The 72,089-nt window shown below is 37.7% G+C and overlaps 1 protein-coding gene across 1 annotated transcript; it reads right to left on the bottom strand.

Annotated features, from left to right (window-relative positions):
* Window positions 1-46,132: 46,132 nt before the first annotated feature.
* LOC141402267 (uncharacterized) lies at window positions 46,133-47,332 on the bottom strand. Its single transcript, XM_073983171.1, has one exon. The coding sequence runs from the start codon at window positions 47,293-47,295 to the stop codon at window positions 46,186-46,188; it is 1,110 nt and encodes a 369-aa protein (XP_073839272.1). The 5' UTR covers window positions 47,296-47,332; the 3' UTR covers window positions 46,133-46,185.
* Window positions 47,333-72,089: the final 24,757 nt, after the last annotated feature.

Here is a 72,089-nt window from a genome sequence, read left to right as displayed (position 1 = left end):
TTTAATGCCATGGGCAGGGCAACGGTCATAAGTTTCTTCTAAACGCTCGTAAAATATATCTTTGGTCCGATCGTCCTTGTCTTCAGTGGGAGCATGAGCGCAAATAAAGCTGATGTTGAAGCATTTTGCTTTTAATCGAATTGCAGCGAGTCTTTCATTCAATGGGGTGAAGCTGGAGACCAGATGTTTTAAACTCCGACCAACTACAAATCCGCAACCAAACTCATGCTTTGTGTCATGGCAGCTATAATACAGTGCGTCACCTTTAGGTGTTGTTGTGACGCCTTTCGCATTTCCTGTATGGCAGTAATGTCGGCCTTGTACTGCCAATGCGTAAACTGCACCTTCTCTATAAAGAGGGCGAACATTCCAGGTGCAGATTCGCAGATCATGGTCCTTAAAACGTTTGCGGGGTTCGTCAACTTTAGAGGGATTTGTTTTTCTTTTCTTTCGTTTTTTCATAGTAGGCTGCTTTTTCTAGGGGAGTGTTATTAACCCGACGCCCAAACCCAAGTTTTTAACGTTCTTATGGGTGAACGCGCGGCACATGTTAGCTCACTACCTTTAATGGGTTTTAAAGGCAGCTCCCCAGGTGACACCACGAGGAAGTCATTGCCACTTGAGATGAAATAGGGATCAAGATAAATCCTGGTATTTGCCATGTTAAATCGGTCAAGACCGTTACTTGGTATTTTCCATCCCCTACGTCACCTTGGCCAATATTATAACTAAAATATTTGGTAATTCATGCAAATTAGATGAATTGTTATAAGTAGGAAAACGAAGCTTAGGAGATTTACTAAATCATTCAACTCAAGTTAAGGCGTGAACAATAGTTGCTTGTTTCAGAAACTTCTTATAATACAACTATTTTTTCTCATTTTAAAATAATTTTTTTCTCCAAAATTAGTCATGTTTTGTAAGCCTTTTTCTCCTGAAAAACCACGAAAAATGGCAAAAAAAGTTGAATTTTGGTGACATTAATTTTTTGATTTTTGTCGTTGGGTGCATCCACTGTGCACCTACTTGAAAATCCATTTGGATATTTTTTGGGCAAGTCCATACTTAGATAATACCTAACTACCCTATGTAACGATGGCCGTATTTTGATAGCTGCTAATTTTGCCACAACTTGCAAGTTTTCAAAAATGATTTCTGTATACAAATGTGGCAATTTAAAATGGTTCAAAAATTTCCAATTACTTTATTGCTCCACTGTATATCCGCTGTAAATCGATAAATTCATCTCCTGTGAAAATGGAAAACCACTTGAACCACGATAACGCAGCGGCGATTTGTCTTTGCAAACCCACAAATTGTAAAACCTCTTTGTGACTGCACCATAACTAACTTAACTGTCATTTGCGCGTTGTGCGTTCGTTTATTTGTTTTTTTCCACCATGAAATCATAAAAATTGTTATTTTATTAAATTCAATACTTGTGTGATTGTGGTTGATGCTGCCGGCGCAGTAGTTGTCGCCATTGCAAGCGGATAAAAAAAATAAATATATAAACGAAAAAGTATTGAGATTTCCACTTAAAACGTTTTCCGTGCATTAATGTGTGTGTGTGTTTGTGTAATTGAAACTAACCCACTGCAGAATGAACGTACGTTCGTTCATTCACCACTCTCATCTAACGACTGCAGCGGATGGCATCAATAAAATGGTGCACCAAGTCTGTGGTTCTTTGGTCGTCGTCTATATTTTCTACCGATTGTAACGCATAAATATTTGTTTTAATTTCCAGTGTAGTAGTCCTCATCAAGAGCTTTACTATCTTCATCATCGTCATCATTTGTAGTGGTTACCGCAGCAGCAGCGCCCATCAACAGCTAAAGTCACTTCAGGAAGGAAAATGGTGCCAATGGTTGAACTACTTTTTGATGGGAATTATCAATTAATGAAGGACATAAAAATATATTTAATGCGTTTCAATATTTTTTTGTGACATGTACTGAACGTCTGTGTGATTCTCAACGATATAATGGGTGGCAGAAACTTAATGTAGCAAATTTCATATTTGCGTGTGTCAATAACTTGTGAAATTAAGAGCAACTCATAAATACATATGTACATACGAACACTATTTATTATTTAGATAACTGGAATGATGTTGCGGAATGTGTGGCGCAGCCATAAATTAATTAAGAGAACATAAATAAGAACTTTTATGAAATATTTAGTAGAGAAAATATTAGAGCATGGAGCTTACATAAACTTTTCGTAGCGTATATGAATACTCGGAATTATCGTTAAAGATCTGATTTTTATTCTTTCCACCAAAATGTATGCAACTCGCCATTGAAGAGAAACGTTTATTAAGGGAAGTGGCCAAAAGTTGTTATACGGCATGTAGCCCAACGGGCTCCATATCCTCTCAACAAGGGTAACTACCATGGACGAAAATCCAGCATCGATATGGATGTGCTCGGTTTGTCGCATCCGCACCCTACACACACACTCAAACTTCGGCGAGATGCGGGGATTATGTTGCTACATGCTGCGTGAACACAGCCCCTCAGTGAGACGTCGTCGTCATCAGAATACGATACTCCTCAGCAGTCCACACAAAACAAGCCGCACACGCAGCCCTTAGCACCAGCAGTTGCTGTTCCAATCTCTAAAAAAATCATCTCATTTTTTTGTAATTTGATTGCAATGAACACCGAGGTATGATATGGAAAATAGTGGACTTTATGAGTCGGAAGAATATTATGGTAGCGTTTACAACATACTGAGGAAGGATCTTACCAGAAGTGGGGGGATTAGCTTTCCTATTGTACCAGTCTGTTCAAGAGCTTACACCTGGGAAAATTTTGCGGATTCTGAAACTACAATGTCAATAGATGAGAAAAATTAAAAAAAAAAAACAAACAAAAAAAGTAAGCAAAGGCTATAGTCGGACGGGGCCGACCATGTGATACCCTACACCACAACCTGTAGGAATTAGCTACACTGGTGTGCGAAATAATAGAGCCACAGAAGTTAAAACGCGTTAAACGTTTCTAAATCACTACTGAAAAGTGTGTTATGGTGCAGTTTATATTTTTATAGTGGAACATTATCCCATGAATGAAATTCAGTCAACATTTGTCCAATTTAGGGGTTGACCTTGTGTTAGGCAGGGCAGAGTCTGTTAAGAGGTGTGGGAAATAATAGGGCCCCCCAGTTTTTGCTCTAAAATCATAAAAATATTACCTTTTTGGACCAGTTTTTGATGTTTTATTATTTTCGATAGTAGTTTAGCACATTTTCTTCACAATCAAAAATATTATTGATATTTACGGTTTATTAGAGGTCTTTATGGGGCAATATCTTTAATTTTGGGCCCATATGGGTTTTCAGTCCCATTAACTCTGGAAGGGGAGTTAAAATTTTAATTTTTGGTGCAGGTTTATTCAGTAAAGCAATGTTAGAAAGGAAACCTAAAGTTTTCCTTATGATTTTGACGGTCATATTTTAATTTCCTTACGAAATTCTCTTATTTACTTAAAGTGGCTCTATTATTTCGCACACCTCTTTACAGGCTTTGCCCTGCTTAACACAAGGTCAACCCCCAAATTGGACAAATGTTGACTGAATTTCATTCATGGGATAATGTTCCACTATACAAAAAAAACATTGTTCCACAACATCCCATTCGGGTCAAGGGAGACTTCTCTCATATCAATGAGTGCACCTCGATTCATATTTAGCTCAATGATATGGGACCTACTGTTTATCGCCGAGTCCGAACGGCGTGTCTTAAGACACCACTTGTGGACAAGTTTTTCAAGGCTGAAATACTCAGGAAATGTCGCCAACATTACTGAGGGGTATTTTGCCACCGTTGAAAAATGTTTGATGTTGCCTGGCCGGGGAATCGAACCCCCGACCTTCTGCGTGCAAGGCGGGCGTGCATACCATTGCACCACGGTGGCACCCTTTCCACTATAAAAATGCAAATTGCGACATAACAAACTTTTCAGAAGTCATTTAGAAACGTTTAATGCGCTATAACTTCAATGGCTCTATTATTTCGCACACCAGTGTATGTGCAACCGCGCTGCACGTTGAATGTCTGGGTTCGATTCCCATCAAATTGTCAACGATGGCAAAATACCCCTTAGTAATGTTGGCGGTATTTCCTGAGTATTTCAGTCATGAAAAACGTCTCTACAAGTGGCAACTTAGGACACGCCGCTCGGACTCGACGATAAAAACTAGGTCACATATCAATAACTTAATATGAATCCATTGATGTAAGAGAAGCCTCCCTTGTCTTTACTGGGATGTTTGTGAAAAAATATATAAATTTTACATTTCTAAAAAATATTCGAAAATTGGAATATTCACATTGCGAGTTTATTGAAGATCTATCGTCCAAAAATTGTGCACTTTTACCTCACATATGCTTCGAAAATAGTTCAATATGGGCATATATTGTGATATCAAAAATATATTTCATACCAGTAGAAATAACTAACAATGAATAGAATTCAAAAATTTTGCATGCAAACAAATTTATAAATTCCAAAATTATTCATATTCAATTACACAGCAAAGAAGATAGTATAAGTCAGCTGCGCTAAGGGTGATATAACCTCAGCCTCTGTCGTATAAAGATATATTTATTTTGTAACACGAGTTTGCTTCAAAATACGTAGAATCTGTAGGTATCGTAATATGGGGCTATACCAAATCAAATATAGTAAGCTAACTTCTGAGTTTTGGAAAAGTTTCAGAATTATTTTTTCAGATTTGTAATTTTAGTTGGAGCCGGCAGGGGTTTTTGGAACTTCTGGACTATTATCTAAGAAAGTATGGCTTACCCCGGAAAAGGGGCCGTGAAAAGAACCTTCTTCAAAAAAAAAAAAAAGAAAAAAAAATCAAATAGATCCGATACGGGTCCTCAAACTGCACTTTTCCCAAATTTTGTGTGGGAGGTACTCGAATGACGGACCGATATAGTCCATATTCCATCCTGACACATGACTGGATGAAATAATACGATGTGTAAAGTTTCGACCAATCAGAAAATCCCCTTGAGAGTTATCTTGCGGATTTGCGGCGCAAGTACAATCTGCTGAAAAAATTCAAAACGATTCTAGAGGACTCTTAAATTTCCCTTTTCCTAAGGTGTGGACCGATATAGTCTTATCCGATCTCTATCTGGAAGGAATAATAATATATTCAAGTTTGGAGCAAATCGATTGCTCACTTCGCCAGATGTCGTTCAAACAATTTTTTTAAAACAATTTTGAACTTTTTTGGGGGAGGTGTGGACTACATTCAAACTTAAACAAGCTCTGGGCAAAATATTACGATGTATAAAATTTGGTTCTAATCGGTAGATCCGTTCGAGAGTTATCGTGCGCACCACCCAGCTAGACATTAAGAGAGACAGATGAACGGACAGGGCTAAATAGACTCCAAATTGTCTGAAACGAATTTCGTCCAAACATACTTGGGGGTCTAAAACCAATATTTCGATGAGACACATATTTGTCGTATTTTGTTAGCATCCCCTTTACCCTTAATCCTGAGGTATAAAATAGGTGGCGACGCGACCCCATGTTGCGATATTTGTATAAAAAATCCAATTTAACAACTGAACTGAAAATTTCTCTGTCATGATAGAGACAATATGTAGCATCGGAGGAAATTGTGGTTCTCTACACAAAACCCATTATATATTAGGCAGTAGGCCCGTTATCTAGCAGACACATTATTGCAATATGCTTTAGGGGAAAGGTCAGTAGTAGTTATTCCATATGTAGGCTACTCTGCCGGTATATGTCCTCCAGGAATTAAAATATGGACCAAAAATAAAATTTGTATATTTTCCATACAACAGTAATGGTCTATGTCACCCGCTAAATAATATCAGATCATCATGCAAAATTATAGGCATTTTCTTCTACCTAAGCTCTTAGCTCGTGCAAAATTTCGTGACTATTGAGCTATAATTGTTATCTGATCACTTACATCAACGTAATTGACATCAGTGCAAAGGTCAAGAAATAGTCTTCCAAATATAACTCACGGGGGATGAATGTGTCATTCAAGAACAAAGATATAAAATGTATATTACAATTTTTCACAATTTTCACACAAAAGTTCTGGTCCATTTAACCCTAAAAATATTATCTGATCAACATCTTGTAACGAAACCGCTGTCCTAAACTCCGTTCCGGCCTTGCTCAGGGAAAATGGGAGGGTTTTTTTTGGACTGCCGGTTACATAATTTATTTTAAAGAAGATAGTGAATTTAGATAGAGGAAGTTAAAGAAAATAGGAACGAAAGGACGTCGTTATATTACGTGGTCATGCTTACCCAGATTTCCTTATGTTTCATCAATATTAAACCGGTATTTAGTTAGATTTCATTATTAACAATAACATTTATATTCTTCTGAGTATATACGAAACAATGCAAAGTGGATATGATTAAGAATATGTCAATGCCACAGAATGTGGTCTTTAGGATTAATATATTTAAGAATAATAATAGTGTATAGGGTAAATATATTTAGGTTTACGTGCAAAAAGGTATGACAATAACTTACTTATTATCTTCTGTCATGAAGCGATCGCTGCATCGTAGATAAGGGATTATGATGTTGATTGTAATAACAATAAGTATTATATGGTGAAGAATTGTGATTATGATTTTGTAATTTCTTAAAACTAGGGAAAAAGTCTCCACGTTCTCCTATGGCGTTGAATCAAACGTTACTGCAATAATTACACTTTATATTTTAATTAATTTCCAGACGAAAGAAATGGTGATGGTTTATATTTCAGGATGCCATGGTCCAGTGACGTAATTATTTACCACAAGCTTTATAATTTGCCATTAGGTCACGAATCGAATATTGCATCAAATTGTTTGTTAGCTTCAATGATTTTCAAATTGGAGGTATCTTGGTCCATTGAAATGCATACAATTTGGTTTAAAGATCTTCTTCAAAAGCTTACAGCGGAAAATGTATCGAATGTTCTTCTATGAAATGATTCGCAAATTTGTCGAAGAAGACGAACAAAGAATTTTGGTTATATGGAGCTCATCCGGTCAATTGGAAAATTGTTATCTTCGATGCCGTTCACAAAAAAAAAATGTTTAATTTTTAAAAAATCTAACTTTTAAATTTAGCTTCTTATCTTTTCGATATTATTTTCCGAATTAAAAACAATTTCTATCAAAAGTTTTGAAAACTCAATTTTTATATTTCAAACGAACTATGTTTTTTTTCCAAATTTTCTTTACATGTTGTCTTTTCACAAAGTGTAAGGTGGTAAAGTGCCACAATCTCAAATTGCAAGCTACTTCTTTGTCATATACTCTTACCATACTTACGATACAGTCAGTCAGTTTTCCCAATTTGAACTTCTATATTTCAAAAGTGGTAAATCCTACGAATTTTCACTGCTATATTAACCTTAGTGCCATTATGATAGGGCTAACGGTTTCCCAGCAAAATTGCGAAAACCTATAAAAACCGTAAAACTGTGAACCGCGATTTATTTAAAAAGCGCTCCGTCGATTTTTTTGTTTTTTGATTTTTCTTATCTATGAACATTGTAGTTTCATGTTCTGGAAAAATTTCCCAGGTGAAAGCTCCTTTCATTTAAACTTTGTTCAAGAGCACCGTGCTATCTCATACCAACCTGGAATGAATTCAGCAACAAGATGTCCAAGTTCGGTAGAGTGAAACGGGGAATTTCCCAGGGTGAGATGATATCTCCGGATCTGCTTTACCTCTCCCTTATTGATACGATGATCGATTGATTGATGATTTCGGGAGCTCGGCTTCTGACGATCGCTTTTGTAAGATTTTAACCGACTGGTCTTGGGGGATGAGCATTAAATCAGAGTTGTGGCATTGTCTTCATCAGCAGACCGCTGCACTTTCAAGGGTAAGTTAATTGTCCTACTTTCAGAAAATTCCCTAATCACCACTTCAGAGATCGGCCCAACCCTTCTCATGTTCGAGCAGGGATCACGTTCCGCGACATCATTACAACTGCAGCCGCTCCACATTTACATAAATTTCGAATGCCCAAAGTGAGACATAATTTCGGCGGGGTGAGCAAATTAGCGTGATGGGCATTGTGGAGCCAACCCCAGTGATACCAGTCAGGGAAAGTTGCAACATTGGACCCTAAATAAGTGAATTGTGGGCAACCAATCAACCCTAGCCGACAGCACTTGGGGTACATATTAAGAAACCTTTTTGGTTACATATAACGCGATAATACCCCGGTTACACTTAAGCTGATTAACCCAGTGGGTTTGGATTTCAAATGTCAATTCCATAGCGCAAATGTCAAATAAATCCTCTCGAAGTGGGTTAACCCGGCAAAAAACTCTAGTGTAACCGTACTATAAGTCCGCAAATATACATAAGTGCAACGCGAAAAATATTCAAACTTGTCAGGCGACCTCCCCATATCTTCAGTGGACCATCTAAATGGAGAATCGAAGATTTTTGCGACACTTGCTCGGGTGTTACAGTGAGAGCCATCCTAATCACCATATGGTGGATAGCACTCCCAACTAAGCATGTCAGGGGGGATCTTCATGATCTAGATCCAAATCTAGAGGTCGCACATTACAAGAGAGAACCCATAGATAATCATAGGCTTGATTTAGCATTTACAAAGCTGCTGTTGCAGTGGTCATCAGCAAACATTGTGATAATGCGGTTCTTGGAGAACATACCCAATCTCTCGCAGCTGAGGAGCGTCAGCTGCGTAGTTCTGACTCAACCACGCACGGGATGGTGTAGCCGTCTAAATTCCTATAGGCCAAGGATCGATGACATGATGCAAAACATCTGCCCAACAAGGGCACAAGCCCGCATGACACAATGCACTATTTTATCTGCCCTGCCTACTAAAGTAACTCCAGTAACTTTGTGCTTACAACCCTACATTTTTAGGTGGATATATTTTATGGCCACGGATACCCCAAATCCCAAAATTGGGTTAGAAAATGTACCTAAAAATATCTTCAATCGGGCGGCATTTTAAATGGGGCCCAATTATATTGTATATAAAACCCCAAAAACACCGAAAACCGGGAGGTGCCGTTAAATGAGGACTATATTAAAACATGGTCACCAATAGGTACATTATTTTTGTGACCACTGTGAACCTCAAATGTCAAATTGCAGCTCGCTTGGTTGACAAATGGGGGCTTATACAAAAACATGGATCTATATTGACAATTTTGGTCGAGAAGTTTGGTCAAATTACAGATAGTTCCGTCAAAAATGTAGTAAAAATCCTCATAACACCGAAAATATGTTTGTACTGTTATATAGGGGTTATACCACATATCGACCTATATTAACTATTTTTGGTGTAGAAATTTTGCCATAACTGAAAACTTCAAACCTCAACAAGTGTAGCCAAAATCCTCAAAATACCGAAATTCGGGAGGTTCCGTTATATGGGGGCTATACCAAAACATGTATCAATGTTGTCAATTTTTTGTGGAGAAGTTTTGTGACCGCTGGGAACCATAAATGTCAATCTACAGGTAGTTCCGACAAAAAATGTATCTAAATAATATCGAAAATCGGAAGACTTTGTGAATTCTGGGAACCTCAAATGTCAAATCAAAGCTAGTTCGGTTAAATATTCAAGCCAAAATCTCAAAATACCGAAAATGGGGAGATACCGTTTTACGGGGGCAGTACCAAAGAGAGGGGTATATCGGCCCCATCGTCAAACTGCCTATGGAACAAGTAAAAATGTATCAGTCGGCTTTGCCGACAGAGATATACCCTCAGCCTGTGTATATTGAAACAAAATTTTCGGGCGTTTGAACCGACGAAAATGTTGATTATGATTAAAGATCAAAAGTTTTGCGGAGGATATACTAAAAGGAATGGATCGACATTGACCGTTATGGAAGTGGATCTCCAGCCACAACATATGGTGCCATAGGGGGGTTTTACTCTCTTCGGGCTGTTTGCTCAAGAAGTATGGACTTGCCACTAAAAAAACTTTTGCCATCGTAATTGAGGCAGCGAATGCAAGTTGCTTGAACAAAAATCAAAGTGATTCGATAGCAGGTCTTAAAGTGAACTTATCCGAAATTTTGTGTGGGAGGTAACGGATGGAGTAGACAAATATAGCCCATATTTCAACCTGATCTATATCTGGTAGATATATTAGGATGTGTAAAGTATAGACCAATTCGGCCACTCCCTTCAAGAGTTACCGTACGAACAATTTTTCCGAACATGTTTGAAATTTTGAGGGGGAGGTACCTAAGGAGTGGACCGATATGAGTTATGTTCAAACTTAAACTATGTTTGGACAAAATATTACTAAAGACATATTTTGGACCGAATCGGCAGATCCGTTCGAGAGTAATCTTTCGCTCCAACCACCTCACACGGTGTCATAGGGGTTTTTTACAAGTTTCATGCTATTTACTCAGGAAGTATGGACTTGCCCCTGATGAAACTTGTACCGTCGTATGGAGGGCAGTGAATACAACTTGCTAAATCAAAAATCAAAGCGATTCGAGAGATGGTCCTAAACTGAACTTTTCCGAAATTTTGTGTGGGAGGTACCCGAAGGAGTGGACCTATTGAGACCATATTGGAACCTCATATTACTCTGGTAGAAATTTTACGCTATACAAAGTATGGACCAAATCGGTCACTCCCTTCAAGAGTTATCGTCCGCACAAACTTTCCGAACATTTTCGAACTTTTGTGGGGGAGGTACCGGAAAGAGTGGACCGATGTAGCTCATCTTCGAACTTAAACTAAGTTTGGGCAAAATATTACGAAAGCCAAAAATTTAACCGAATCGGTTCATCCGTTCGAGAGTTATCGTGCGCTCCAGCCAGCAGGACAGACAGACAGACAGACAGACGGACGGACATGGCTAGATCGACTCCAAATTGTCTGAAACACATTTCGTCCAAACATACTTGGGGTCTAAAACCATTATTTCGATGAGGCACATTTTCATCGTATCAAAGTGTATATACCCTCCATAGCCTAAAGGCTGAGGGTATAAAAAAGACACTCAGAAGCAAAATTAAAGCGTTGTAGCTCAATTATTGTGAACGCTAGAGTAATTACAACAAATGGACACACGAACACGCCAATATCGACTCAGAATTGTATCCTTTATACCCCCATTATTATAAGTCTTCTTTTGTTATAGTTTGGATTTACCGAACAGATTTATAGCGTTCCGGTTAAGTTAAAGTTAAAAGTGATGATTGAATTTCAAGGAGGAGCTTCTTGCCAATTACTTTCAATGTGAAAATTATATTTTGTATGCCTCCAAATTAGTTTATTTTGCATTTTCAAATCCATCAGATAGTAAAAGAACACATGTAATAATGGCCCATAGGGTCGGAAATGATTACTTATATGCTATACAAACGGAAAAACAAACTTAATATACGCTCCGTACTATGGTGGAGTGTATAAAAACGAACTGGCAGACATATCATATGTTATTAAAACAACAATGTTAAAGATGTTTCATAAGAAATCCGTGCACTATCCCTCATTTTATTTATTAATGATCGGTATATATTTATGAAAAACTGAACTAACATTTTCCATACAATTTAATAAAAGCGACGGATTTTTCTCACCAACAAAAATTCTAACTTCGGACAAATAATATTTAATAAAACAAAGAAATCATATCAATATATGCATGTGTTTGTGTCTAAAAGAGCTTGCATTTAAAGTCATCGTACAAAAATACCCACAACTCTACCGCATGTCTCAATACATGGGAATTCCCCAAAATCATTAACTTTTTGACTTTTCAAATACTTGACTTCTATTTAATCCGCATTTCATTCATGTATGCTTACGGTTCCGTAATCTGTTGTTGAGAATTTTTGTGACATTGTTAAGCATGTCGAACAGGACACCAAATGGAAAAGATGCAGAGTGGCAGTTAGGATTGACCACAACCCCTGTTCGTTTGACCACAAGCAAAACCAATAACAAAAACAGCAACAAAAAAACTGATTGTAGGCACAACACCAATCGATGATTTTAAGGTATGATGATTGGAATTTTGATTAACGCAAAAATCGAAGGTTCTCTTAACCAACACGTGTTGGATTCTTAAAAATGTGTGTCTGCCGCAGTACTCTATCGCCCCGATACCGATTCTCAACACAGCGTGTGTGTGCGAAAAATGTAAGGTTGTGAACATCGATCTCTGCTGTTTGCTTAACAAACAAACATACAGCCTAAACAGAGGACAGCCACAATTTCAAACCCATAGTAAACCAGAGCAACTGGAGAGCTGTCGATTTTGCGATGGCCTTTTTGCAGTGCGGTGCGTAAATCTTTGGCTTGCATGGAGTCCTTCTTTGTCTTATGGGTTTATAGATTTGAACTGACTTGAGTGCACAGCTTGGAAAGAGTTAAGTTATTTTAAAAATTTCAACGATTTCCATCCAATTAAGGTTTTGCTTTTTCGGCTTGTTGTCTTTGGTCACAGAGCAGCAGCGATGACTTAGCATTCTCTTCAGCTGGGCATATTCGTTGTTGTGGTAATGTTAGTTTTTTTTTTAGAATTTTCTGTTTCGGTAGCTTAATTAAGCTTTGAGAAAAAGATATGAGAATGCCGACAATTGCACGGCTAACAATTAGCTGGTGCATAATCGAAGGTGCGTTTTTTAATAGATGAGGAGTCTCAAATTGAAATCATAGCCAAATAGGGGCATTGGTTTTGTTAAGAATTGAATTTAATCTTCTTTAGATGTTGCTAATTAACGTTTTATATCAAATACAATGCGATATATTTGCTGTGTGACATATGATTGACAGTATCAAAGCAGTATTACTAAGGTAAAAAACATATCGTCACCATAAATGCCCGAAGACGTAACCCACAAAACCAAAACTTTACAGGGGAAGCAAAAAACGCTTAGAATTTCGATTTTCATGTCGGTTTCGTCTTCGGGAATTTATGGTGACGATATGCTACCTACTATCAGCATAATATCAAAATATCTATCTACTTATAAGGTCGAAACGAAGTCAATCGCCTTGTTTTAGATGAAATGGTCTCATCAAAAGGGCTGGACGTATAATATTCTCGAGGAGCTGGGAACAATTGCAATGAATTGAAATCAAATTGAGTGTACTGAATTATCGATTTTGGTATAAGAAGCTCTTGCTTTCAGCAGTGTTACTTTCAGAAATTCCGTTCTATGGACGTGGACTTAACAAGAACTCTGTTTGGCGTTGAAGTGAAGTTTCAGATTCGGTAGTAAAATGTGTACTAATCTTGCCAAAGAAATAGCCGGTAGCTCTATATGAAAACTATTCCCTGTATGGGGGCTGTTCCAAAACATGGACCTATGCCCACAATTTTTAGTTGTTTTTGTTGTAACAGTGTTTATTATTGTATGTTTGTGTGTTTGTTCTTCTGCCCAATCTGACTCTGGGATTATCTCCAGTTCCAGGAAAGTGGCTGCTTCGATGGGATGTGACAGGGCAGTTGAACATATGCTGTGTGTTGTGCGGGCCCGTGCCGCATACTGGGCAGATGTTTTGTACGGTGATATCGATAATTGCCCAATAGGAATTTAAGGGACTGCAATATCCTGAGCTTAGTTGAGCCAAAACTACTCTGGTTTGCCGTGGCAGCTGAAGCTGCTTCGAGGACTTTATTCACACTATAATTGCTTATGACCTTAGCAACTGCGTTTGTGTGAATGTTTGATATGCCTGTTGATCTAGGGGTTCTCTCCTGTATCGTTGGACCTCTGCTTCTAGATCCTTGATATTCTCCTTGATTTCCCTGAATGTGTCGGACCTACCCACCAGATGGTGATTGCGATGGCTCTCACTGTAACATCCTAGCAAGTACTGCAATGACAGCATCTCATTGTTAGTCCGGTCAAAATAGACATTGAAATAGCAAAAATTCCCACAGAGCTGAATTTTGGTGGAGAGCTAGGGTTTGCCATTAGAAGCAACGTCCTAAAAGTCCCCATCGATCCCATGTGTGCAAAAAAAATGATTCGGGGTCAAAGGTCAAATTTTATGGGTTTTTTAGGTTTTCCGATTTATTTTTTGAAAACGGTTGATCTAATCAAAAAGTGACTAAAGTAAATATTGTAGACAGGAAAATTATCTACAAGTTTGACTTTTGTAATTTTTTTCCTAGGAAGAACCATTCTTGAGATATAGCTGTTCTAAAAAACACATGATTTTTATGCACTTATAAGGGAAATATGCACATATTCAGACGAAGCGGCTAAAATAAGCGAAGTAATCGGGTCTGTCCCCCCAAAAAATATATTTTTTCTTGAAGAGCGAAATTATAGCTATCTTCTAAAAAAAATCCAACAAAATCGGAGCGTGTTTAGTAGAGTTATTCAATGTTAGAGTCATTTTATGAGAAAATAGCCCATTTAACCCACGTGTATAATCGAAAGCCCAACGGGAACTCTCCGATTTTTTTCAAGTTTTGTCCGAAGGTAGGGTTTGTTGCGCTAATTGCGAAAATGTATAATTTTCAACGGTTGCGGATCCGGTTCGCCGGTTATTCGACCCGAAATGCCAAATTTAAAAACCGGGTTAGACCCGGTTCTACTGAACCGATTACTGCAAAGTGGATATCGTCTGAAAGCTTACGGAAGTATCTAAAACATAGTGTCGTTACTTTAACCGGTTCGCCTCATAATATACTTACGCGGCTAATTCTTTATTTGACCTTTAGATCGCGATATCTCGAAAATGGTAAATCTTTTTTAAGACCATTCTTGTAGACAATTTTTAAATCTACAACTTTTACTTTAGCCGGCTTTTGCTAAGTCTTACCGTTTTTGAGAACAATTAAAAAAAACTCCAAAAATGACCTTTGACCCCGAATAACTTGTTTTGCACACATGGGATCGATGGGGACTTTTAGGACATTGCTTCTAATGGCTAACCCTAGCTCTCCACCAAAATTCAGCTTTGTGGCAATTTTTGCTATTTCCCCCTTATACGCATGTCTATTTTGACCGGACTATGTGTTGCTTTATTGGAAGAATATTGCCTCCTCATGTAGATGGCCCACTAAAGACTTGAGTAGACATCCTGTTGCAGATCTCAAGTTTGAAACTTTTTCCAATGCGTATCACATAAATTCGGAGACTAAACTGGCGCCGCATAGCTTACCACAGACCGACCTATCGCGTTATTTGTGGTCAACAAGGCTTCTTTATCTGCACCCCAAGTGCTGCCGGCTAGGGACTTGAGGACATTGTTCCTACATTTCAGTTTGTCGCAGATAGCTGCAGCATGCGCGGATGACGTGAACGAAATGTCAAATGTGACCCCTAGAATTTTGGGCAGTTTGTGGTCGGAATTCTGTTACCATCGAGCACGACATTTAACTCTCTTCTATACTGCGCCGTCCATGTGGTGAACAGAGTGGCCGTAGATTTAGTGGCGGAAATCTGCATATTCCTCGCGTGGAAAAATGTGGTAAGATCGGTTAAATAGCAGTTCAATCTCTCGCAGATGTTGTCAGGGTAGGTACCTGACGACAAGATCATACAGTCATCCGCATACGTTACGATCTCAATGGCGTCTGGAGGGGGTGGAACACATGAGAAGAAGAGGTTAAACAGTTCCGGAAATATCACTCCACCTTGGGGAACTCCCTGTTTCACCCCACGGGGTTTGGACTTCTTGTTCCTGAATTCCACGTACGACTGGCGTCCACACATATAATTGATTATCCAAAGTTTGAAATTTGGTCCTCGGCAAAAATGTGTGTGGAGATGGCGTGCAGCGCTGTTATCGTGCTGTGCTGCTTGCGGAATCCATGCTGATGATCGGCAACTAGATAGCTATTTCTGACACTGAGGAGGAATAAGGCCTCAAGGGTCTTTGTCAGGCGACAAAAGCGAAATCGGCCTGTACGAATCACTTTTGATGGCATACTCGCCGGATTTACCATATCAAAATTTAAGCCATCGAATGCAAATTGTGGCATTTGTGCGGCTTAAATATGAAATCGGATAAAACATATATACGAAAGCTGTTTCTATATCTGAACCGATTCCTGCCAAATTTTGCAGATGTATTTTTATCCCCATTATAAACATTAGAACGAAATTTGGAAGCTCCAGCTGCTTTCACTGACTTGTTGCCTCATAAACTTGCCATTGGGCCCATAGTGCGTTGTAACAAAGACCAAATACACCTCATGTTTCCAAACAATTAAAAACGAACCCAGTCGAGTCCTTCAACTGCACTCTTTCCAAACGTTGTATGGGATGTACTCGAAAGAATGATCCGATGCAGTCAAAAGTCGAACACAATCCGAATCTGTAAGAAATGATACGATGTACAACGTTTGGACCAAATCGATTCCTCCTTTGAGGGTTATCTTATGTACTACCAGTTTAGTTGGTGCTGGCAGGCTGTTTTGGAGCTTTTGGGACATTATCTCTGAAAGTATGGACTTACCCCGAAAAAAATTGCGCCATCATAATATATGTCATGCCTTTCGTAGCACATCGAACTATTCACCTGTGACCCTATAAATATATTCTTGATCAGCGTAAAATTCTAAGTCTATATAAGCATGGGTATAAGCATGTCTATATAAGCATGGGTGACGTAGGGAATGAAAAATACCAAGGAACGGTCGTGACCGGCTTTAACATGGCAAAGACCAGGATCTATCTTTGTCCCTCTTTCATCTCAAGTGGACACTGACCGCCCCGTGGTGCCACCTGGGGAGCTACCTTTAACACCCGTTAAAAGTAGTGAGCTAACATGTGCCGCGCGTTCACCCATAAGAACGTTAAAACTTGGGTTTGGGCGTCAGGTTTGCAACTGCCTTAATTCAAATGAATTCGTGCATTATCCACATTCTTAATGCACAAAATCAAAGGGAATTTAAACTAAATTTAGGAATTTCAATATGGCAATGCTGCCTCCCCTAGAAAAAAGTAGCGTACTATGAAAAAAACTAAAGAAAAGAAAAAAAATCCTTCTAACGTTGACGACACCCGCAAACGTTTTAAGAAACATAATCTGCGAATCTGCACCTGGAATGTTCGCACTCTTTATAGAGAAGGTGCAGTGTACGCATTGGCAGATGTACTTGAAAATTACAAGGCCAACTACTGCCATACAGGAAATACGATGGATTGGGAAAAGCGTCACAACACTGTATTATAGCTGTCATGACACAAAACATGAGTTTGGCTGCGGATTTGTAGTTAGTCGGAAGTTAAATCATCTGGTCTCCAGCTTCATTCCAGTGAATGAAAGATTTGCTACAATACGATTGAAGGCAAAATTCTTCAACATTTGCTTTATCTGCGCTCATGTTCCAACAGAAGACAAAGACGAACAAACCAAATATACATTCAATGAGCGCTTAGAAAAAACATACGACCGCTGTCCTGCCCTGATAGACTTTGCAGCGGCAAAAACATGGTAGGTAGCAGCACCAGATTTAAGCATCTCGACATTCATAAGGGCACCAGGCTGTCGCCAGATCAGAGAACAAGAAATCAAATTGATCACGTTGTGATAGATGGAAGACATGCATAGAGCGTGTTGGATGTACGATAGTTCTGAGGAGCAAACATAGATATGGACCACTATCTTGTTGCAGCAAAGGTACGTATGCGTCTAAACGTTGCAAATAAAGCACACAGATACAATGCGGAATTTGCAAACACAACAGATAGCCACAGCATAATCTACTCAGCTAGCCCAAGTGCTTAATGAAAGCACTCCTCGTCCCGATAACATATCAGGACAATGGCAAAACATTGCCCACTCCATGCAAACAACCGCAAAATCAGTACTTGGATACCAGAGACCTCCACCAAGGAATCCATGGTATGACCAGGAGTGTCGTGCTGCTACCGAAGAGAAAAATGCGGCATATACGGCTACTTTACAATCAGTAGCAACGAGTAGCGCATGAGAGAGATATCCGGAGAAAAGGAGAGAGGAGAAACGTCTTTTCCGCAGAAAAAAAGAGAGATGGAAAAGCGGGAGTGTGAACAAAATCGAGATGTACAGGAGCATTTTTCCAAACTCTTGGTGTCCAATAGTAGCGAAGACGTCGAAGATACCACAGATCCAATCCCAGGATATGGTATTGAAGCCAAGATAAAGTAACGTCAGCAATACACCGTCTATAGAATAATAAGGCAGCAGGAGCCGATGGCTTACCAACCGAGCTGTTCAAAACCGGTGGCGACAAGCTGATAAGGTGTATGCATCAGCTACTTAGCACCATCTGGCAGAAAGAACGCGCACCCGACGATTGGAACCTGAGTATCCTGTGGCCGTCCACAAGAAAGCAGTCAAGACTGTGTGCTCTTATTATAAAGGCATAAGTCTTCTCCCTATTGCCTATAAGATAGTGTCAGGGATCTTACGAACGACTAAAGCCCATGGTCAATAAAATAATTGGACCATACCAATGCGGATTAAACCTGGCAAGTGCACCATTGACCAGATATTTACCCTGCCGCAAATCCTTGAGAAGACCCAAGAGATGCAGATCGACACATATCACCTTTTTGTCGATTATAAAGCAGCTTTCTACATTTCTTCTTTCTATCGTGTGACCTGTCCAAATATCCTGCTAGAGAAGGTTATACGAGATGCAAATGTCAAAAGAAATGGAACATTATACAGCAACAGCCCCATGTAACATGCTTATGCTGATGACATTGAAATCGTGGGACGATCAGTAAAGGAAGTAAGTGCGTCTGGTAGTAAACGGCGAAAAGACAAAGTTGATGTCGACACCTTCAATGCGTCCATAGAGCTAGGACCAACAGTGGAAGTTGGTTCCTATTATATTTGGGTAGTAAAAGACTTCGTCTACCTCGGCACGGCCATAAATGCAACAAACAACATCAGATGTGGAATAAAGAGAAGAATTGTGCTGGCCAACACATGGTTCTTTAGCTTAAGTAAGCAGATTAAAAAGAAGGCCACAACTCGTCAGACAAAAACAACGCTTTACAAAACATTGATACTACCTGTGCTAATGTATGGTTCCGAAGCCTGGGAAATTGCGAAAAAGATAAGGCAGTGCTTGGAGTGTTTCAGAGAAATTTCTTCGAAAGATCTACGGGCCAATCTGCGTTGACGGTGAATAGCGACGCCATATGAACCACAAGTTGTATCTGCTATACAACGACGTCAGTATAGATAAATGCATCGAGATGCAACGATTGCGTTGGCTAGGCCATATCATAAGAATGAGCGATGATGAACCCGCTAAAAAGGCGTTTATATGTGGGCCGCATGGCGGTACACGCTGAAGTGGCAGGCCAAGGCTTCTATGGAGCGAATAAGTGGAAAAAGAGATGGAAAGACGCGGTATTCCAAAAAGCCAAGCAACAAGAGTATTGGAGATATATCGGTTCACGTTTTGATATAACCCCCATATTTTGAAGGTCAATCCCCTAGAAATTTGTTAGTGTAGGTCCACGTTTTGCTATAGCCCTCCATATAAGGCTACCTCTCCCTTTTCAGTATTTTCGGGCTACAAAACCTTTCCCAAAAAATTGTCAGTATTTGTCCGCGTTTTCATATTACACCCACAGAACGGTTTTATCCACTTTACCTTACCGAATTGGCAGTAATTTGGTATTTTGTCTTCTTTGGGGCTACACAATTTTCTCCAGAAATTTGTCGTTTTAGTATAGCCCCATAGAACGGTGCCGCTGATTTTCAGTATTTGCAAGGTTTAACCGAATTGTCCTGGAGGAATACATAGGTAAAAATCCTGTATATGGTCTTCGTTAGGGAAATACAACATTCCTGCGGAGAATTTTCGTTGTCAGTCAGTCAAATTCTCTCACCAAATGAGAATTGAGTCAGTTTACGAGATACTCAATTTTAAAAAATACTTATTTATGATGGTAAAAGACAATATGGGTAATATTGGCCGGATCTACATCCTCAAATAAAAAATCAACAAAATCTTGCAATTTACCCAAAAACAAAATGCAATTGAGTGAACACACAGCATATTGGGTGTAAGAGCGACTCCTACAAAAAACAAGCACATTACAATTTCTTTGTCTATTCTTTTATTTGTCTATGGTTGTGGGCATACGTTCTGATATAGCCCTATAGATCGGTATCTATCGATTTTCAGTATTTTGAAGGTGTTGAACTAAAATTTTTTGGAAAATGTTTATGAGTTCACGCAGAAAAAAATTCAGCAAACATATAATGTGTTTGGATTTAAACATATTATATGTTTGCAACACTCCCTTAAATAACGTATGTTTGGATCCAAACATATTTTATGTTATAACGTATATTTTTATGTTAGAAAATATATGAATGTGTGCTCCAAAATATGTTAGAGAGGCCGTTTTTTTCTCCGTGTTGGTATAGCCCTACAATACGGTACCTACAGATTCCACGTAAAATAAATTTAAAAAATATATTAATAAAATAAATAGGTAAATATGTGTGAGTGCATAGTTAAGATGTTAAATCATTATTCACAGAAATGTTTTCAATTTGTTGAAGCACCATTATCTATTTATCATTTTAGCTCCTGCTATTTCTCCACATCAAATAATTGAAAAAATCAAAATTTTTTAATTAAACAACCAATTTCATGTTCGCACTAATTTGATGAACATCATTTACTATTAAACTCTATTTACGGTCCTCCTTTTGTTTTTGTTCTTCAAATAGGTTATCTGTGTCATCAATCATTTGTTAAATTGATGGTCTACCAACGTCTATCGGTACCATTTTAAAGTCAATCATAAAAACTCAACATCAAAAATAATAGACACTCACACAGAAAACAATGTCCCACTGTGCGCGACATATTTCATGTTAGATTTAGTTCAACATAAAATTAATCATTTACCTACTCAACTTCGATGGTCCATCATGGCATTCCCTATCAACAACAACAACAACAAAACAATGAAGGAACGAACGCACCACTTTAACTGAATGTGAAAACATGACCGCACCTTCAGCTTGTTTTTGTTTCTTAAGTGTTTTTTTTTTTGTGGTTTTGTTTGGGACTTTTTTCAGCCTTTCTTAAAGAGTTAATTAATCTTCTTAATTAAGCAGGATGTTTTTTGTTATTGCTGTTGTGTGGTTATCATCGGATTTTGCTGCCTTTATATGATGCTTATAAACCGAAATAGTTTCATTGGCTGTCAGTTTTAACCCCCCTACTTGAAATTATTATTCCTATTCACTCTCTGCCCAAATTGTTTAATGATTTTTCAATACTATTGTTATTGTTATTTTGTCGTTTTGACATTTCCACACAATACCCTAATAGAGTCTTAAGAGGTTTTAATATACTTTCAGTTAATTATCAAGAAGAAAACTAAAACACCTACAAATATACTGTATTTATTATACCCTCCACCACATTACGGAGGGTATATTTAATTTTGTCTCTCCGTTTGTAACGCATCGAAATAATCAACGGAGTATATATAAAGCATATATATTCTTGATCAAGGTAAAATTCTAAGTCGATATAAACTTGTCCGTCTATCCGTTCGTCCGTCTGTTGAAATCAAGATACAGCTCGCAATTTTTTAAGATAGAGCTTTGTAATTTGGTATAGAAGTTTCTACTACTCCTAGGATGTTTGGTATCGCAAATGGGCTATATCGGTCCACGTTTTGATATAGCTCCCATAGATCGGTACCATCCGATTTTCGGTATTTTGAAGGTTTTAGCCTCATTATCACATAGAAATGGCTGAAATTTAATACTTAGTCTGCGTTGGGGGTATACAACTTTTCCCTAGATATACATACATATAGGCCCCATAGAACGGTAATTCCCTATTTTCGGTATTTAGTAGGTTTTGGCCTCAATATTCCACCGAAATGGGTCAAATTTGGTATTTAGTCTTCATTGTGGGTATAAAACTTTCCCTGAGAAGTTTATCGGTACAGGTCCACGCCTTAAGATAGCCTTCAGAGAACGGTACCTCCCGATTTTCGGGAAATGTAATAATGTAAAATTGTTTTACAAAAAAATGTATGTAAAACAATTTTAAATTTGTTGAAAATAACCCCCTGTTTTTGTAACTTATTTTTTGTTCGTTCGTCTATATTCGTAATAATTTAGGCATCCATAGTTCAGCCCCAAGTAGAAATACACATCTAATTTTACGTATACCCATTCCATATATCGCTAAGAATTCCTCATTTAAAAATCAGCGCTCTACATTTGCGCTAAAGCAAGTAAATCGATCTACAAAATTTGACAATTCGTGTGAGAAGAATAAAAATTTTTACAAAAACTGTGGGTTAAAAAATACTCCTTGTGTTTTCATAAAACTTATATAACTTATATATTTACAAAAATGTCAATTTATGTAAAAAATGTATAATTTATATGGGGTATGGAACGGTATGGAAAATATACACATGTAATTTCAATAAATTTAAAAAGTGTTAAACAGGCGGATGCCGAGTTCTTCATAATGGTAAATTATCAGATCCTTTTGAGGTCAAAACAGGGGTAAGACAAGGATGTATTCTGTCTCCTATACTTTTCATTCTTGTCATCGATGATGTAATGCGTTCAGCCTTGAATGGCAGACGTGGAATCCAGTGAACGCCGTTTAAACACCTGGAAGACTTGGAATACGCTGATGTCTAGTGAGCCAAGTAACTAGTCGCCTGCAGGAAAATATCAACTCCATTAAAAATGAGTCGCGTTCAGTCGGGCTCGAAATCAACATCTCAAAAACTAAGTCCATGCCGGGAGGCTATGGAGCGAACTCGGATTCACACATCCGCATTGCCAATGTTGACATCGAATGGGTGGAAAAATTCAATTACCTTGGTAGTCAAATAACGATAAAGGGTGGAGCTGAAGAAGACATCAACGCTCGATTAAATAAAGCAAAGGCTACTTTCGGCATGCTTCAACACACACCAAGCTTCGCATATATAATTCGAATGTGAAATCTGTCCTTTTTTACAGATGCGAAACCTGGAAACGTACGAGTTCAATAGACGGCCGTCTACAAAGTTTTACAAACAAATGTCTGCGGCAAATTTTAAACATTTGGGGCCGAACCGAATTCGTAATGCTGAACTATTGAACCAATCAAATTGCAGATCCCGTTGAGGTTTGTCAACGGAAATGGCGCTGGATAGGCCACACGCTACGAAGGCCTGCCGAAAACATTGCTCGTCAAGCGCTTCGCTGGAATCCCCAGGGTAGAGGCCGGCGTGTTGGTGCACCAGCCAAAACTTAGAGAAGGTCGATCGACGCTGAACTATAAGCTGCAAACTATTCATGGAAGGATGTCAATCAAGCATCGCACAACAGAGTTCGATATAAAAGAATGGTTGAGGTCCTATGCTCCACAGGGAGTGAAGGATAACAGAAGAAGAAACAGACAGACCAGGCTTTTACAAAAGTATATACGGACTTAAAGAGGACACTCTCATAGAGGACACTAAAGGTTCTAGCAACATAGTCTCTGTCGTAGTCCCTCTTATGGACGAGTCCAAACCAACTCCTGAAATATACCTATTCCCGGCATCTATTGCATATCACCAAAGTTTGAGTGTGTTGCTTGTGGATGTAACAACCTGAGCACATTTACATTGGTCCTGGGTATTTCCAAGTCCCCGGACCAAACAAATCAGCAGCAGACATTCAGCGATATACTGCTCCCAAAATAGAAAAAGTATACAAATATATATGTGCACTTAGGTGGCATGCACTGGCCGGAACACGGGTGTTGGCGTGGTTCCGAGTTAATTTGGAATCAAAGGACCCGCCGCATTGTGATTGTGTTCAGAGGTGATGTGGCTTTTCATGAAAGTATTCCGTATTGGATTAATATGACTTGATAAAATATTTTTTTTTTCAAAGAAATACACGGTGCGCCTTAACTAATTTTAAATGGAAGGTGCCTACACCTCGGAAGTTTTTGCAGATTCTGAAACTACAATGCTCATAGATGAGAAATATCAAGAAACAAAAAATCGCTGGAGGGATATTCAAATAAATCGCGGTTTAAGTTCACATTTTTAGGGGTTCTTTAGGTTTTCACGATTTTTTTGGAAACCGCGAGTCCTTTGTTTTTTTTATTTTTCTTATCTATGAACATTGCTGTTTCAGAATCCGCGAAATCTTCCCATGTGTAAGCGCTTTTCATTAAAAGTTAGTTAAGGCGCGCTGAGCATGATATTGTTTTATAAGGAGGCGATACAGTCAGTGCATTGTCTCAATTTAAACTTCTATATCTCAAAAACGGTAAAACCTACGAAAATATCATAAAGGTCAATCTTGTGGAAAATTTTCACAGCTACAACATTTTCCTTAGGCCAATTTACATAGGGCTCGCGGTTTCCAAGCAAAATCGTGAAAACCTAAAGAACCCCTAAAAATGTGAACTTAAATCGCGATTTATTTGAAAATCCCTCCGACGATTTTTTTGTTTCTTAATATTACTCATCTATGAGCATTTTTGTTTCAGAATCTGCTAAAACTTCCCAGGTGTAAGTACCTTCCATTTAAATTTGGTTAAGGCACACCGTGAATATAATTTCCAACTGGGTTAGGCGAGACATGTTCAGTATTTAAATGGAATAAACGTTATTTTATTCACTAATAGACAAGAGGTTATCATTCGTACAACAGGAAAAAATATAACGAGTAAAAAAGGATCAGTCGGCTTTGCCGACAGAGATATACCATAAGCCTGTGTGGAATGGAATACTTTTTCCCAAAAAAAACGTATGTATTTAGGGGGGTTTTCAAAATTTTGGGCGTATCAACCGACAAAATATGGATAAGATTAAAGCACAAAAATTTGCGGAGGTAACGATAGATGGGGCTTTTTTATCACACTAGCGTACGAAAAACATAATATCGCTGTAATCAGGGCCACTACGAAAAACTTCGCCAAAAATGTCCGAAGGATCCTCGAACAGACCCTTAACCACGCAAAAATGTTGAATATTGGTGTGAGTGGTACCACAAGGATTGGACAGATAGGGCCCAAATTTGAAAATAAACTAAGTTTAGACAATATTTAGAGATCCAAAGTTTGGGCCAAATGGGTTGTTACGTCTATGAGAAATCGAGGGTACCATTTAAGCGAATATTTTCGAACTTTTGTGGGGGAGGTACCGAAAAGAGTGGACCTATAAGCACCACCTTCGAATTTAATCTAATATTCGAAGAAATATTACAATATCCAAAGTGTGGACGAACGCAGTATTGGGTTCGAGCTCTCCAGCCACTACGTATGGTGCCATAGGGTTTTTTTACCAACTTTCGGGATGTTTTCTCAAGAAGTATGGAGTTGCCCCTGAAAAAGCTTTTACTATCGTAATTGAGGCAGCGAATGCAAGTTACTTCAACAAAAAGTAAAGTGATTCGAAAGCAGGTCTTAAAGTGAATTTATCCAAAAATTTTGTGTGGGGGGTACCCGAAGGAGTGAACAAATATAGTCCATATTCGAACCTGATCTATATCTGGTAGATATATTAGGATGTGGAAAGTATGGACCAAATCAGTCACTCCCTTCAAGAGATATCGTGCGCACAATTTTTCCGACATTTTTTGAACTTTTGTGGGGGAGGTACTTGAACGAGTGGACTGATATGGCCCATCTTCGAACTTAAACCAAGTTTGGAAAAAATATTACGAAGGCTACATTTTGGACCGAATCGGCAAATCCGTTCGCGAGTTATCTTGCGCTCCAACCACTACACATGATGTCAGAGGGGTTTTTGTACCTCTCAGGCTATTTTCTCAGGAAGTATGGACTTGCCCCTGATGAAACTTGTACCGTCGTATAGGTGGAAGGGAATACAAGTTGCTATAACAAAAATCAAAGCGATTAGAGGGCAGGTTCTAAACTGAACTTTTCCGAAATTTTGTGTTGGAGGTACCCGAAAGAGTGGACCGATTGAGTCCATATTGGAACCTCATCTAAATCTGGTAGAAATTTCACGATGTGCAAAGTATGGCCCAAATCGGTTACTTCCTTTAACAGTTATCGTGCGCACAAATTTTCCGAACATTTCCGAACTTTTGTGGGGGAGGTACCGGAAGGAGTGGACCGATATGGCTTATCTTCAAACTTAAACTATGTTTGGACAAAATATTACTAAGGCCAAGTTGTGGACCGAATCGGCAGATCCGTTCTAGAGTTATCTTGCGCTCCAACCACCTCACACGGTGTTATGGGGTTTTTTTGCAACTTTCAGGCTATTTTCTCAGAAAGTATGGACTTGCCCCTGATGAAACTTATAGCGTCGTAGGGGGGAGTGAATTCAAGTTGCTTCAACAAAAATTAAAGCGATTCGAGAGCAGGTCCTAAACTAAACTTTTCCGAAATTCTGTTTGGGAGGTACCCGAAGGAGTGGAACGATTGAGTCCATACTGGAACCTCATCTAAGTCTGGTAGAATTTTCACGATGTGCAAAGCATGGCCCAAATCGGTTACTTCCTTTAACAGTTATCGTGCGCACCAATTTTCCGAACATTTCCGAACTTTTGAGGGGGAGGTACCGAAAGGAGAGGGCCGATATGGCTTATCTTCGAACTTAAACTACGCTTACACAAAATATTACGAAGGCCTCATTTTGGACCGAATCGGCAGATCCGTTCGAGAGTTATCTTGCGCTCCAACCACTACATATGGTGCCGTAAAGGGTTCTTACAACTTTCGGGCTATTTTCTCATGAAGTATGGACTTGCCCTTGAAAAAATGTTTACCGTCGTAATTGAGGCAGCGAATGAAAGTTGCTTCAACAAAAATCAAAGTGATTCCAGAACACGTCTTAAAGTGAACTTATTCAAAATTTTGTGTGGGAGGTATCCGAAGGAGTGAACAAATATAGTCCATATTCGAACCTGATATATATTTGGTAGATATATTGGGATGTGTAAAGTATGGACCAAATCGGTCACTCCCATCAAGAGTTATCGTGCGTACAATTTTTCCGAAAATTTTTGAGCTTTTGTGGGGTAGGTTCCTGAAGGAGTGGATCGATATGGCTTATCTTCGAACTTAAACTAAGTTTTCACAAAATATTACGAAGGCCATATTTTGGACCAAATCGGCTGATCCGTTCGAGAGTTATCTTGCGCTCCAACCACCACACACGGTGTCATAGGGTTTTGTTGTAGCTTTCAGGCTATTTTCTCAGGAAGTATGGACTTGCCCCTGATAAAACTTGTAACGTCGTATGGGTAGGCAGTGAACACAAGCTGCTACAACAAAAATCAAAGCAATTCGAGAGCAGGTCCTAACCTAACCTTTTCCGAAATTCTTTTTGGGAGGTACCCGAAGGTGTGGAACGATTGAGTCCATATTGGAACCTCATCTAAGTCTGGTAGAATTTTCACGATGTGCAAAGCATGGACCAAATCGGTTACTTCCTTTAACAGTTATCGTGCGCACCACTTTTCCGAACATTTCCGAACTTTTGTGGGGGATGTACCGGAAGGAGTGGACCGATATGGCTTATCTTCGAACTTAAACTAAGTTTGGGCAAAATATTACGAAAGCCAAATTTTAGACCGAATCGGTTGATCCGTTCGAGAGTTATCGTGCGCTCCAGCTAGACAGACAGACGGACGGGCATGGCTAAATCAAATCCAAATAGTCTGAAAAACATTTCGTCCAAACATACTTGGGGTCTGAAACAATTATTTCGATAAGGCACATTTTGCCCGTATGAAGGTGTATATACCCTCGTTAGCATAAATGCTGAGGGTATAAAAACGGACGTACGAACTGAAACACCTAATAATACCCTACTACTTACTTTTAAAGAATGTGATAACTTTCTTTGTTACCCTCGCATCGCCAAAAATATTAAAGCCATTTCTATCCTATTTCCATAAACATCAATGTCTGAACATAATCTAAACATGAACATGATCACAACTCTATCATTGGGCTTATGCAAATGAATATTCCGATTTCAAATGAAAAATGAAATTTGAGAATTCAAAATGCGAAAAAGTAATAGATATTTTATTCCCAATATATTTCACAGAATTTGTATAGTAAAAAGCATGAATAACCAAACTCGCAGACATACACTGGCAAAACTATGTATGCTGGTGTCCAGTTTAGTTAGGCGGCAAAATATTCAATGGACCAGCATAAATATATTTAAGTACATTTTGTTGTTGTCGATTTTTGAGAACTTCTTTTTTTGCAAATTATAAATTCATACAATCCCAATAAATTGCCGGATTAAAAAAAAAACACAAGAATAAGAGAAATACCAAATACAAACTCAAACATAAGATATCCAGACTTGAAATGCAAAACCAATTTTTAAGATTTGTGCTGTTAAAAGGTTTTTAAGAGCCTTCGCACAAAAAAAATGCAAAACAGCAACGAACATTCTGAGACAGCTACGAAATCATTTAAATGAGCAGTGATTTTTTGTTTGTTGGTGAAATCCTTTTTTTCGAAAGCGATTTTGCTTTATTAGTCACTCATAAATGATGCCTGAGTGAAGGACGACAATGACCAGTTCAAGCCGACAGAATGCTGTCTGGAAACTGAGCGTCAAGAAATGATTAAAACTCATCATTATTGAAATGCATTAAAATGGTCTTATAGTAGCTTTTGAAAGCACACAACCGATCACATCTCTGTAGAAAGGTGATCGTTATTTATGATGCCATTAAATATTGAAAGTCTGGAATGATGAAAGCTTGCATTTCAGAATGACTGTAATGTGTTGCCACTTTTTGTTTTTGAAATCATAAAACTTTATTGAAATACGAGTATCATATCATTTTCTAAATGAATGTTGGCCATTTTAAATGGAACTTTATTTCCTTATGAGTATCTGTTACATCTTGCTGAACTTTCTCTGGGACTTTGTTCCTATCAGTAAAAGCAAGGAAATTCGATGGGAGACAGCACGGGATGTAGGACACATTATGTTAGTCCACTTCACTTATAATACAGCATCAACTACATACGACATCAACTAATGATGTACATTTGTTCCAATAGCTCAAGTTCCTGTGGATTCCAATCTTAATTGCCTGGCATATTAAATTAGCGTTAATTCTGTGTGTGTCTGTAGTAAATATTGAACCGAATATCGGGCATAGCGCCCATATAAATAGTATCCGATTTTACTTATTTTAGGGGTATTGGTAGAGCTGACAAACTATCGATAGTGTGACTATCGTTTTGATCGCTGTCGTAAACCTTTGTTTTTAACGAATTTCAAACCAAGTTTGTCTTATGCCAGACTATGAAAACATTAACATGAAAATGAGTTTATAGGTAAGAGGTGTGAAGGGGATGAAACTCTGTACACAAGGTTCTGTAATCTGAAATTACTCTCTGTGTTTAAATTCATAACTTTCAAAAAATTTTCATAATCTGGCATAAGTCCCAATTTACATTAGGCGAGTTTACTTGCGGCAATTGTCAGTTTGTGGGTGAGAGAGGGTGCTGAGAGGCAAAGGGTTACCATATGCCTCACCTCTCTCTCCTACAAAATGACAATTGCCGCAAGTAAACTCGCCCAATGTAAATTGGGACTAAGACTATTTTCGAAGCAATTTTCCTGAAATAACCAAAAAAACATGTTTTGGTGTGGCCAACCTAAACCTTGACAGCAATCAAAACGATAGTCGTACTATGCAGTTGGCAATACTATCAATCCCACGGCAGCGGGTTCTTTCGTAACGGATTGACCCGGAACAACACAAAATCAACGTTCCGGCCAGCGGCTGCCACCTCAGTGTACATATGTTTGTATTTGTTTCGTTTTTCTGTGTTGGGAGCAGCATATCCCGGAATGCCTGCTCCGAATTCTTTTGGTCCGTGCCGGGACGGAGGAAACCCCAGGACCAATATATCTGTGCTCAGTTTGTCACATCCGCATCTTTACCCACATCCAACCTTCGGTGAGATGCAATAGATGTCAGGAGTGGGTGCATCTAAGGGGTTGCTCTGGACTTGTCCACGTGATGGACTACGACAGGGACTATGTTGCTGCATGCAACACAGTCCCCAGTGAGTCGTCGTCGAATTACGATACTCCCTCGTCATCTGACTACGAAACTCCCCCGCAGTCACCTCGACAACAACTGCACACGCAGCCTTAAACACCAGCCGTTGTTTTCCCAATCCCAGAGAATGCATCCTTTTTGCAATTTAATTGCAATGGACTCCGAGGTAAGATCGAGGAAATAGTAGATTTCATGAGTCGGAAGAACATCAAGGTACCGCAGCGATAGCAAGGAACCAAGCTCAACAACAACTGTAGCTTACAACATTGTGATGGTTACAATGTGCTAAGGAAATATCGCACCAGAAGTTGAGGTGGGAGATTAGCTTTCATATTGCACCAGTCTGTCCAATACACACCTATCTCGCTTGAGCCAGTCTCTAATGACCCGTACATGGAATGTATGGGGGTAGCAGTCAGGTGTGGAACTGCCGCTTTTGGAAGGTCATAATCGTCTGGTCCTGGGGGACTTTAATGCGCATCATGAGATGTGGCATTCGGCCCTCGGAAACGACCAGAGAGGTACAGCTCTGGCTGAGCAGATTGACAGCTCTACGTTTTGCACGGTCAATGAGGGCACCCCTACCAGAAGTAGAGGAGAGTGTCACAGCTCACAAATGACGTTACCTGGAAACCCGTCATTTCCCTTGGATCAGACCATCTCCCCATAATTGTCTCCATTAGTAGACCACCCGATTTCATTACCTCTAAACGCCGCACATTCGTCAGTCATAAGAAAGCTGATTGGCCGGGTTTCAGAGAGTTCAGCAATCACCGCTTCAGAGAACTGCCCAATCCTTCTGATTTACGGAAAGGACGTTCCGAGACATCATCACTGCTGCAGCCTCTCGCCATAACCCTGCTGGTCGAATATTCGAAGTAAGACCAAACTTCCCAGCAGAGGCGACGGGATTAGCAAATGAGCGTGATGAGCTTCGCCGAACCAAGCCCAATGACCCCAGAGTCAGGGAACTGACATTGGAACATAACAGGCTGGTCTGCGAGCCTAAGCTCAACAACCGGTTAAATCATCTGAAAAGTTGCAACATTGGAGCCGGTATAGGTGAATTATGAGCAACGGTTAAGTCACTCTCGAACCCTGGAAGAAGGGAAGATAGGACCTCCGTCACGATTGGCGACGTTACGTTCACTGACCCGAAGAGGTGCGCAAGTTATTTCAATCGACAGTTTGTCGAGCACCCCGAGAGTGACAGGGCGAAGAGAAGAGTATTAGTCGCATCAGATCTCTTCCTGCCGAGGAGCAACCACCACAGTTTACAATGGATGATGTTGCCAATGCCATCAGGAACGCTAAATCATCCAAAGCGTTGGGCCCTGATGGAATCTCTATGGTAATGCTGAAGCAGCTGGATGAGCCGGGAGTGGAATATCTGACTAAAGTTCTCAACTTATCGCTATCCACCCTCATTGGTCCCGAAGTCTGGAAAATGGGCAGGGTGGTCTCACTACGGAAGCCCGGCAAGGATGCCAGCAAAAGTGAATCGTACAGGCCGCCTTTGTCGCCCGTAGCAAAGACCCTTGAGGCCTTAGTCCTCCCCAGTATCAGAAATAGCTATCATGTTGCCGATCATCAGCATGGATTACGTAAGCAGCACAGCACGACAACTGCGATGCACCCCATTACCACACATATTTGTCAAGGACTCAACCAGAGACGGCCGTGCGATAGAACAGTGATGGTGGCGCTTGATTTATCAAAAGCTTTTGATACAGTCAGGCACTCCACGCTGTTTAAGGACATTGATAGTCAATTATACATTAGATATTCAATTATATGTGTGGACGCCGGTCGTACGTGGAATTCAGGAACAAGAAGTCCAAACCCCGTAGAGTGAAACAGGGAGTTCCCCAAGGTGGGGTGATATCTCCGGAACTGTTTAACATCTACCTCTCCTGTATTCCGCCCCTCCAGACGGCATCGAGATCGTAACGTATGCGGATGATTGCACGATCCTGGCGTCGGGTACCCATCTTACCACCTTTTTCCATTGGAGGAATATGCAGATTTCCGCCACAAAATCAACAGCCACTCTGTTCACCACATGGACAGCGCAGTTTGGTAGAGAATTGAATGTCGTGGTCGACGGTAGCAGAATTCCGACCACAAACTGCCCCAAAATTTTAGGGGTCACATTCGACACTACTTTCACGTCGTGTGCGCACGCCACAGCTATCTGAGACAAACTGAAAAGTAGGAACAAGGTCCTCAAGTCCCTAGCCGGCAGCACTTGGGGTGCAGATAAAGAAACCTTGTTGACCACATATAACGGTCGGTCTGTGGTAAGCTATGCGGCGCCAGTCTGGTCCCCGAGATTATGTGATACGAATTGGAAACAGATTCAAACTTGCCAGAATGCAGCAACAGGGTGCCTCCTCAAATTCTCAGTGGACCATCTACATGAGGAGGCAAAGATTCGTCCAGTAAAGCAACACAGTGAGATGCTTTCGTTGCAGTACCTGCTCGGATGTTACCGTGTGAGCCATCCCAATCACCATCTTGTGGGTAGGCCCGACACATACAGGCAGATCAGGAAGGATATCCATGCTCTAGAGGTAGAGGTCCAACGATACAGGAAGAACCCTAGATCAACAAGCGTATCAAACGGGTTTAAATAATATTCACACGGATGCAGTTGCCAACGCCTTAAGCAATTATAGTGTGAATAAAGTCCTCGAAATACATCCCCATCTATTGCAGCTGAGGAGCGTCAGCTGCCACGACAAACTAGAGTAGTTTTGGCTCAACTACGCACGGAATATTGCAGTCGCCTAAAATTCTTATTGGGCGGAAATCGATCGCGCCGTGCAAGACATCTGCCCAGTATGTGGCATGGGCCCGCACGACACAAAACACCATTTTAACTGCCCAGCCAAACCTACACATCTAACTTCATTGGATCTGTGGTTACATCCCATCGAAGCAGCCACTTTCCTGGAACTGGAGATAGACCCAGAGCCAGATTGAACAGAAGAACGAACATACAAACATAATAACAAACACTGTTACAACAACAACAACAATAGTCGTACTATCGATAGTTTACCCGTTCTATGCATTGTCTACATTTTTCGCCAAATCCCTCAATTCGACTTTTCAGGGAGTAAAAACTTTCTTTCCAAAAATCATAATTACCAATTAGAGCAAAACACTTACAATGTGCCAAAAATGTAGATAAAAACTTAAACAAAACTCTGTAATAAATATGAAAATGTTATCATTTAGACCTTATACAACATGCCTGTTCAATGAATTTTCATTCATATCAATTCATATTGATTACAATCGGGTTACTGGTTGCGTTGTAGCAACGCATATATGTTCGTTCCTCTGCATTCAGGCCCCTCTGTATAAAAATTTTTTCAACATAGACTGATTGCGCCCATAAAAGTTGGGCTAGCTGAGTAGCTAAACAAAAGCACTGTTCCGTGTGACCCAGTCCACATGCTGGACATGTGTTGGGGGTCTTGGCATCAATTTGGGCCCAATACGAATTGAGGCGGCTGCTTCGTCCGTATCTTAACTGGGCTAAAAAAAACTTGTGTTTGCCTTGTCAGCTGGCGTTCTTCTACTGCGATGGATGGGGTGTGGTCCCCAAGAGCGGCATTCACACTTCCTGCGTGCCTGCATCAATGTGAATGCTATCCAACCCTGCTTGATAGGCTCGATGGTGTGGAGGTTCCCGTTTATACCTCTCTCTATAGATCATAAATATCTCTCCTGACGTGTCTGGGTGGAGGAAGCCTGTCCATTAAATCGTGACAAGGATGCTCGCGATAACACCCAAAAAGGTACTTCATCGACAACATCCTGTTGTGCTAATGGACCGGTAAAATCTTCTTCTCCTCATGAAGATGGTCCACTGGTGTCATGAGGAGGAACCTTGTTGCAATCCTCAGGGCGCCATTCCTGCGGGTTTGAATATTTTTAAACTGCGGTCAGCGACTTGATGACCTTCAGTTAGTAGACATTTAACCCATCACAATAGTCATCGACGACCCGACGCGAAGATTGCGCGATAATCCGCATACATTACGAACTCTATGCTGTCTTGGGGCTATGGAATTTCAGAAAGGCAGAAGTTGAACTGTGGGTGACGTAGGGGATGGAAGATACCAAGGAACGGTCCTGACCGGTTTAAAAATGGCAAAGCCCAGGATTTATCTTGGTCCCTCTTTCATCTCAAGTGGACACTGACCTCCACGTGGTGTCACCTGGGGAACTGCCTTTAACACACCTTAAAGGTAGTGAGCTAACATGTGCCGCGCGTTCACCCATAAGAACGTTAAAAACTTGGATTTGGGCGTCGGGTTAGTAACCCTCCCCTAGAAAAACAGCCTACTATGAAAAAACAAAAGAAAAGAAAAACAAATCCCTTTAAAGTTGACGAACCCCGCAAACGTTTTAAGGATCATGATCTGCGAATCTGCACCTTGAATGTTCGCACTCTTTATAGAGAAGGTGCAGTCTTCGCATTGGCAGACGTACTTGAAAAGTACAAGGCCGATATTACTGTCATACAGGAAATACGATGGATTGGGAAATCTGGTATCCAGCTTCACCCCAGTGAATGAAAGACTTGCTGCAATTCGAATAAAAGCTGAATTCTTCAACATCAGCTTTATTTGCGCTCATGCTCCCGCTGAAGAAAAAGACGAGCAGACAAAAGATATGTTTTACGAGCGCTTAGAAGAAACATATGACCGTTGCCCTGCCCATGACATTAAAATTATTCTAGGCGATTTTAATGCCAAAATTGGAAAGGAGAATATCTTTGGCCCAACAGTTGGGAATTTCAGTCTCCACAGTGAAACATCTGACAATGGTATGAGGCTGATAGACTTTGCAGCTGCAAAAAACATGATAGTTAGCTGTACCAGATTTAATCATCTCGATATTCATAAGGGCACCTGGCTGTCTCCAGATCAGAAAACAATAAATCAAATTGATCATGTTGTGGTAGATGGAAGACATTCATCGAGCGTGTTGGATGTACGATCGTTCCGAGGCGCAAACATTGATTCGGCCCACTACCTTGTTGCAGCAAAGGTACGTACCCGTCTAAACGTTGCAAATCAAGCACGAACAGATACGACGCGGAAGTTGGATATCGATAGGCTGCAAACACAACAGATAGCCACAGCATATTCCACTCAACTAGCCTAATTGCTTAACGCGAGCACTCCTTGTCCCGATAACATAACAACACAATGGCAAAATATTGCCCTCCCCATGCAAACAGCCGCAAAATCCATACTTGGATTCCAGAGACCTCCACAAAGGAATTTATGCTATGACCAGGAGTGTCGTGCTGCTACCGAACAGAAAAGTGCGGCATATAGAGCTACTTTACAATCAGTAGCAACGCGTAGCGCACGAGAGAGATATCGGGAGAAAAGGAGAAAAGCGAAACGTCTTTTCCGCAAGAAAAATAGAGAAATGGAAAAGCGGGAGTGTGAAAAAATCGAGATGTACAGGAGTCAGAATGAAGTCCAAAAATTCTACCAAAGAGTGAAACATCAAACAGATGGCTTTGGTACAGGCACATCCTCCTGTAGAGACCAGCAAGGTAATCTGGTAACAGATACAGATAGCGTGCTCAGAATAAGAAAGGAACATTTCACCAATCTGCTGGTATCCAATAGTAGCGAAGACGATGATACCACAGATCCAATCAATCCCGCGACGGCCGGTTCTATGCACCGGATTGACTCGGAGGAATCTTCGACCAGGGGCCGTCACCTCAACAATTATGTGTTTGTGTTCGTGTATTTTTTCACCATGGGAGCGGCAATTTATCCCGGAATGCCTGCTCCGAGCTCTTCTGGTCCGTGCCGGGATAGAAATGAACCCCGGGCCAGTATGGATCTGTTCCGTTTGCTAGATCCGCATCCACCACATGTCAACAATGGTGAGATGTAATGGATGTATGGAATGGGTGCATTTTCGTGGGTGCTCTGGCCTTAGTAGCACCCGGGATTACAGCGACAGGTATGTTGCTGCTTGCTGCGTCAGCGCATCACCCAGTGCGTCTTCTACGTCGTCGTCTGACTCTTCGTCGTCGTCGGAATACGAGACGCTCCCGCAGTCTCCCCAACAACAACAACAACAAATGCAGCATCTAACACCACATGTTGTTGTTCAACGGCCCGGAAATGCATCATTCCTGCAATTCAATTGCAACGGTCTCCGCAATAAGGTCAGTGAAATTGTGGACTTTATGAGTCGGAAAAACATCACGGTCGCCGCGATCCAGGAAACAAAGCTCACCGCCACCTGTAGTTTACGTTGTGATGGTTACAACGTTTTGCGGAAGGATCGCACAAGAAGCGGAGGAGGAGGACTTGCCTTCCTAATACACCAGTCTGTCCAGTACAGACCTATCTCGCTTGAGCTTGGCTCTAGTGAACCATACATGGAGTGTATGGGGGTAGCAGTAAAGTGTGGTACTGCCGAGGTAGAGCTGCTTAATGTGTACATACCGCCGATGAATAGCTGTGCCCGACGTTATATGCCCAATATTAGTTTGCTGTTAGAGGGCGATAACCGTCTGGTGCTAGGGGACTTCAATCATGAGCTTTGGCACTCCGTCCTAGGTAATGACCAGCGGCGTACAGCGCTGGCAGAGCAAATCGATAGCTCCACGTTTTGCACAGTGAATGAAGACGCTCCTACCAGGATTAGAGGAAACTGCCACAGCTCGCCAGATATCACCATTGTGGCACCAGGCCTGATAAATGACGTATCCTGGCAATCCGTCATTTCCCTTAGTTCGGACCATCTCCCTATCATCGTCTCCGTAAACAGACCACCCGACTTCATAACCTCTGAACGCCGTACTTTCCTGAACCATGGGAAAGCTGATTGGCAAGGTTTCAGAGAATTTACCAATGACCGCTTCAGTCAATTGCCCACCCACTCAGATCCTCGGGTAGCTGAGAGAACTTTCCGGGACATCATCACTAAAGCAGCCGCTCGCTACATACCTGCTGGTCGAATACCCGAAGTAAGACCAAATTTCCCAGCAGAGGCGACGGGACTAGCAAATGAACGTGATGAGCTTCGTCGTACGAACCCCGAAGACCCAAGAGTTAGAGAACTTACTCTTGAAGTCAACAGGCTAGTGGGCGAACATAAGCGGAAAAAGTGGCTAGACCATCTGAAGCAATGCAACATTGGTGCAGGAATAAGTAAATTGTGGGCAACGGTTAAATCGCTCTCGAGTCCGGAAAAGAAGGATGACAGAACGGCTGTTTCTTTCAACGGCGTGACAGTAACTGACCCAAAGAGTTACCGGCAGTTCATAGAGCACCCCGAGAGTGATAGGGCGAATAGAAGTGTGCTACGCCGTATAAGAAGAACTCATCCAGCCGAGGAGGTATCACCACAATTTACGATGAGCGAGGTTGCAGATGCCATCCGAAACACTAAATCATCCAAAGCGTTGGGCCCGCACCGAATATCGATGGTAATGCTTAAGCAGCTGGATGAACCTGGAGTTGAGTATTTAACAAGTGTTCTCAACCTATCGTTAGCCACCCATGTTGTACCGGATGCCTGGAAAGTGGGCAGGGTGGTCCCGCTACTGAAGCATGGCAAGGATGCCAGCAGAGTTGAATCGTACAGGCCGATTTCACTCCTGTCGTCAGTAGCAAAGATCCTAGAGGCGCTACTCCTCTCCACGATGAGAAGGTGTTTTCCAGTTGCCCAACATCAACATGGATTTCGGACGGCATAGAGATCGTGATGTATGGGGATGATTGTACGATCTCGGCGTCGGGTCCTATCGTAGATGACATATGTGATAGGTTAAATGTCTACATAGCTGACCTAGTGCAGTTCTTCCATCTGAGGAATATGAAAATATCCGCCGCTAAATCCACAGCCACGCTGTTCACCACATGGACGGCTGAGATGGGGCTCCCACTGAACATATTGGTCGATGGTGCACTGATTCCGACCACTAACTACCCTAAAATACTGGGTGTAACGTTCGATAGCATGTTCAAGTCGTCCGCGCATGCCACAGCTATTTGCAATAAGATCAAAAGTAGGAACAAGGTTCTCAAGTCGCTGGCTGGCAGCACTTGGGGTGCTGATAAAGAAACCTTGTTGACCACCTACAATGCAATAGGCCGGTCTGTGGTAAGCTATGCGGCGCCAGCGTGGTCCGCAAAGGTTAGCGTATCGCAGTGGAAGAAGATTCAAACCTGCCAGAATGCCGCCCTGAGGACTGCAACAGGGTGCCTCCTCATGACACCAGTGGACCATCTTCATGAGGAGGCGAAGGTTTTACCGGTGCGTCAGCACAATAAGATGTTGTCGATGCAGTACCTGCTTGGGTGTTACCGCAGTGAGCATCCCTGTCACGATTTAATGGACAGGCGCCCCCACCCAGGCACGTCAGGAAAGACTTTCATGATCTAGAGAGAGAGGTCCAAAGGTATAAAAGAGAACCGCTAGATCAACGAGCCTATCAGGCAGGCTTGAATCGCATTCACACCAACATGGTTGCGCAAGCAGTACGAAGATACAGTGTGAATGCCGTACTTGGAAACCATCCCCCATCCATCGCAGCAGAAGAACGACAGCTGCCAAGGCAAACACGAGTGGTTTTAGCTCAGTTAAGATCCGGACGATGCAGCCGCCTCAATTCGTATTGGGCCAGAATTGACGCCACGATACCCAACATATGTCCAGCATGTGGATTGGGACCACACGATACTCTGCATTTATTCAAATGCCCATCTAACCCCACTCACCTGTCTCCTCATTCTTTATGGACGCAACCAGTCCAGGTTGCAGAATTCTTGAGTCTGGATACAGAGGAACTTGATAACTGAAATAATACACGAACGAACATATATGCGTTGCTACAACAACAACAACAACAACAGATCCAATCCCAGAAGATGGTATAGAATGTATACCACCCGGCCAAGATGAGGTAAAAACAGCAAACAACCGGCTGAAGAATAACAAAGCAGCAGGTGCCGATGGCTTGCCAGCCGAGCTGTTTAAAACCGGAGGCTCCAACTATAGGGGCATAAGTCTTCTCCCTATTGCATATAAGATAGGGATTTTGTGCGAACGACTAAAGCCAATGGTCAACGAGATAATTGGACCATACCAATGTGGCTTTGGACCTGGCAAGTCCACCATTGACCAGATATTTACCCTGCGGCAAATCCTAGAGAAGACCCAAGAGATGCAGATCGACACATTTCACCTTTTTGTCGATTATAAAGCAGCATTCGACAGTCCCCTCCGATCAAAGGTATTCCATGCAATCCTGAATTTGGTATCCCCGCAAAGCTCAAAGATGGCTTTAACTGATACTAGGTCCTCAGTTAAAATTGGAAAGAACCTCTCCGAAGAATTTTGTACCAAAAGAGGTTTCAGACAAGGAGACAGCTTTTCGTGTGACCTATTCAACATTTTGCTGGAAAAGGTAATACGAGATGCAAATGTCAAAAGAAATGGAACAATTTACACCAATAGCCACATGTTACTTGTCTAAGCTGATGACATAGACATCATGGGACGATCAGTGAAGGAAGTAACTGATACCTTTAGGAAGGTCGAAGCAGAATCTGCGAAAGTGGGTCTGGCAGTAAACGGCGAAAAGACCAATTTGATGGTGTCGACGCGCAAAGCGTCCATAGAGCTCGGACCAACTGTGGAAGTTGGTATCTACAATTTTGAGGTAGTTAAAGACTTCGCCTACCTCGGCACTGCCATAAACACAACAAACAACATCAGTTGTAAAATAAGAAGAAGAATTGTATTGGCCAACAGATGCTACTATGGTCTAAGTAAGCAATTTAAACACAAAGCCACATCTCGTCAAACAAAAATAACACTATACAAAAAGCTGATACTACCCGTGCTAATGTATGGCTCCGAAGCATGGGTACTTGCGCAAGCAGATAAGGCAGTGTTTGGTGTGTTTGAGAGGAAAATTCTTCGAAAGATGTATGGACCGATTTGCGTTGACGGTGAATATCGACGTCGTATGAACCACGAGCTATATAAGCTATACAAAGACATGAATATAGTTCAACGTATCGAGATGCAACGATTGCGTTGGCTAGGCCATATCATGAGAATGAGCGATGATGAACCCGCTAAAAAGGCGTATGAATACATGCCACATGGCGGTGCACGCAGAATCGGCAGGCCTAAGCATCGATGGAGCATACAAGTGGATGAAGAAATGAAAAGGCGCGGTATTCCAAAAAGTCAAGCGAAAAACAGAGAGGAATGGGGATTTTTTCTAAGTTCTGTCTATGGAACAAATGTTCTGTAATGGGCCAACTAAGTAAGTAAGTACTTTTAATGCTCTATCTCTTCTAGTTTCGGAGATATCACGACTTTTCTATAAGTGTACATTTAATGCTCTATCTCTTATAGTTTCGGAGATATCACGACTTTTCTATAAGTGTACATTTAATGCTCTATCTCTTATAGTTTCGGAGATATTACAACTTTTCTATAAGTGTACTTTTAATGCTCTATCTCTTCTAGTTTCGGAGATATCACGATTTTTCTATAAGTTTACTTTTAATGTTCCAACTCTTCTAGTTTCGGAGATATCACAACTTTTCTATAAGGATACTTTTAATGATCTATCTCTTCTTGTTTCGGAGATATCACGACTTTTCTATAAGTGTACTTTTAATGCTCCATCTCTTTTAGTTTCGGAGATACCACGACTTTTTTAAAGGTGTACTTTTAATACTCTATCTCTTCTAGTTTCAGAGATATCACGACTTTTCTATAAGTGTACTTTTAATGCTCTATCTCTTCTAGTTTCGGAGATATCACGACTTTTTTATAGGGGAACTTTTAGTGTCCTATCTCTTCTAGTTTCGCAGATATCAAGACTTTTTATAGGTGTACTTTTAGTGCTCTATCTCTTCTAGTTTCGGAGATAGCACGACTTTTTATAGATGTACTTTTAATGCTCTATCTCTTCTAGTTTCAGAGATATCACGACTTTTCTATATGTGTACTTTTAATGCTCTATCTCTTCTAGTTTCAGAGATATCACGACTTTTCTATAAGTGTACTTTTAATGCTCTATCTATTCTAGTTTCGGAGAGATCACGACTTTTTTATTGGTGTACTTTTAATGCTCTATCTCTTCTGGTTTCGGAGATATCACGACTTTTTTATAGGTGTACTTTTAATGCTCTATCTCTTTTAGTTTCAGAGATATCACGACTTTTCTATAAGTGTACTTTTAATGCTCTATATCTTCTAGTTTCAGAGATATCACGACTTTTCTATAAGTGTACTTTTAATGCTCTATCTCTTCTAGTTTCGGAGATATCACGACTTTTTTATAGGTGTACTTTAATGCTCTATCTCTTCTAGTCTCGGAGATATCACGACTTTTCTATAAGTGTACTTTTAATGCTCTATCTCTTCTAGTTTTGGAGATATCACAAATTTTCTATAAGTGTACTTTTAATGCTCTATCTCTTCTAGTTTCGGAGAAAGCACGACTTTTTATAGGTGTACTTTTAATGCTCTATCTCTTCTAGTTTCGGAGATATCACCACTTTTTATAGGTGTACTTTTAATGCTCTATCTCTTTTAGTTTCGGAGATATCACGACTTTTTTATAGGTGTACTTTTAATGCGCTATCTCTTCTAGTTTCGGGGATATCACGACTTTTCTATAAGTGTACTTTTAATGCTCAATCTCTCCTTGTTTCGGAGATATCACGACTTTTCTATAAGTGTACTTTTATTGATCTATCTCTTCTAGTTTCTTAGATATCACGACTTTTTTGTAGGTGTACTTTTAATGCTCTATCTCTTTTAGTTTCGGAGATATCACGACTTTTTTATAGGTGTACTTGCTCTTCTAGTTTCGGAGATATCACGACTTTTCTATAAGTGTACTTTTAATGCTCTATCTCTTCTAGTTTTGGAGATATCACAACTTTTCTATAAGTGTACTTTTAATGCTCTATCTCTTCTAGTCTCGGCGATATCACGACTTTTTTATAGGTGTGCTTTTAATGCTCTATCTCTTCTAGTTTCGGAGATATCACCACTTTTTATAGTTGTACTTTTAATGCTCTATCTCTTTTAGTTTCGGAGATATCACGACTTTTTTATAGGTGTACTTTTAATGCGCTATCTCTTCTAGTTTCGGAGATATCACGACTTTTCTATAAGTGTACTTTTAATGCTCAATCTCTCCTTGTTTCGGAGATATCACGACTTTTCTATAAGTGTACTTTTATTGATCTATCTCTTCTAGTTTCTTAGATATCACGACTTTTTTGTAGGTGTACTTTTAATGCTCTATCTCTTTTAGTTTCGGAGATATCACGACTTTTCTATAAGTGTACTTTTAATGATCTATCTCTTCTAGTTTCGAAGATATCACGACTTTTCTATAAGTGTACTTTTAATGATCTATCTCTTCTAGTTTCGGAGATATCACGACTATTTTATAGGTGTTCTTTTAATGCTCTATCTCTTCTAGTTTCGGAGATATCACGACTTTTCTATAAGTGTACTTTTAATGCTCAATCTCTCCTTGTTTCGGAGATATCACGACTTTTCTATAAGTGTACTTTTATTGATCTATCTCTTCTAGTTTCTTAGATATCACGACTTTTTTGTAGGTGTACTTTTAATGCTCTATCTCTTTTAGTTTCGGAGATATCACGACTTTTTTTATAGGTGTACTTTTAATGCTCTATCTCTTCTAGTTTCGGAGATATCACGACTTTTCTATAAGTGTACTTTTAATGCTCTATCTCTTCTAGTTTCGGAGATATCACGACTTTTCTATAAGTGAACTTTTAATGCTCTATCTCTTCTAGTTTCGGAGATATAACGACTTTTCTATAAGTGTACTTTTAATGTTCTATCTCTTCTAGTTTCGGAGATATCACGACTTTTCTATAAGTGTACTTTTAATGCTCTATCTCTTCTAGTTTCGGAGATATCACGACTTTTCTATAAGTGAACTTTTAATGCTCTATCTCTTCTAGTTTCGGAGATATAACGACTTTTCTATAAGTGTACTTTTAATGCTCTATCTCTTCTAGTTTCGGAGATATCACGACTTTTCTATAAGTGAACTTTTAATGCTCTATCTCTTCTAGTTTCGGAGATATAACGACTTTTCTATAAGTGTACTTTTAATGTTCTATCTCTTCTAGTTTCGGAGATATCACGACTTTTCTATAAGTGAACTTTTAATGCTCTATCTCTTCTAGTTTCGAAGATATAACGACTTTTCTATAAGTGTACATTTAATGCTCTATCTCTTCTAGTTTCAGAGATATCACGACTTTTCTATAAGTGTACTTTCTAGTTTCGGAGATATCACGACTTTTCGTAGGTGTACTTTTAATGCTCTATCTCTTCTAGTTTCGGAGATATCACGACTTTTTGTAGGTGTACCTTTAATGCTCTATCTCTTCTAGTTTCGGAGAAATCACGACTTTTCTATAAGTTTACTTTTAACGCTCTATCTTTGTGTTGGAGATATACGACTTTTCTATAAGTGTAGTTTTAATGCTATATCTCTTCTAGTTTCAGAGATATCACGACTTTTCTATAAGTGTACTTTTAATGCTCTATCTCTTCTAGTTTCGGAGATATCACGACCTTTCTATAAGTGTACTTTTAACGCTCTATCCTTGTGTTGGAGATATACGACTTTTCTATAAGTGTAGTTTTAATGCTATATCTCTTCTAGTTTCAGAGATATCACGCCTTTTCTATAAGTGTACTTTTAATGCTCTATCTCTTCTAGTTTCGGAGATATCACGGCCTTTTTATAAGTGTACTTTTAATGCCCTTCTCAAGGCCAAAAACGTCTGAAGGAGCGTTCCAATGCTTTTCGATGTATTAGAGAGTTCCTAATTACTGTCTTGGCTACAATTTTTGTCCGTGTGTTCGATCTAAAATCTCAATGGTTTGGCTGGTATATGCCAAAATGTCCAAAAAACGTGTATAAAAACTTAAATTCAAAATTGGGAGGCTCGATTTTCACCGTAGACCTATGGTCTAGTGGAATTTTTGCTCAGTTCAATCCCAGAAGGGCCCATTAAGGTTTTCAAATCGTCCCGGCCTAGTATGTACCCTTTCTAGCTTAAAGGCCAAGGGTATAAAAAGTTACGCATAATATTCTAGAAACTTGTTTATTGAAATCTAAGATACATTGTTGTAGTTGACTGTATCCTTAATTTGTGGGCGGTTTTGCATCTTTGGACCAGAGTCGGAAAAAGTAGTAAAAATTTAATATTTTCAAAAGATTTTTGCTATTTTTACCATAAAGAACCATTCATAGATATTTCGAGTTTTCCAGAAAGTTGTTTATTGATGCCTTTGCTACATTATGGTAGTTGATTGTTTTCTTGAATATTGAACGGTTTAGTATCTGTGGACCAGAACCAGAGAAAACAGGATAAAAATGTCATTTGCTTTGCTATTTTGACCTTTAAGAATCGTTTATACATAGTTCGTATGTTCTAGAAAGATGTTTATTGAGATCTGTGATACATTTTTGTAGTTGCTTGTTTGCTTCAAATTTGATCGGTTTGACAGCTGTAGACCAAAACCCGAAAAAAAATTTAAAAGAAGTCTGACCTTGGCGATTTTGACCTTTCAGATGAAGTTTGATGGATTATGTGTTAACAATTTTTGTTTTTTTTAGGACGAGAGCTACAACTTCGCCTCTGAGAAAAATTTAAATTTCCTAACGGTTTGGAAGATATATTCCTGACTATATAACCCTTTTTACATCAAAGCCTCAAACCTTTGGAGGCCTATAACCGCGAAAGTTGATGAGATAGGAAAAAACGGCGAGAGACGTGTCTTCTCTTTTTATACCCTTAGCATTTATGCCAACGTGGGTATATACACTTTCATACGGGCAAAATGTCCCTCAGCGCACGGTAAATCTCGAACGGGTCAACCGATTCGATCCAAAATTTTGCTTTCGTAATATTTTGTCCAAACTTAGTTTAAGTTCGAAGATGGGCTATATCGGTCCACTCCTTCCGGTCCCTCCCCCACAAAAGTTCGAAAATGTTCGGAAAATTTGTGCGCACGATAACTCTTGAAGGGAGTAACGGATTTGGTCCATACTTTGCATATCGTGAAATTCCTACCAGACTTAGATGAGGTTCCAATATGGACTCAATTGGTCCACTCCTTCGGGTACCTACCACACATAATTTCGGAACAGTTCAGCTTAGAACCTGCTCTCGAATCGCTTTGGTTTTTGTGGTAACATCTTGTATTCAAGACCTCCTCTCGAGTCACTTTGATTTTTGTTGAAGCGACTTGCATTCGCCACCCCCATTACGGCGGTAAAAGTTTTTTCAGGGGCAAGTCCATAAGCAGCCAGAAAGGTGTAAAAAACCCCTATGCCACCATATGAGGCGGCCGGAAAAAATTTGGCCTTCGTCATATTTTGTCCAAATTTAGATTCATGGTTCAATACCACAACGTAAGGTACTTCTCCCCAATATTAAAAAAAAATTCATAGGACGATTTCTCTTGAACGGGACAACCAATTTGGTCCAAACTTTGGATCTCACAATATTTGTCCAAATTTAGTTTAACTTCTAAAATCGCCCATATCGGTCCTCCCTAAGGGAGGTGCAGTTAATTCCTAATCCACATTTTTATCGCAAGTTCAAATGAACAAAAAGGGCCACAAAATTCTGAAGTGGCCGTAAACACATTCGATCTGTCCGTAGATGAAAGTTTCAACTCTCATTGAAAGTTTCAACTAAATCCATATTTATATTAGGCACCCTCTCTCAACGACAAACTGACAATTGCCGCAAGTACAATTGCCTAATGTAAATGTCATACACAAACCACATTGAAAAAATTTAGATTTTTTTGTTAAAAAAAAAAATTATATCATTGAAAAAGCGCTTACGAAATTTGTATGATTCTCAGAATTAAATAAAATTTGTGAGAGACAAATGTTATGTCAGTGTGGTTATCTCATGTAGCTCTAATGTATATTTTCAAATAGAGTTAAAGTTCACATTGAATGATTCGCAATTGTTATTTTATAGATAAAAAATTTACACATGTATGTATAAAAGTTTTTAATTTTTTAGCAATACAAAATAAATTCACACCCCATAAATTATCCTTTACGATAAAGATTACCATCGAAGCCTTCTAATAATTGAAAATCCTCCTTAGTTTTCCCACATGTTGCTTGAGTGTTCGATTCGAAACGATTCTCTACCATATCCGAATCCACAGATTTTGACTTTGCCCTAATTTTTCTCTTTTTCTCAGTATTTAGTCCAACAACAGTGCAGTCTTTTGGCATAGTCGTATGCGATTTTATACTTGAATCTTGTAACATGGCGACAGGTTGGATATCAACCTCACTGCAAATATTGGAGCTACCACAAGCCATACACTGAAGACCGTGCATAATAATACCAGCTGCACGTGGACATTCTTCTCTAGCCTGGAGCTCATTTAAATCTCTAGTAATACGAAAAAAATTGTCTTTGATGTATTTCTTAAGGGCTGGAACATGAATTTTGTCCAGCTTCGCATCTAACATATCCTGAACCTCTTCCATGGTGCAAATAAATTGAGTTTGATTTTCATTTATTTTTTTGCGCAAAATTTCGATTTCATTGAGGCAGGTTTCAAGTAATTGAATTTTCAAATATTGTTCCTTGGTTTTCTCAATGAATGCACTGAATTCCTCTTCTAAAGATTTGATTTTATTTTCCAACTGAAATATTCGTTCTACCATTGGGGCGGAAATACGACGCAAAAGTTTCTTAAGAAAATCTGTATTTTTGAGCAGTGTACAGGCTATTTCATTATCAGGATTACATATGGTGCAAAGATCTTCAGTGCCAAATGTTTCCCAAGTCGTCCAATCCAATGATGTTTCTGCCTTATTATTTCTACAGCTTGTTTCTTGTAAATGACAGGATAATTTTAGCTGCAACATTTCAATATCTTTTTCTAATTTTGTTAAACGTTGTAATTTCTCACTTATCCTTTCGACCTGTTCGTCATTAATACCCAAAGGTGATGCGTGGGATTTCTTGAGGAGATTTTGTAATTTTTCTCCTTCGAAGGAACTCAAAACAACTGTTTCCGTTTGACAATTTAGTTTTTTAAGAAGAATTTCAATAAGACTCTGTAGAACAGCGATATTGATATTCGTCAAATCCTGAGAACCCAAGGCGATTGTTGTTAAGTCTTGTAATTTGAATTCCATATTTTCTTCACAGCAGCTAAACAATTAAATGCCGAAATAAAAATTACACTTTCAAATAAGTGACAACTTCCTTCCTTCCTAAAACTTCAAAACAATATACACAATCTGTGTATGTGTGTGTGCTGTTTGAATAATATGACAAACAATTTTAAAAACAATAGAATTCAATGATTTTTAAATTTGTTTTTAGAGCATTTGTAGGGAAGAAGTTCGTCAGCTTTTGATTGAAACAATCATTTTATCATATCCACAATTCGATTATGTGGAGAAACTTTGACACTTCATTCATTTTTCGCTTTTTTTATAAAATGCTCAAAAATGTTATTGTAAACAAACCCACTTGTTGCTTTTGTGTTTACTAATTTTGACGTTTTAGGAATTCAGGAAAAGCAAGGGTTCTGTAGATTATTTTCATTTAAATCTACCTCTTTACTTATACCATGCGTACACGAATTAACCCGTTCATACGACATGGTACATCATTCATAGCAACATGATTCATATTTTCATAGTTTTTACTGAATTTAAAGAAAGTTTCAGCCAGAAGAAGAGTAAATTTAATTGATATGAACTGAAAAAATAGTTGTCCTTCTTTCATTCATGTTTTCTATTTTTTCTCACAATTTTGGTGTTTTCAGTTTATTTTCAATTTTTTCTATTTTAAAAATTAACGAGAGAGAGGCCTGCCAAAATAACTTTTTGGTATACAGACTTTCCGGCAGGCATTTGATTTTTGTTTCTAAATTTCTACGTGAATTTGAAACGATGGACAAGAAATGTAAATGCAATGAAAGAGAAGACAAAATTTGCTATGATTTGAATGTATACTAGTCGTTAAACCGTTTACTTTTCATTCATATTTTGCAGTTTTTCTAAAAATGTTTGGGTTTTTAATAAATTTTTAATTTTTTATTTTTCTTGTCATAATTAATTTATTTCGATAAATTCTCTCATTTGTTAGAGATGGGACATATTTTATCGTCGTTCTGAGAGTAATTTAAATTGAACAATGTACACAAATCGTTGTTCGTTCTCAAAATTTTGTATGGGAAATTAAGTAATTACATCGTAATTTGGGGTCGAACAACGAATAGAGAGCGAAACACTGTCAGTCTGAACAAGGCATAAGCCAATTTTGAACTAGGTTGCCCTTTTCTTCTTTTTATACCCTACACCACTATGTGGTAAGGGGTATTATGTGTTAGTGCATTTGTATGTAACATACAAAAGGAAGCGAGATAGACCCATAGTTCCTTCTAGGGATATACATAGAATCACTTTCTGAGTCGATTTATGCATGTCCGTCCGTCCGTCCGTCCGTCCGTCCGTCCGTTCGCAACATACAGGTCGCATTTGTTGACCGATTTCGCTGAAAATTGGGGAATACCATTTTTTTAGCCGTCGGAAGATCAAGTTCGAAGATGGGATATATCGGTCCACGTTTTGGTATAGCCCCCATATAACGGTACCCCCCGATTTACGGTATTTTGACGTTTTCAGCTACATTTTCAGACCGATTTGGCTATAATTTGACATTTAGGGTTCTTAAGTGTCAATAAACTTATATAACAAAACTTGTGGACATAGGTCCACGATTTGGTATAGCCCCCATATAACGGTACCCCCCGATTTGCGATATTTTGACGTTTTTAGCTACATTTTCAGACCGATTTAGCTATAACATGACATTTAGGGTTCTTAAGTTTCAATAAACTTATATAACAAAAGTTGTGGACATAGGTCCCCGTTTTGGTATAGCCCCCATATAACGGTGCCCCCCGATTTACGGTGTTTTGATGTTTTTAGCTACATTTTCAGACCGATATAGCTATAATTTGACATTTAGGGTTCTTAAATGTCAATAAACTTATATAACAAAAGTTGTGGACATAGGTCCACGTTTCGGTATAGCCCCCATATAACGGTACCCCCCGATTTACGGTATTTTGACAGTTTTAGCTACATTTTCAGACCGATTTAGCTATATTTTGACACTTAGGGTTCTTAAGTGTCAATAAACTTATATAACCAAACTTGTGGACATAGGTCCACGTTTTGGTATAGCCCCCATATAACGGTACCCCCGATTTGCGGTGTTTTGACGTTTGTAGCTACATTTTCAGACCGATGTAGCTATAATTTGACATTTAAATTTATTAGGTCTATAAATAAATGTACCAAATTATATCGAAATCGGTTCAGATTTGGATATAGCTCCCATATATTTTTCCGCCGATTTGGCGTATTTGCTGCACCAAACACGCTATATACGTCCGATTTTGATGAAATTTTGAATGTGTAACTGAATTCGGTCTCAAAATAAATGTCCCAAACTACATCGAAATCGGTTCATATTTGGATATAGCTCCCAAATATATTTTCGGCCGATTTGACGTATTTGCTGAAAACACGCTATTTACGTGCAATTTTGAGGAAATTTGGAATGTGTGACTGAATTTAGTCTAGAAATAAGTGTAACAACTTATATCGAAATCGGTTCAGATTTGGATATAGCTCCTATGTATATTTTCGCCCGCTCTGTCTAATTTTGATGAAATTTGGGATGTGTATACATATATATGTATATAAATCAGTTCAAATTGATACATATCTCCTATATTTTACATATTCACAGTGGTGTAGGGTATCATATAGTCGGCCCCGCCCGACTATGATGCTTTCCTTACTGGTTTATTTTATATTTCACGTTGCGCCTTAACTAATATTAAATGAAAGGTGCTTACACCAGGGAAGTTTTTGCGGACTCTGAAACTACAATGCTCATAGATGAGAAAAATCAAAAAATAAAAAAATGACGTCAAAGTTCACATTTTTAGGTTTTTTTTATACCCTCCACCATAAGATGTGGGGTATATTAAGTTTGTCACTCCGTTTGTAACTACTCGAAAAATCATTGAAGACCCCACAAACTATATATATTCTTGATCAGCGTGCAATTCTACATCGAAATAGCCATGTCCGTCCGTCTGTCCGTCTGTGAAATCACTCTAGCTTCCAAACGGATTAAAGTAGGTGGATGAAATTTTAGTAAAATCTATTATATGTATGTAGGACTTTTGGTATAGAAAGCGGGCTATGTAGGTCCACGTTTTGGTATAGCCCCCATATATAGTACGCGCCATTTTAAGATATTTTGAATGTATTAGTCCCATTTGATCACAGAGTCGGTTGTAACTTTGCATTTTGCGTTTCAAGAGGCTAAGAAACATATCTACTATAAAATGTTTACATAGGTCAACGCCCCATATATAGTAAACGTCATTTTTAGATATTTTGAGTGTATCAGTTCCATTTGAGCACCGAATTGGTGGCAATGTGGTATTTTGTGTCTCCAGAGGCTAAAAAACAGTTCTATCTAAGTTTGTTTATATAGGTCCACGTTTTGGTAGAGCCCCCATATAACGCCCCATATATAGTACGCGTCACTTTAAGATATTTTGAATGTATTAGTCCCGTTTGACCACAGAATCGGTTGAAAGTTTGTATTTTGTGTTTCCATAGGCTAAGAAATATTTCTACCATAAAATGTTTATATAGGTCAAGGTTTTGATATAGACCCCATAGGACGATACCTCCCGATTTTCGGTATTTTGAAGGCTGTGGCCTCAATATTCCACCGAAATGCCTGAAATTTGGTGGTTAGTCTTCATTTGGGGTACAAAACATTCCATATGAAATTTGTCGGTATAGGTCACATGCCCTCATATAGTCCCCATAGGACGATATCTCCCAATTTTAGGTATTTTTGAAGGTTTTAGATACATGGGCGTAGCCAGCTATGGGCCGTCAAAAAGTTTGAAAAATTATAAAAATACTGCAGTTGTTCTGATACACTATTTTTTAAATTTAATAACGGCAAAAGAAAGACTAATATCTTTCGAATAAGCTATTTTTTTAAAGCGGTTAACAAATGTTTAGGTTATAGTCACAGAAGTGGAAAAACGTATTAAAAATAGGAAAATGCTTTTCCTTCTGCTCTAGGCTGCTTAGAAGATAACAAACATAATTTATTATTTGTAAGTAAACTTCGAATTCTTTTGAAAAATGTATGAGATATGCAATTTTTAAAAGGTTTTATTCAGCTCACCCCGTTTGTTTTATTTATTCTTGGGTCAAATTTAGTAATTCAAATTTCACCCTCTTCCTGTCAAACGATTAATCTGAAATTTTGTATACACTTTGGATTTTGGTGACAATACAATTATGTTTATTCATTATCATTATAAATTCAAGATGGCCGCCGCTACAAAATTGCGGATAATTTATGTTTTATTAATCCCATCAATATGGGTATCAAATGAAAGGGCTCAACAAGCAGAATATAATATACTATAAAAAATTGAAATCCAAGATGGCGGCCGCTATAAAATGGCGGATAACGTAGGTTTTGTCAATCCCATCAATATGGGTATCAAATGAAAGTGCTCAACAAGCAGAATATAATATACTATAAAAATTGAAATCCAAGATGGCGGCCGCTACAAAATGGCGGATAACGTAGGTTTTATCAATCCCATCAATATGGGTATGAAATGAAAGGGCTCAACAAACAGAATACAATATACTATAAAAATTTGAAATCCAATATGGCGGCCGCTACAAAATGCGGATAACGTAGGTTTTATCAATCCCATCAATATTAGTATCAAATGAAAGTGCTCAACCAGCAGAATACAATGTACTATATAAAATTTAAATCCAAGATGGCGGCCTCTACAAAATGGCGGATAACTTAGGTTTTATCAATCCCATCAACATGGGTATCAAATGAAAGGGCTCAACAAGCAGAATATAATATACTATAAAAAATTGAAATCCAAGATGGCGGCCGCTACAAAATGGCGGATAACTTAGGTTTTATCAATCCCACCAATATGGGTATCAAATAAAAGGGCTTGACAAGAAGAATACAGTGCACTATACAGTACATCTTATACACCCGAAAGCCATACAGTTTCCAGCTAAGTACAATTACGGGACGGCTGAAAGAAGAATGTTGCCTTTAATACTATCATGGGCTTCTACAATACATAAAATGCAGGGCAGCACTGTGGATCACGCAGTCGTATACTTAGGTGCGAAACTGTTTGAGGAAGGTCAAGCCTACGTGGCTCTTAGTAGAGTAAGATCTTTGCAGGGACTACGTATAGAGAAGTTGGACTGCAATAAACTAACGGGCAAGAAACCTTGCAATAATGAAGCACTAAATGAATTAAACAGAATGCGAAATAAAAACTAAAAACTAGAAAATAAAAATAGGTAAAAAACTTTTTAAGTTAAACGGTTTTATGTTAAACATACATTGCAATGTTTAAGATAAATGTACTAAAAACCAAAAAATAATAAAATAGATACAGTCGTGGGAATTATAAACATATGCATAGACTAGACTAAAATAAAACCGTGGGGCACGTCAATTGTCTACAAATTATCGACTTAATGTGCGATAGAAGAATCGTTTAATTCGTCCTTAGGCAGTTGGCCCGCAGACGGTGAGGAAATTACTTACTATTTTCTTGCTCATGGAAATTGCAATAGTTATACACTCCATGTAAATAAAAGAGATGTTTCAACTAGTTTATCGTTGGACATTCACACTGCTGCCTGGCGCGGAAGCGTTTCACTGCTCGTAGTTTGTCTTTAATCGACAAAGTACTACTCGCTCACCACTATGAAACCCTAAAACTCGCTTATAATCGAGCTTGCTAGCTTGTTTCCACAAAGAACCCCTAAAAATGTGAACTTAAATCGCGATTTATTTGAAAATCCCTCCGGCGATTTTTTTGTTTCTTGAGATTTCTCATTTATGAGCATTGTAGTTTCAGAATCTGCAAAAACTTCCCAGGTGTAAGCACCTTCCATTTAAATTTGGTTAAGGCACACCGTGAATACATAGTTTTCTAACTTCCTTAAAAATAAATTCTTTGCAAATAAATTTTCTGGTACTTTTAAAATCAGTACTATAAATTTATATTGAGTTTTACTAATGTTGGGAGTATTTGGGAGACTCAGTATTTTTTAAAAAATATACCTTTATATGAGGGCTATACCTAAACGTGCATCTATATTGAACATTTTTTGTGCGGATGTATTTTGTTCACTGAGAACTCAAAATGCGAAATTTCAACCAAATCAATTGGAAACTGTGTCTAAATTAATCAAAATACGAAGAGTCAGGCATTACCTTTATAAGGGGGCTGTATATGAATGTGGACCTACATCCACTCAAATTTCTTTCTATCACCTTGCCTCGTTGTAAAACTATGTTTAAAATTTCGAGTCGGTAGCTCGATTAGAACTATTTTTGGCACTCCTTTCAATACAAGTGAGACCGCCTCTTAATTGTTTGAGATGTCGAAATGTAAAGTATGTTAGGACGATCTATGTCGCGTAGAAATATTACGATGTGCAAAGTATGGACCAGAGTAAACGCAAAAATGATCAAAGAGTAATATAGGGACTTCTTTGGGCATACAAAACTTTTCCCCGGAAATGTGTCAGTGCTGGTTCACGTTTTGGATTACCCCTCATAGAACGGTACCGCCCGATTTTTCAGGGGTTTAGCTGCATTATCATATAGAAACGGAACTATATTAATACATATTTAGTCTTCTTTGGGCCTACTAAACTTATATCCATATATTTGTGAGCACTGGTTCATATTTTATGTAGGCAAACAAGAACTGTACCTCCCGATTTTAGGGGTTTTCAGGATATTGTAGGATAATACGGCTATCCTACAGAAATGGCTGAAATTTAATATTTAGTCTTCTATGGGGCGATAATAACTCTTCCCCCTAATTTGTCCATACATTTCCACATTTTGATATAGCCACTGACATTAATGATAATTTCGAACATTCTACTTTGCACATATGTAAAGTCCTGAAGTCCTGAATATTGAAGGTTTAGGCCTCATTATAAATGGCTGCAAGATGGTACTTAGTCTTCGTTGAGGGTATAAAACTTTCCACCCTGAAGTTTGTCGGTATAGGTCCATGTCTTCATATAGCCCCCATAGAACGGTACCTCCCGATTTTCTACATATAGCTCGTTATCCACTAAAATAGCTAATATTTGGTATTAAGTTTTTGATAGGGGTATGAAACATTCCAGCCGAAATGTGGCGGTACAGGTCGACGTCCTCAAATACCCCCATAAGACCGCACCTTCCGATTTATGGTATTTTGAAACTTGTGGCCTCAATATACTATCGGTGGTATATTGAAATTTAGTATTTAAATTGCCAAGGATGTATAAAATATTGCAGAAGAGAATTATCAGAATAAGCCATTTTCTTCAAATAACCCCATAGAAGTGTACTTTCCGATTTTCGGTACTTTAAAGTTGTGTCATCAATATCCCATCGAAACTGATGAAATTTAATATTTAATCTCCGTTGGTGGTATAAAACTTCCCCCCTAAAAATTTCCGGTATTTTTCCATGTTTTTATATACCCCCCATAGAAAGATCCTTCCCAATTTTTGCTATTTTGAAAGTTTTAGCCACAATATTCAATGGGAATAACTGAAATTTGGTATTTAGTCTTCGCTGGAGTTACGAAACTTTCATCCAGAAATTTATCGGTACAGGTTAACGTTTTGTACAGCCTCCATAGAGCGGCGCTCCCGATGTTGTTAACTATTCAAATACAGAATATCCACGTTTAGGTCTAGTCGGTTTTGCCCAATTTTATGTTTTTCTCTCAATTCGGAAAATTGTAAATATTGGTCCATATTTTGGAAAGGACAAAAATGTCGCCCCATATTAACTGTTTTGAAGGGAGTATTATCAGTTGAGATATCAGTTGAGATATATATATAAAAGGAAGAGTTTGGTACTTTCATAAAGGAAATAAAACTAATTGTTCCTATTCACTTCAATACAGTTCGTGTGGAGGGTATAAAAAGTTCGGCCCGGTCGAACTTAACGCTTTTCTTACTTGTTTTTGTTTCCACCGTTTCACTTGGAAACCGCAAGTCCTATCTTAATAGGACTAAGGAAAATTTTGTTGCAGTGAAAATTCTCTACAATTTTGTCCTTTATGATATTTTCGTAGGTATTACAATTACAATTCCCGGGTATAAGCGGTTTTCGTTTAAAGTTAGTTAAGGACACCGTACATGACACTGTTTTATAAGGAGGCGATACATTCAGTGCTTTGTCCCAATTTAAACTTCTATAACCAAAAATGGTAAAACCTACGAAAATACCATTAAGGTCAGTCTTGTAGAGAATTTTAGCTGCTACAATATTTTCCTTTGTTCCATTAAGACAAGACTTGCGGTTTCCAAGTGAAACCGTGGAAACAAAAAAACCGTAAAAATGTGAACATTGACCGCGATTTATTTGAAAATCCCTCCGGCGATTTTTTATTTTTTGATTTTTCTCATCTATGAGTATTGTAGTTTCAGAATCCGAAAAAACTTCCCAGGGGTAAGCACCTTTCATTTAACATCAGTTAAGGCGCACCATGGTTTATTATGCCAGAAATGAAGCTGAGCAAGAAAGGCCGACGCTGAGGCGTCTTATGTATCGAAGCCTTAAATTTGTCTTATCTAAACCAAAAATAGATACAGGGGACATTGTTCATCTCTAATTAAACCTTCCTTTAAAAGACGAATTAATTTGAAAATCATAAATAACGATATTAACCATTTTCATAAATGCTGTAATTTGTTGAATTCTTTTTTTTTCTAAATTTATTTGCATTTTTTTAATATAATGACCAGCTATGTTTTTCTTATCAACTAAAGTGACTACAATAAATACAATTTTTAGGTAGTCGAAAGAGTTTGCCCATAACAAAAAAAAATGCACACGTTCGAGTTAAGAATGCCGAAAAAACAAAATTTTGGTAGAGGACATCATTTTGCTAGCCTTCAGGCTTGAAAGATCATGTTTACAGGCTATTAAGCAAAAAAGGGGAGAAAAAAAAACTGCCAACGAAGCAACATGAAAAGATGAAAAACTTCAAGATTACCAAACAAACTGACTTAATTTATGTTAATTAATTCAATTTTAAGGACCTATACTGAACGCAACATAACAAAAACAAAAATTAAAAAAAAAAACCAGCCCGACCAAAATGTTTCGTCAGAAATCGAAATGAGTATGGATGACTTGCTGGCGAGATTTGATATTGATGACAACAATGACAATAAGCGAGGAATAGGTTTTCTTGTGTCGTCCTCTCCCTATTGTTATTGTCACTTTTCATGTGCCAGCCTCTGAGGCATGGGTGGAGTTTAGAGTGTTCATGTGTATATGTATGTATGTTTGAAGGACAACCGGACGAAATATAAACTTCAAATCAAGTTAAGCTTTAATTTTGTCTCTTGTTTAGTTGGAAAATGTTTCATTAACTGATTGTGAACATCAATTTAAATACCAAATATACCGTATAACCCAGCAAAGAAATTGACTTCCATATCTTTGTTAAAAGTTGTCCGACAAACAAAGACGACATTAAGTCTGCACTTTCATGTCAAGACTAAGGAATATATTGAAATATATAAATACAGGAAGAAACAAATAAAAACGTATTAGGCTTGAACGACAGAGGTATACTCTCGGACCTAAAGAAAAGAAGAAACACACAATATTTCTGACATCTATATAATACGATGTACAACGTACTACTCAGTTTAGTTGGTACCCTCAAGCATTTTCGAACTTTTGGGTCATTATCTTAAGAACATGAAACTTGCCCACGAAATAAATCTTGTACCGTCGTAATGGGTGAAGCGAATGGAAGTTGTCACAACAAAAATCAAAGGGATTCAAAGGCCAAAATTTGGACCGATATTATTTAATAAATCCACGCGTTGAAGGGCCAAGTAAAAATATTATTTAATAAATCCACGCGTTGAAGGGCCAAGTAAAAATATTATTTAATAAATCCACGCGTTGAAGGGCCAAGTAAAACCAGTAAGGAAAGCATCATAGTCGGGCGGGGCCGACTATATGATACCCTACACCACTGTGAATATGTAAAATATAGGAGATATGTATCAATTTGAACTGATTTATATACATATATATACACATCCCAAATTTCATCAAAATTAGACAGAGCGGGCGAAAATATACATAGGAGCTATATCCAAATCTGAACCGATTTCGATATAAGTTGTTACACTTATTTCTAGACTAAATTCAGTCACACATTCCAAATTTCCTCAAAATTGCACGTAAATAGCGTGTTTTCAGCAAATACGTCAAATCGGCCGAAAATATATTTGGGAGCTATATCCAAATATGAACCGATTTCGATGTAGTTTGGGACATTTATTTTGAGACCGAATTCAGTTACACATTAAAAATTTCATCAAAATCGGACGTATATAGCGTGTTTGGTGCAGCAAATACGCCAAATCGGCGGAAAAATATATGGGAGCTATATCCAAATCTGAACCGATTTCGATATAATTTGGTACATTTATTTATAGACCTAATAAATTTAAATGTCAAATTATAGCTACATCGGTCTGAAAATGTAGCTACAAACGTCAAAACACCGCAAATCGGGGGTACCGTTATATGGGGGCTATACCAAAACGTGGACCTATGTCCACAAGTTTGGTTATATAAGTTTATTGACACTTAAGAACCCTAAGTGTCAAAATATAGCTAAATCGGTCTGAAAATGTAGCTAAAACTGTCAAAATACCGTAAATCGGGGGGTACCGTTATATGGGGGCTATACCGAAACGTGGACCTATGTCCACAACTTTTGTTATATAAGTTTATTGACATTTAAGAACCCTAAATGTCAAATTATAGCTATATCGGTCTGAAAATGTAGCTAAAAACATCAAAACACCGTAAATCGGGGGGCACCGTTATATGGGGGCTATACCAAAACGGGGACCTATGTCCACAACTTTTGTTATATAAGTTTATTGAAACTTAAGAACCCTAAATGTCATGTTATAGCTAAATCGGTCTGAAAATGTAGCTAAAAACGTCAAAATATCGCAAATCGGGGGGTACCGTTATATGGGGGCTATACCAAATCGTGGACCTATGTCCACAAGTTTTGTTATATAAGTTTATTGACACTTAAGAACCCTAAATGTCAAATTATAGCCAAATCGGTCTGAAAATGTAGCTGAAAACGTCAAAATACCGTAAATCGGGGGGTACCGTTATATGGGGGCTATACCAAAACGTGGACCGATATATCCCATCTTCGAACTTGATCTTCCGACGGCTAAAAAAATGGTATTCCCCAATTTTCAGCGAAATCGGTCAACAAATGCGACCTGTATGTTGCGAACGGACGGACGGACGGACGGACGGACGGACGGACGGACGGACATGCATAAATCGACTCAGAAAGTGATTCTATGTATATCCCTAGAAGGAACTATGGGTCTATCTCGCTTCCTTTTGTATGTTACATACAAATGCACTAACACATAATACCCCTTACCACATAGTGGTGTAGGGTATAAATATTATTTAATAAATCCACGCGTTGAAGGGCCAAGTAAAAATATTATTTAATAAATCCACGCGTTGAAGGGCCAAGTAAAAATATTATTTAATAAATCCACGCGTTGAAGGGCCAAGTAAAAATATTATTTAATAAATCCACGCGTTGAAGGGCCAAGTAAAAATATTATTTAATAAATCCACGCGTTGAAGGGCCAAGTAAAAATATTATTTAATAAATCCACGCGTTGAAGGGCCAAGTAAAAATATTATTTAATAAATCCACGCGTTGAAGGGCCAAGTAAAAATATTATTTAATAAATCCACGCGTTGAAGGGCCAAGTAAAAATATTATTTAATAAATCCACGCGTTGAAGGGCCAAGTAAAAATATTATTTAATAAATCCACGCGTTGAAGGGCCAAGTAAAAATATTATTTAATAAATCCACGCGTTGAAGGGCCAAGTAAAAATATTATTTAATAAATCCACGCGTTGAAGGGCCAAGTAAAAATATTATTTAATAAATCCACGCGTTGAAGGGCCAAGTAAAAATATTATTTAATAAATCCACGCGTTGAAGGGCCAAGTAAAAATATTATTTAATAAATCCACGCGTTGAAGGGCCAAGTAAAAATATTATTTAATAAATCCACGCGTTGAAGGGCCAAGTAAAAATATTATTTAATAAATCCACGCGTTGAAGGGCCAAGTAAAAATATTATTTAATAAATCCACGCGTTGAAGGGCCAAGTAAAAATATTATTTAATAAATCCACGCGTTGAAGGGCCAAGTAAAAATATTATTTAATAAATCCACGCGTTGAAGGGCCAAGTAAAAATATTATTTAATAAATCCACGCGTTGAAGGGCCAAGTAAAAATATTATTTAATAAATCCACGCGTTGAAGGGCCAAGTAAAAATATTATTTAATAAATCCACGCGTTGAAGGGCCAAGTAAAAATATTATTTAATAAATCCACGCGTTGAAGGGCCAAGTAAAAATATTATTTAATAAATCCACGCGTTGAAGGGCCAAGTAAAAATATTATTTAATAAATCCACGCGTTGAAGGGCCAAGTAAAAATATTATTTAATAAATCCACGCGTTGAAGGGCCAAGTAAAAATATTATTTAATAAATCCACGCGTTGAAGGGCCAAGTAAAAATATTATTTAATAAATCCACGCGTTGAAGGGCCAAGTAAAAATATTATTTAATAAATCCACGCGTTGAAGGGCCAAGTAAAAATATTATTTAATAAATCCACGCGTTGAAGGGCCAAGTAAAAATATTATTTAATAAATCCACGTGTTGAAGGGCCAAGTAAAAATATTATTTAATAAATCCACGCGTTGAAGGGCCAAGTAAAAATATTATTTAATAAATCCACGCGTTGAAGGGCCAAGTAAAAATATTATTTAATAAATCCACGCGTTGAAGGGCCAAGTAAAAATATTATTTAATAAATCCACGCGTTGAAGGGCCAAGTAAAAATATTATTTAATAAATCCACGCGTTGAAGGGCCAAGTAAAAATATTATTTAATAAATCCACGCGTTGAAGGGCCAAGTAAAAATATTATTTAATAAATCCACGCGTTGAAGGGCCAAGTAAAAATATTATTTAATAAATCCACGCGTTGAAGGGCCAAGTAAAAATATTATTTAATAAATCCACGCGTTGAAGGGCCAAGTAAAAATATTATTTAATAAATCCACGCGTTGAAGGGCCAAGTAAAAATATTATTTAATAAATCCACGCGTTGAAGGGCCAAGTAAAAATATTATTATGTAATAAATCCACGCGTTGAAGGGCCAAGTAAAAATATTATTATGTAATAAATCCACGCGTTGAAGGGCCAAGTAAAAATATTATTTAATAAATCCACGCGTTGAAGGGCCAAGTAAAAATATTATTTAATAAATCCACGCGTTGAAGGGCCAAGTAAAAATATTATTTAATAAATCCACGCGTTGAAGGGCCAAGTAAAAATATTATTTAATAAATCCACGCGTTGAAGGGCCAAGTAAAAATATTATTTAATAAATCCACGCGTTGAAGGGCCAAGTAAAAATATTATTTAATAAATCCACGCGTTGAAGGGCCAAGTAAAAATATTATTTAATAAATCCACGCGTTGAAGGGCCAAGTAAAAATATTATTTAATAAATCCACGCGTTGAAGGGCCAAGTAAAAATATTATTTAATAAATCCACGCGTTGAAGGGCCAAGTAAAAATATTATTTAATAAATCCACGCGTTGAAGGGCCAAGTAAAAATATTATTTAATAAATCCACGCGTTGAAGGGCCAAGTAAAAATATTATTTAATAAATCCACGCGTTGAAGGGCCAAGTAAAAATATTATTTAATAAATCCACGCGTTGAAGGGCCAAGTAAAAATATTATTTAATAAATCCACGCGTTGAAGGGCCAAGTAAAAATATTATTTAATAAATCCACGCGTTGAAGGGCCAAGTAAAAATATTATTTAATAAATCCACGCGTTGAAGGGCCAAGTAAAAATATTATTTAATAAATCCACGCGTTGAAGGGCCAAGTAAAAATATTATTTAATAAATCCACGCGTTGAAGGGCCAAGTAAAAATATTATTTAATAAATCCACGCGTTGAAGGGCCAAGTAAAAATATTATTTAATAAATCCACGCGTTGAAGGGCCAAGTAAAAATATTATTTAATAAATCCACGCGTTGAAGGGCCAAGTAAAAATATTATTTAATAAATCCACGCGTTGAAGGGCCAAGTAAAAATATTATTTAATAAATCCACGTGTTGAAGGGCCAAGTAAAAATATTATTTAATAAATCCACGCGTTGAAGGGCCAAGTAAAAATATTATTTAATAAATCCACGCGTTGAAGGGCCAAGTAAAAATATTATTTAATAAATCCACGCGTTGAAGGGCCAAGTAAAAATATTATTTAATAAATCCACGCGTTGAAGGGCCAAGTAAAAATATTATTTAATAAATCCACGCGTTGAAGGGCCAAGTAAAAATATTATTTAATAAATCCACGCGTTGAAGGGCCAAGTAAAAATATTATTTAATAAATCCACGCGTTGAAGGGCCAAGTAAAAATATTATTTAATAAATCCACGCGTTGAAGGGCCAAGTAAAAATATTATTTAATAAATCCACGCGTTGAAGGGCCAAGTAAAAATATTATTTAATAAATCCACGCGTTGAAGGGCCAAGTAAAAATATTATTTAATAAATCCACGCGTTGAAGGGCCAAGTAAAAATATTATTTAATAAATCCACGCGTTGAAGGGCCAAGTAAAAATATTATTTAATAAATCCACGCGTTGAAGGGCCAAGTAAAAATATTATTTAATAAATCCACGCGTTGAAGGGCCAAGTAAAAATATTATTTAATAAATCCACGCGTTGAAGGGCCAAGTAAAAATATTATTTAATAAATCCACGCGTTGAAGGGCCAAGTAAAAATATTATTTAATAAATCCACGTAAAAATATTATTTAATAAATCCACGCGTTGAAGGGCCAAGTAAAAATATTATTTAATAAATCCACGCGTTGAAGGGCCAAGTAAAAATATTATTTAATAAATCCACGCGTTGAAGGGCCAAGTAAAAATATTATTTAATAAATCCACGCGTTGAAGGGCCAAGTAAAAATATTATTTAATAAATCCACGCGTTGAAGGGCCAAGTAAAAATATTATTTAATAAATCCACGCGTTGAAGGGCCAAGTAAAAATATTATTTAATAAATCCACGCGTTGAAGGGCCAAGTAAAAATATTATTTAATAAATCCACGCGTTGAAGGGCCAAGTAAAAATATTATTTAATAAATCCACGCGTTGAAGGGCCAAGTAAAAATATTATTTAATAAATCCACGCGTTGAAGGGCCAAGTAAAAATATTATTTAATAAATCCACGCGTTGAAGGGCCAAGTAAAAATATTATTTAATAAATCCACGCGTTGAAGGGCCAAGTAAAAATATTATTTAATAAATCCACGCGTTGAAGGGCCAAGTAAAAATATTATTTAATAAATCCACGCGTTGAAGGGCCAAGTAAAAATATTATTTAATAAATCCACGCGTTGAAGGGCCAAGTAAAAATATTATTTAATAAATCCACGCGTTGAAGGGCCAAGTAAAAATATTATTTAATAAATCCACGCGTTGAAGGGCCAAGTAAAAATATTATTTAATAAATCCACGCGTTGAAGGGCCAAGTAAAAATATTATTTAATAAATCCACGCGTTGAAGGGCCAAGTAAAAATATTATTTAATAAATCCACGCGTTGAAGGGCCAAGTAAAAATATTATTTAATAAATCCACGCGTTGAAGGGCCAAGTAAAAATATTATTTAATAAATCCACGCGTTGAAGGGCCAAGTAAAAATATTATTTAATAAATCCACGCGTTGAAGGGCCAAGTAAAAATATTATTTAATAAATCCACGCGTTGAAGGGCCAAGTAAAAATATTATTTAATAAATCCACGCGTTGAAGGGCCAAGTAAAAATATTATTTAATAAATCCACGCGTTGAAGGGCCAAGTAAAAATATTATTTAATAAATCCACGCGTTGAAGGGCCAAGTAAAAATATTATTTAATAAATCCACGCGTTGAAGGGCCAAGTAAAAATATTATTTAATAAATCCACGCGTTGAAGGGCCAAGTAAAAATATTATTTAATAAATCCACGCGTTGAAGGGCCAAGTAAAAATATTATTTAATAAATCCACGCGTTGAAGGGCCAAGTAAAAATATTATTTAATAAATCCACGCGTTGAAGGGCCAAGTAAAAATATTATTTAATAAATCCACGCGTTGAAGGGCCAAGTAAAAATATTATTTAATAAATCCACGCGTTGAAGGGCCAAGTAAAAATATTATTTAATAAATCCACGCGTTGAAGGGCCAAGTAAAAATATTATTTAATAAATCCACGCGTTGAAGGGCCAAGTAAAAATATTATTTAATAAATCCACGCGTTGAAGGGCCAAGTAAAAATATTATTTAATAAATCCACGCGTTGAAGGGCCAAGTAAAAATATTATTTAATAAATCCACGCGTTGAAGGGCCAAGTAAAAATATTATTTAATAAATCCACGCGTTGAAGGGCCAAGTAAAAATATTATTTAATAAATCCACGCGTTGAAGGGCCAAGTAAAAATATTATTTAATAAATCCACGCGTTGAAGGGCCAAGTAAAAATATTATTTAATAAATCCACGCGTTGAAGGGCCAAGTAAAAATATTATTTAATAAATCCACGCGTTGAAGGGCCAAGTAAAAATATTATTTAATAAATCCACGCGTTGAAGGGCCAAGTAAAAATATTATTATGTAATAAATCCACGCGTTGAAGGGCCAAGTAAAAATATTATTATGTAATAAATCCACGCGTTGAAGGGCCAAGTAAAAATATTATTTAATAAATCCACGCGTTGAAGGGCCAAGTAAAAATATTATTTAATAAATCCACGCGTTGAAGGGCCAAGTAAAAATATTATTTAATAAATCCACGCGTTGAAGGGCCAAGTAAAAATATTATTTAATAAATCCACGCGTTGAAGGGCCAAGTAAAAATATTATTTAATAAATCCACGCGTTGAAGGGCCAAGTAAAAATATTATTTAATAAATCCACGCGTTGAAGGGCCAAGTAAAAATATTATTTAATAAATCCACGCGTTGAAGGGCCAAGTAAAAATATTATTTAATAAATCCACGCGTTGAAGGGCCAAGTAAAAATATTATTTAATAAATCCACGCGTTGAAGGGCCAAGTAAAAATATTATTTAATAAATCCACGCGTTGAAGGGCCAAGTAAAAATATTATTTAATAAATCCACGCGTTGAAGGGCCAAGTAAAAATATTATTTAATAAATCCACGCGTTGAAGGGCCAAGTAAAAATATTATTTAATAAATCCACGCGTTGAAGGGCCAAGTAAAAATATTATTTAATAAATCCACGCGTTGAAGGGCCAAGTAAAAATATTATTTAATAAATCCACGCGTTGAAGGGCCAAGTAAAAATATTATTTAATAAATCCACGCGTTGAAGGGCCAAGTAAAAATATTATTTAATAAATCCACGCGTTGAAGGGCCAAGTAAAAATATTATTTAATAAATCCACGCGTTGAAGGGCCAAGTAAAAATATTATTTAATAAATCCACGCGTTGAAGGGCCAAGTAAAAATATTATTTAATAAATCCACGCGTTGAAGGGCCAAGTAAAAATATTATTTAATAAATCCACGCGTTGAAGGGCCAAGTAAAAATATTATTTAATAAATCCACGCGTTGAAGGGCCAAGTAAAAATATTATTTAATAAATCCACGCGTTGAAGGGCCAAGTAAAAATATTATTTAATAAATCCACGCGTTGAAGGGCCAAGTAAAAATATTATTTAATAAATCCACGCGTTGAAGGGCCAAGTAAAAATATTATTTAATAAATCCACGCGTTGAAGGGCCAAGTAAAAATATTATTTAATAAATCCACGCGTTGAAGGGCCAAGTAAAAATATTATTTAATAAATCCACGCGTTGAAGGGCCAAGTAAAAATATTATTTAATAAATCCACGCGTTGAAGGGCCAAGTAAAAATATTATTTAATAAATCCACGCGTTGAAGGGCCAAGTAAAAATATTATTTAATAAATCCACGCGTTGAAGGGCCAAGTAAAAATATTATTTAATAAATCCACGCGTTGAAGGGCCAAGTAAAAATATTATTTAATAAATCCACGCGTTGAAGGGCCAAGTAAAAATATTATTTAATAAATCCACGCGTTGAAGGGCCAAGTAAAAATATTATTTAATAAATCCACGCGTTGAAGGGCCAAGTAAAAATATTATTTAATAAATCCACGCGTTGAAGGGCCAAGTAAAAATATTATTTAATAAATCCACGCGTTGAAGGGCCAAGTAAAAATATTATTTAATAAATCCACGCGTTGAAGGGCCAAGTAAAAATATTATTTAATAAATCCACGCGTTGAAGGGCCAAGTAAAAATATTATTTAATAAATCCACGCGTTGAAGGGCCAAGTAAAAATATTATTTAATAAATCCACGCGTTGAAGGGCCAAGTAAAAATATTATTTAATAAATCCACGCGTTGAAGGGCCAAGTAAAAATATTATTTAATAAATCCACGCGTTGAAGGGCAGTAAAAATATTATTTAATAAATCCACGCGTTGAAGGGCCAAGTAAAAATATTATTTAATAAATCCACGCGTTGAAGGGCCAAGTAAAAATATTATTTAATAAATCCACGCGTTGAAGGGCCAAGTAAAAATATTATTTAATAAATCCACGCGTTGAAGGGCCAAGTAAAAATATTATTTAATAAATCCACGCGTTGAAGGGCCAAGTAAAAATATTATTTAATAAATCCACGCGTTGAAGGGCCAAGTAAAAATATTATTTAATAAATCCACGCGTTGAAGGGCCAAGTAAAAATATTATTTAATAAATCCACGCGTTGAAGGGCCAAGTAAAAATATTATTTAATAAATCCACGCGTTGAAGGGCCAAGTAAAAATATTATTTAATAAATCCACGCGTTGAAGGGCCAAGTAAAAATATTATTTAATAAATCCACGCGTTGAAGGGCCAAGTAAAAATATTATTTAATAAATCCACGCGTTGAAGGGCCAAGTAAAAATATTATTTAATAAATCCACGCGTTGAAGGGCCAAGTAAAAATATTATTTAATAAATCCACGCGTTGAAGGGCCAAGTAAAAATATTATTTAATAAATCCACGCGTTGAAGGGCCAAGTAAAAATATTATTTAATAAATCCACGCGTTGAAGGGCCAAGTAAAAATATTATTTAATAAATCCACGCGTTGAAGGGCCAAGTAAAAATATTATTTAATAAATCCACGCGTTGAAGGGCCAAGTAAAAATATTATTTAATAAATCCACGCGTTGAAGGGCCAAGTAAAAATATTATTTAATAAATCCACGCGTTGAAGGGCCAAGTAAAAATATTATTTAATAAATCCACGCGTTGAAGGGCCAAGTAAAAATATTATTTAATAAATCCACGCGTTGAAGGGCCAAGTAAAAATATTATTTAATAAATCCACGCGTTGAAGGGCCAAGTAAAAATATTATTTAATAAATCCACGCGTTGAAGGGCCAAGTAAAAATATTATTTAATAAATCCACGCGTTGAAGGGCCAAGTAAAAATATTATTTAATAAATCCACGCGTTGAAGGGCCAAGTAAAAATATTATTTAATAAATCCACGCGTTGAAGGGCCAAGTAAAAATATTATTTAATAAATCCACGCGTTGAAGGGCCAAGTAAAAATATTATTTAATAAATCCACGCGTTGAAGGGCCAAGTAAAAATATTATTTAATAAATCCACGCGTTGAAGGGCCAAGTAAAAATATTATTTAATAAATCCACGCGTTGAAGGGCCAAGTAAAAATATTATTTAATAAATCCACGCGTTGAAGGGCCAAGTAAAAATATTATTTAATAAATCCACGCGTTGAAGGGCCAAGTAAAAATATTATTTAATAAATCCACGCGTTGAAGGGCCAAGTAAAAATATTATTTAATAAATCCACGCGTTGAAGGGCCAAGTAAAAATATTATTTAATAAATCCACGCGTTGAAGGGCCAAGTAAAAATATTATTTAATAAATCCACGCGTTGAAGGGCCAAGTAAAAATATTATTTAATAAATCCACGCGTTGAAGGGCCAAGTAAAAATATTATTTAATAAATCCACGCGTTGAAGGGCCAAGTAAAAATATTATTTAATAAATCCACGTAAAAATCCACGTAAAAATATTATTTAATAAATCCACGCGTTGAAGGGCCAAGTAAAAATATTATTTAATAAATCCACGCGTTGAAGGGCCAAGTAAAAATATTATTTAATAAATCCACGCGTTGAAGGGCCAAGTAAAAATATTATTTAATAAATCCACGCGTTGAAGGGCCAAGTAAAAATATTATTTAATAAATCCACGCGTTGAAGGGCCAAGTAAAAATATTATTTAATAAATCCACGCGTTGAAGGGCCAAGTAAAAATATTATTTAATAAATCCACGCGTTGAAGGGCCAAGTAAAAATATTATTTAATAAATCCACGCGTTGAAGGGCCAAGTAAAAATATTATTTAATAAATCCACGCGTTGAAGGGCCAAGTAAAAATATTATTTAATAAATCCACGCGTTGAAGGGCCAAGTAAAAATATTATTTAATAAATCCACGCGTTGAAGGGCCAAGTAAAAATATTATTTAATAAATCCACGCGTTGAAGGGCCAAGTAAAAATATTATTTAATAAATCCACGCGTTGAAGGGCCAAGTAAAAATATTATTTAATAAATCCACGCGTTGAAGGGCCAAGTAAAAATATTATTTAATAAATCCACGCGTTGAAGGGCCAAGTAAAAATATTATTTAATAAATCCACGCGTTGAAGGGCCAAGTAAAAATATTATTTAATAAATCCACGCGTTGAAGGGCCAAGTAAAAATATTATTTAATAAATCCACGCGTTGAAGGGCCAAGTAAAAATATTATTTAATAAATCCACGCGTTGAAGGGCCAAGTAAAAATATTATTTAATAAATCCACGCGTTGAAGGGCCAAGTAAAAATATTATTTAATAAATCCACGCGTTGAAGGGCCAAGTAAAAATATTATTTAATAAATCCACGCGTTGAAGGGCCAAGTAAAAATATTATTTAATAAATCCACGCGTTGAAGGGCCAAGTAAAAATATTATTTAATAAATCCACGCGTTGAAGGGCCAAGTAAAAATATTATTTAATAAATCCACGCGTTGAAGGGCCAAGTAAAAATATTATTTAATAAATCCACGCGTTGAAGGGCCAAGTAAAAATATTATTTAATAAATCCACGCGTTGAAGGGCCAAGTAAAAATATTATTTAATAAATCCACGCGTTGAAGGGCCAAGTAAAAATATTATTTAATAAATCCACGCGTTGAAGGGCCAAGTAAAAATATTATTTAATAAATCCACGCGTTGAAGGGCCAAGTAAAAATATTATTTAATAAATCCACGCGTTGAAGGGCCAAGTAAAAATATTATTTAATAAATCCACGCGTTGAAGGGCCAAGTAAAAATATTATTTAATAAATCCACGCGTTGAAGGGCCAAGTAAAAATATTATTTAATAAATCCACGCGTTGAAGGGCCAAGTAAAAATATTATTTAATAAATCCACGCGTTGAAGGGCCAAGTAAAAATATTATTATGTAATAAATCCACGCGTTGAAGGGCCAAGTAAAAATATTATTATGTAATAAATCCACGCGTTGAAGGGCCAAGTAAAAATATTATTTAATAAATCCACGCGTTGAAGGGCCAAGTAAAAATATTATTTAATAAATCCACGCGTTGAAGGGCCAAGTAAAAATATTATTTAATAAATCCACGCGTTGAAGGGCCAAGTAAAAATATTATTTAATAAATCCACGCGTTGAAGGGCCAAGTAAAAATATTATTTAATAAATCCACGCGTTGAAGGGCCAAGTAAAAATATTATTTAATAAATCCACGCGTTGAAGGGCCAAGTAAAAATATTATTTAATAAATCCACGCGTTGAAGGGCCAAGTAAAAATATTATTTAATAAATCCACGCGTTGAAGGGCCAAGTAAAAATATTATTTAATAAATCCACGCGTTGAAGGGCCAAGTAAAAATATTATTTAATAAATCCACGCGTTGAAGGGCCAAGTAAAAATATTATTTAATAAATCCACGCGTTGAAGGGCCAAGTAAAAATATTATTTAATAAATCCACGCGTTGAAGGGCCAAGTAAAAATATTATTTAATAAATCCACGCGTTGAAGGGCCAAGTAAAAATATTATTTAATAAATCCACGCGTTGAAGGGCCAAGTAAAAATATTATTTAATAAATCCACGCGTTGAAGGGCCAAGTAAAAATATTATTTAATAAATCCACGCGTTGAAGGGCCAAGTAAAAATATTATTTAATAAATCCACGCGTTGAAGGGCCAAGTAAAAATATTATTTAATAAATCCACGCGTTGAAGGGCCAAGTAAAAATATTATTTAATAAATCCACGCGTTGAAGGGCCAAGTAAAAATATTATTTAATAAATCCACGCGTTGAAGGGCCAAGTAAAAATATTATTTAATAAATCCACGCGTTGAAGGGCCAAGTAAAAATATTATTTAATAAATCCACGCGTTGAAGGGCCAAGTAAAAATATTATTTAATAAATCCACGCGTTGAAGGGCCAAGTAAAAATATTATTTAATAAATCCACGCGTTGAAGGGCCAAGTAAAAATATTATTTAATAAATCCACGCGTTGAAGGGCCAAGTAAAAATATTATTTAATAAATCAGTAGAGTATTGAGAAGGATTCAGAATCAATTAAAAATCTCAAATTACAAGTCATATAGTAATTAAAAGTATCAAATTACATATCTTAAGTAAACAAATGGGGTAAAAAGGGTCGCAGACTCATTTATAAAGTAAACAAACAGCATACCATGAGATGGGGTGACCGTGGGAAATTCTTGGAATTCCTTATGCTGGGGGGAAGCATGTCTACTATCAACGTGGGTGGCATCGTTTGTCCGTCCGTCTGTCCGTAAGCATGCTGGGTCGTGTCCATGATCAATGTGGGTGGTCTCGTTTGTCCGTCTGTCTGTTGATTGATCTAATTATGAAGCATTGACCATTGTTGAGGCATTGTGTTTATTATATGTTTGTGTGTATGTCGTTTGGTTCTTTTGCTTTGAAATGGATCAGCAGCCACGATAGCTTTATTGTATGTTTGTGTGTATGTCGTTTGGCTCCTTTTGTTTAGCATTGGATCAGCAGCCACGATAGCTTTATTGTATGTTTGTGTGTATGTCGTTTGGTTCTTTTGCTTTACTTTAAGGTAGAGGACAAGTGTACTGAGTATTTACTGTGTGTTTGAATATGAATTCGATCGATCTTCTCGATTTGTTTATTATTATTATTCGATGAAGGCGACAAAATCTTTAATATTGAATTGAAGGGTGGATTGAATTTTTGGTTGTTTCAAATTGATCTTTGCAATGGATTTGGATATGTATGCAAATATGATTGGGAGAGTTAAGGGGGAAAGGGAACCAATGTGTACAAATGAGAAATCGATGACCATTGTTGAGGCATAGCGTTTGTGGTGGTACACTGGAAAAATATGTATGCATGTGTGACCGTGGGAAATTCTTGGAATTCAGTCTGTCTGTCCGTAATGTAACAAATAACACGTGTTACCATGGGGCTATTCTTGGAATTCCGTCCGTCCATCCGTCCGCGGGAACTTTTTGGAATTCCGTCTGTCCGTAAGCATGCTGAATCGTGTCCATGTTCAACGTGGGTGGTCCTGTTTGTCCGTCCGTCTCTCCGTACGTTTGCCAGTTAATTGATCTAATTTCCTAATGTTGTGAAATAAATGACGTCATCATTTGGGTTTAAATAATTATGATTGAAACTGTACGCAACAAGAATTTCTTTGAGCGCATAAATCGAAACGATCCAAATAAATTCATTTGTATCTTTTCGATTTGTTTATTTCAGAAGTTAAGTAAAGAATTGGCAAAGACTTGAATATTGGTTTGAAGGGATGGTTTGGGATATTAAAGTATATGTGGGTGCGTGTGTATGTTTGATTATTTGCAGTTATGAGGAATGTATTGGCATTATATTGTAGCAATTTTTATGAGTAAGAGGTTGAAAGGGGAAAGCAAGCATCGAATGTTTTAAGATTAGCTAGAGCATTAACCATATGTTTGTATGAATGTTGCCCTTCGATTGAAGCAGTGACCATTGTTGAAGCAATGAGTTTATACATATGTACATATGTTTGTGTGTATGCCGTATGTTTCCTTTGCTTTGCATTGGATCAGTAGCCACGATCGCTTTATTGTATGTTTGTGTGTATGTCGTTTGGTTCTTTTTCCATTCCTTTAAATCAGCAGGCGTAATAGTCGCCTTTAACGAAAGCAAAAGGCGACAAGTGCCTGGGGCTATCTGCTGTGTTTGAATATGAATTCGATTCTCTTCTTGATTTGTTTGTTATTGCTTGATCTTAATATTTAATTGAAGGATGGATTGAATTTTTGGTTGCTTCAAATTGATCTTGTCAATGGATTTGGATATGAATGCAAATATGATTGGGAGAGTTAAGGGGGAAAGGGGAACCAATGTGTACAAATGACAAATCGATGACCATTGTTGAGGTATAGCGTTTGTATGTACGTCAGTCCAGCTTCCTTTAAATTTATGCTGTGTATGTTTGCATTAAACCAA

The sequence above is a fragment of the Musca autumnalis genome, unplaced genomic scaffold, assembly GCF_047663935.1.
Source record: "Musca autumnalis isolate F117 unplaced genomic scaffold, ASM4766393v1 scaffold_4, whole genome shotgun sequence".
NCBI classification, from domain to species: domain Eukaryota; kingdom Metazoa; phylum Arthropoda; class Insecta; order Diptera; family Muscidae; genus Musca; species Musca autumnalis.
The sequence above is the reverse complement of the archived record's forward strand: the minus strand, read 5'-3'. Positions and strand labels throughout refer to the sequence as shown.

What these genes read in the sequence shown, in the direction of transcription:
- LOC141402267 (XM_073983171.1), bottom strand. Translation starts at nt 47,295, where the DNA reads ATGGAATTCAAATTACAAGACTTAACAACAATCGCCTTGGGTTCTCAG.